Source organism: Balaenoptera borealis (assembly GCF_965194805.1).
Source record: "Balaenoptera borealis genome assembly, contig: HAP1_SCAFFOLD_486, whole genome shotgun sequence".
Taxonomy (NCBI): domain Eukaryota; kingdom Metazoa; phylum Chordata; class Mammalia; order Artiodactyla; family Balaenopteridae; genus Balaenoptera; species Balaenoptera borealis.
The window spans coordinates 1,098-72,473 of record NW_028123711.1 but is presented as its reverse complement, the minus strand read 5'-3'; the positions used below and the strand labels follow the sequence as shown (position 1 = coordinate 72,473).

Genomic DNA, 71,376 nt, shown 5'->3' with positions numbered 1-71,376 from the left:
CGAGCCGTAGGATTGCGGGCAGGAGCCAAGTTCTCCATACAGTAAAGACCCCAGTGTGCCTTGGTCATAGTAATATACCTGGCTTCCTTCCTGGCAGGGAAGTGACAGGCGGCTCTGCCCCTGATTTGGAATCTGAGATGGTGTTCCCTGAGCAAGGCTGGCAGAAAGCGATGGATGTAGAGGGACCATGTTCTTGGCGTCTGAAGTTTTATCATACTGGGCTGCCAGAAACATGGAGGAGGCAGCTGTGTGGCGGTCAGTGAGTGCCAGAGTAAAGTCTCCGAGTGAAGAAGAATTCTTTTCAGTGCTTGCTGTGATGTCCCACTCAAGAACACCTGGATAGGAAGCAGCTGAAGTGGAGATCTGGCTGTGGTCAGTAACTCCAGATAACATAGTCGTGCTAGAATGTTGGTAAAGGTAGGCACTACCCATGAGTGTCTGGAAAGGGGTACCAGTAGCCGATGCCGAACTGACGGCAGGGGCAGAGACTCTGGAGAAGTTGCAGACACTTCGTGTTAGGGAAGTTGCATTGCTCACCACAGGAGGAGAATGCTGCAGAGAATTTAGAGTTCCAAGTAGAGATGGATGTTGGAAATTTTCTGTAAGAACAAGAGGGTCATGAAAAACTCAGGGAGGTTGAGAAATTCTCACTACGTTTGAGGAACGGCATCATCTGAAGGTTCTTGCTATCAGGACACCTCTACTATCACTACTTCCTGAGAAACCCAAAATCAGACAGTTGATGATGGCTGTAAGGACTGAGCAGTTTTCCACTCTTCTCTATTCACTGCCTGTGCTCCCATCTTGGGCACAGACGGGCAGAAGAGCCAAGTGGTGTGGTTCAGAGATTGTTCTCTAGGCTGGAAGCAACCTTCTCCCTGCCCTGTCTTTCCCTTCAGCCTGCACTCGTATTGACTTCTATGCTATTTCCTAGACTGGAAGCATTTTAGAACTAGGAGGCCCTTAGAGAACTTCGATGTTCTCAGTCTCATTTCGTGAGTAAGGAAACTGAGGCTCAGAGAGGTCGGGTTGACTTGTTCAAGTTCTCTCATTATGTTAGTATCATTACCAGGTTTCAGAACCTAAGTATCCTGACTTCCTTGCCAGGACTCCACTCTGAGCATGATACTGCCAGAAAGCAGGAGAAATAGAACTTATAATATAGGCATTTTTTTTGTCCATTAGAAAACAGTACGGCTATTACCATTGTCGTCTTCAGTGTCTCCCTTTGCTTGTGCAGTTCCCACGCTATTACCTAGAGGTGACGTACAGCTCAGTCCAACTGGTGAATTGAAAGAGTCATTTTTGCCCTCTTCAAGCCTGGTTTCTCATCCTACCTCAAAATGATTACCCGAAAGTGGATTTCTTAAGTGCTTTTGGAAAGGGAAAAGTTATCTGATTACTTCAGATTACTCACCTATAAAGTGGTTATAACACCACCACCAATAATAATAGCAGTAATAATTAATAGATGAATAAGCTGATCTATTGCGTATGATTTATATGGAGGAAGATACAATAAGTTCTAGAAAGACAAAGAAAAATCATGACAAGCATATTACGTTAACGAAAAAGAAATCCATAGATATTAATGAAAACTGGGGTATGTGGCAAGTATCGAAGCCTAATGAATTTACTAACAAATGGCATTCTGTACCATCCATGCAATATTATGAAAGTGAATTTTGCCCACTCTATTTTAGTGAATACTGTTAACCAGAAAACACGATGGAGGTGATAGAGGTGAATGAATTCCTAGCCAATGCATACAGACAGAGAAGGTATGTCAGTAAAAAATGCATAACAAGCAACAGAATGCAATAAATGTGCATGTATAGGTAGCCACAACACATATAGACAAGTATTTCAATGAAAACCGGTACGAAGCAGACAGCAAAATAATAAGTGTAAAAGAGTTTCATTATTGTGCTCCTTCATATTTTTACCCAGCAAGTAAGAGGTATTAAGCCTAGGGGAAATATATATTTCAATGAATATAGCTTATATAATAAGCAGAAAGGAAGCTTAAAATGTATCAGGAAGGTTTTTGGATTTATCCTAGAACTTAGATTAGAATCATCTTCAGCATCCAAGAAGATGGCATCCCAAAACCTCAAAAAACCATCATGCCTAGAATCCAATTAAAAAAGATTTTCAAATGTAAGAAAATCCACAGGACTCCACAATATGGTTTTCGATAAACGTGGATGTTTGTTTGTTTTGTTTCTTTGGCCGCGCCGCGTGGCCCTGGCCGTGAAAGCACCGAGTCCTAAGCACTGGACCGCCAGGGAATTCCCTAAGTGGGGGGAATTAGAGATGTGGGGCTTGACTTTTTCTTCTTCTTCTTCGGTAGCTAAGCTCTACAAGCGAACGATGGCTGTTGATCAATGTGCTCTCTGTGTTAGGAAGGAAATAACTGTAAAAATGAAAAGCAGCCTTGCCTTAGAACCTACATATCACACAAAGGAAAATAGTCCTTCTGATTCAATTTAGAAGATATCACTTAAAATGTTGAATTGGTGAAATGTCTACCTAGTTTAAAAATTAGAAAGAATAAAACACTGAAAAGCAGCCCCCTAGATAACCACTGTGGTTGCTTGTTTATAGGAGGCATCATTTCTAAAACGTATTTCTAAAATGTTTATATTCAAAACTGTCAAGTGGCCAACTGTATTCAGAGAGGCAATAAAAGAAAGAAAACGGAGTATGACTTTTCTGATAAGCTGCCTTTCCTGGTGATCCCCTGTTCTGGCCTTACTTTCCTTCTTAGTCTGTTAATGTAAGGGTTTGCTACCATCAACTTGGTTTTGCCCTGCTCTGAGCAGGTTTCCCTCTGTGCTGTTTCTGCTTTAATTGAAAATCTTTGGTTCCCATCAGCATTCCATTGCAAACTCCGTTTTTCTTGAGAGCTCCTCTATGCTTTCCCTCTTCATTCTTACATTTTCTCCCATCTCTTGGTGCCTGTTGGCCTGTGCTAATGAAAACCATCCTAAACTTCCTTACGCTCGACTCTGTGCCTCCCTGTAGAGCCCAGTACTCTCCATCCTCTCTCCCTATTCTCTCTTTTCAACTAGTCGAAATCCTAGTGGAGGGAGACCATTAGAGATGAAACATCTTGGTATATATTGCTAGTTTTCTATGTCCCCTGGCTTTTCTATGTTTCTGTTGAAACACTCTTGAGAAGTGTCTGATTTCGTTTTCTACATGGGTACCCTTTAAGGCTCAATACTGGAAAAGAAGGGGATCAGAGTGATCAACCCAACGTGGTATCCTAACGTAACAGTTAAGGAAAGCAACAGGCTTTGTGAGACGACAGCCAGTGATTTGTCCAAAGTCACACAGATAGTAAACGTCAAAGTCAAAAGTGAAATTAGGTCTCCAGACGTGTAGTTCAATACTTTCCCTCATTATTCCATGCTATTTTGAATCTCCTACTCAATTTAGGGGCAAAAGAAATCGAACGCAAAACTTTCCAAAGTTTCTTTTCTTACCTGACATGGTCAGAGAAGAGGAAGCATCCACTGCAGGTACAAGGGATGAGGAGACAACACTAGAGGATGTCTGAGTGGCTGCAGCTGAACGGCGCACGTGTCCAGTACAGAGGTCACTGGTTACTGGTCCAAACAGCTCCACGGAAACCCCAAGGCTCTACCAAGTGGTAGTAGGTTTGGTAGGAGAGTGATGTCACAAAGCAGGCAGTTGAAAGGTATGAGAGAGCCAGTAGGGAGGTCCGATCCCCAACAGGAAGGCGGGCTTGGGTGAAGAGAGTGTAGGAGAGCTAAAACAACACCTGAGTTTCTGAGCTCTGGGGAGGAAATCCTAGAAGACAGATTTACCTCCCCCAGGCTCTTCCATTAGGGAAATCATTGCCACATTTCTTACAGACGTTCATTAATACACTGAACTAAGAGTTACTTATATTCTACAGAGTATTCTATTTTATGTATCATATACTTAGAGCTATATAGATCTTATTTAATTAATAATCCTTAGGAAGGAAAGAGCCATCTAGTTTGAACTATTACAGTTGTTCTGAAATCATATGTGTCTAATGAGTGAACTGATAGCAGCTTTTAAGGAGCCAAAGTAGGGATTAAGAAGCTCTTTTTGTAACTTGGTTCAAGAGTAGGGTGAAGTTTCTTGAGTGTACCTTGTGGAGAATGTTGTGGTCCAAGGCTCTTCTCTTTTAGTTTCTTCTCCTTGACTCCTACCTTCCTTGGGCTGGGCTAGGCTAGGCTGGGGGCCAGGTTGGACTTGCGACTTAACGTTTCTCTTCCGCTTTCTCTTTTTTTTTTTTCTTCCATTATGGGCATTGCTTCGAGGACAAGCCTTGCTCTTGCATTGGACGTTACTTCCTGTCAACTTCCAGCAGCAGGAGTCTTCTTTTCAGTGCTTGATGCTTCACGAAATAGACTCTGCCCGTTGGCAGCAAATACCAGAGAGTTAGGAGACAGAGCTGGTTGCAGACCTTTCCTCTTCCAGCCTTTGGTTGCAATTGTTTGGCCCATAATTTGCTAGCTCTAGTTCCTTGGGCCACACAGGTATCCTGCCATCTCCAGCTCTTGTTATATGTGAGAGACATTCTGAACACTGTCCCTTTTTCTTTGCACAGAAGTATATACAGTGTGGCAGTTACTGTAATCTCCTCCGCCTTGCAAACAGCCACTCTAGAATCTTGGACCTCTAGGACTCTCTGTCTTGCATGCTTGGGGGCAAGGCCAAGCAAAATGAAGAGGAGAATAATTAGAGAAAGAGGAGGACGTTGGTGGAGAATTGGGAGCAGGTAAGGTGAAAGGGCACAGGAGAAAAGAGATGCATGTAGACTTTTTGGTTTCTGTGGGAAACAGGTTGACACACTTGGGCCTCATTTGGTATTAACAGAACAGAGAGTTAAAGATCTAAGTAGCTAGATAGTGTGCAGCAACTGCCATGAAGTCTGTACACTGAAGAGAACAGTCTCACATCTAGTTTTCATTTTGTTTTATGTCATAGTACCTTATTTATAGCATTCACTGGTGTGTTTGTAGAATACAGATGTTTTCAAATGCTCTGGTTTTGTCTACATGGTTATCTCCTTGTCCTGTTTGTAAGGAATCCAACATTGTAAGACATATTGCATGTTTTTCTCTTGACGATTGTTGACCTTGAAGCGTCATGAACTGACTTGAGCTGTTGGATTCTGTGGAGAAACGTTCAAAAGGGTCTGTGAAAAAGGCACTGTGGTGAGTCGCATTATGCACCCGAGCGTAAGGAGCAAGATATCTGCCACCAGCCCAGCTTGGCCTGGATTGCCTCTGTTTTAGTTCCCCTGGTTAGTGCTTTTCTCCCTAACCACTCTTGTGACTGTGATAATGTGAGTAAGGGCGGAGTTGCTAATGATCTATGTGTGAGGTAAGCTGGTTTGAGGGAGGAAATCTATGGACCTAGTCATTTTCCTTGGTGGTAAGCTTTCAGGGGTGCAGAGATTGATCTTCCTGGGGCCTTTTCTGGTCCCAGGAAGATATCGCATAGATGGGACCTCCCAAGACACACATTGAATCTTTAGGCCTGTTTTTCCTATTATGAGGTACGAGTTTCTTCACTGATGGGGATGATGCTTATCTGAGAAGAAATTGTGAAAGGTGGTGTAGTGTAGAGGTGTGGCTTAAGCTTTTAAGTTTTCCTCCAGGTTTTTCCCCTAAGCTTCCTACTTCGGACGGCCTACTTACATGATACTAGTAGGTGATGTCCGGCTAACAACTTCCTAAATATACCTGCAAGCCAGATCAGTGTCTCTTTTCTCTGTATTCCCATGGAAATCAAGAGTCCCGCCGAATTTTCCATCGAAACAGTTGATTTGTGTTGTCTCTAGGAATTCTAAAGGGCGTACCGTTGCTTCCTAACCGGTGTCATTTGGGAGATCCGCCTCTGTACGTTCAAATGATTAATTTTGAGACTTTGCTCATGTGTGCAGTAAACCCTTGAATTCCCTAAGACCTTCCTTTCCTCCATCTCCTACCCCATTAAGCCCGCTTCAGTTCATCTCCTGAATTTCTTTGGAATCTGTCAGCCAGCTCTTCCTCAACTTCCTAATACTGAACTTGCCTGTCTGTTGCGATTAGGTCCTAACTAGTGTCCATATATCTTGTTTCCTTCCAATCCACTCTTCACACAAGAAACCTTCAAAGCAAGTTGGAACGTTGCTCATAAACATCGCTCACAAGCATTGTTTTGAGAATAGAAAACACACTGTTGGCCTTTAAGACTCTGCGTGGTCTAGAATCCTCTCTGCTTCTCTAGCCCCATCTTGTGCCACTTTTGCCCTCACTTTCTATGCTTCAGATACACTGAATTAACCTTAGTTCTCACTCATCTGACAGAAGTCAGTTCAGATACTATTTTTCACTGTGATTCCTAGCATTAAGGAATTTGATTATCAGGTTTTGTATGAGGACTATTTCATCAGGGGTACAGAAGTTCTGGCCATCTCTGGTTTTGGATATCCCTTATTTGTTGAGACCTTTGCGTTGTTTGGTTGCCTTTTGTCTGTTTTCCAGATGGGAAAACAGGAACAAGGGAAGTATAGGTTATTACTAGGTGGGGTTGAACAAGTGGAGCAGCAAACTGCAAAGCAGAAAGAAGAGGGACGTACTATAGAGGGATATGACTTCCATTCTCAAGGCGCCTGCATCCTGTGCAGGGAGACAGCCTAACATAAAATGTGCCTAACAACAAATATATTGACTTCTTACTAAAAATCTCCAGTTCATAGAACCGAGGGGTTTGTACCTTCTCCTTTAAAAGTGATAGTCCTGGGACTTCCCCGGTGGTCCCGTGGTGAAGACTCTGCGCTTCCAATGCAGCAGGCGTGGGTTCAATCCCTGGTTGGGGAGCTAAGATCCCACATGCTGCGCAGCCAAAGAAATTTTTTTCGAACGTTATACTCCTGTATTGTTGGCTTTAGTGGTTTAGATTTTGTTTTACTGTTAAGAAGATTTCAGTTTATTTACCGGGAACAAACAACACATAATGTAAGAATAGTTTCCCAGAAACGATTTCCATCATTCTCTTCCTCCCTTTCTCCCGCAGACTGGTGTTTCACCTTGACAAGTTCTCTGTCATTCCATAGGAAAGCTGTCTGGCTTGGAGGTTGCAATCCCAGGGAATTTTTCATCAGCGGGGAAGTCTCCATCACTACAGAGGAATCAAGGGAGAAGTCAGTCCCTGGTAAGTGAGATGCTCCCCCTAAACACCAACACAGCAGTCGTGTACCTTTCAAGGGGTTCAGGGGCAAGATGGGCAAGGCATTTCTACTAACTCTTCTTAAGGATCACGGACAGTGCCCTATGCTACGAGGTAAGCGGTGACTGCTGTAGTTCTTACTGGTGATCCTTTCCTGTCACTGATTCTCGGCTTTCTTTGTATTTCATAGGACTGTTGTCAGTCCAATACAAAATGAGTCTTATTTTTAAAAACCTGAAATGTTTTACAGAGCCTAGCATTCTCATATAGGGTCCTTTCCATTCTCCCCACTTTCCCGAGAGGCCAAGAACACTTCACACCATGAACTAGGAGAGGGGGTAGAGCCCTTTCTGATGAAATACATCAACAAAGACAGAGCCTTAGCCTGCTTGCTCTCTGGACAGGATCTCGGACCACAAGGTCTTCAATCCTGGTATAAATGAAGGAAGTGAGGACAGTTCAACTGGCACTCTCATAACAAGAGTTCTGAAACACCTTCCAAAGAGACTATAGCAGTAGATGAGGGAAGGGAGTGCTACAGTGTGGCAGTACAGGGGGAACGATCGGCTACAGCAGTGAAAAGTGTGGTACCGATTGGTGTGCTCTCGGGGTTCTTGTACATGTAGCATAGATGACCTCTACGGTGGCCCTCCCACCTTCCCACCTGCATTAGGTGTTCTTTTTTTTTGTAATTTATGTTTATGTATTTATTTACTGTTTGTACTTATTTATTCTACGTATTTATTTTTTTGGCCGCACTGGGTCTCTCATTGCTGTGCACGGGCTTTCTCTAGTTGGCGGCTAGCGGGGGCTACTCTCGGTTGCGGTGTGCGGGCATCTCATCGCGGTGGCTTCTCTTGTTGCGGAGCATGGGCTGTAGGCACGTGGGCTTCGGTAGTTGAGGCCTACGGGCTCTAGAATGCAGGCTCCGTCGTTGTGGCACATGCGCTTAGTTGCTCCACGGCATGTGGGATCTTCGCAGACCAGGGCTCGAACCCGTGTCCCCTGCATTGGCAGGCGCCACCAGGGAAGCCCTAGGTGTTCTCATATAGAGTCTAAAAACAGAGAGCACTGAGAGAAGGTAGTGGTTATTAAAGGCTCAGGATCTAAATTCTACCTGTCTCTACACCCCTTCCCAGCTGTCGATTTGACCCCATTTTTGAATGCTGACCTCATTGTTCAACTTTTCTCTGCCGTCTGTATACTCACCTTGAAAACTTGTTTCTGTGATGCGTTGAGCAGACACAGGGTGGCAGATTGCAGAGGTGGAAGCTGGTGGTCGGATATTTGTGGGCTGAATCTCCTTCAGTCCCATTCCCATTTCTGGTTGCCCAGAGGCCCTACTTCCTGTGTGTGACGCAGAGCCGTAGGATTGCGGGCAGGAGCCAAGTTCTCCATACAGTAAAGACCCCAGTGTGCCTTGGTTATAGTAATATACCTGGCTTCCTTCCTGGCAGGGAAGTGACAGGCGGCTATGCCCCTGATTTGTTCGTGGGCCTCCTGATCCAGCAGTTCCCTTGGCTCTGCCCCTGTCGTCAGCTGCCCCTAGGATAACTCTGAGCCCTAGCCACTTCTCTGGTAGATTTCCCTATTCCCCCACTACAGTCACACCTGAATAAGGCAACTCAGACCTTTCAGAGATGTGTCCTGAACCTCTTGTTTTCTGAAATACCTATCTGGTGGTTGTGAGACTTAAGGCCAGCGTCCCCGAGAGACTTTTTCTATTTCTCCTAGTAAACCTAGACTCATCTTCTGTCACCTTCAACTCTACTCCAATTGTGTTCTTTCAACCCAGACCTCTGACCCTGCTTTTTACTTCTGCCGTTTCATCCTCGCTCCTGCTTCCTTTCCTAAATCCATACGTCTCTTTTGGCCTTCCTAGCCCTGGGCCAAGTTCCTTCCTCTTTGCTCAGTTTTTACCCCTTTCCTTCATTCTCCCATCCAACTTTCAGTCCTTCCTTTCTCACGCCCCAGTTAGCAGCATCTGAAAATTCGAAAGGTTTGTTACTCGTCTATTAATTGTATTCCATTTACTTATTCAGTTCTATACCTGTCTTACCTGTGTATGGAAGAACAGCTGGTAGCCAAGGTGGCACCAAGAATCCTAGCAGCTCTCACTTGACGTATCCGTAGTAGTCGGCAATTTCCATTTCGTTTTCCCTCTCGGTGAAAAATTGCAGCTTGCCCGAAGAGGTGTATCTGGCAGCATTCTCCCGTTGTTGTTGAGCCCGCCTCTTCATGGCCTCTCGCTCTGGCCTCTGCTCTTGTTCGATGGGCTTTGACATGACTGGCTCAGGCACGTTGGGTTCCCTCCATGGAACTCGTTGCTTGCTGAAGTCTTGGAGTAGAAATTGGGTTTGGAGCTTGGGTGGGGACTGGCGCTTATTCACAGCAGGGGGAACAGGCTCCCGCTGGAGAGGAGCGCCAGATGAAGTTTTGGAGGGTGCAGGCCTAGGAGCAGCAGACTGAGGGACACGAGGCTGGGTATGGTTGGTCCAAGCCGGTTGGGTTGGGTTGGTCACAGTTGGCTGAGCTGGTTTGGCGGGGCCTGGCAAAGAGGCAGGAGCTGGCTGGTGGGATGAATTGGCTGCAGCAGGTTGAGCTGAGTCAGTAGAACCAGGCTGGGCACGGTAAGCCCCAGCAGGCCGATGTGAGGCCAGAGACTGTGGCCTCCGAGGAGCGGGTCGAGCTTGAGGCTTGTCCCAGGCAGAAAAAGGCAGAGGTATCAACTTGACCTTCCCAGGAGGAGGCCGCTCATACTGGGCTGGAGACGGACACTCTGTTTCAGCACTGCTGTCTGGTTTCTGGGCTTGGACTTGCGTTTTCTCAGGACCCTTCCCCTCACGTGGGGTATGCCGCCATGGCTGGATAGCTGGGGGTGGCTGGGGGTCTTTGGGGTTGCTTGACTTTCCCAAGAGCCGACAGGAAGAGAGCCCAGTTTTCGTCTCATTCTTCTTCCCCAGCGCATGAAGAACCTTCACAGACTCCAGCATGCGCACGCCAAGGGAGGTTCGAGGCTTTTGAAAGCTCTGTTGGAGAAGCTCAGTTTGGTGTTCCTTTCGCTTCGTGTGGGGGATTGCTGGCTTCTCTTCTGCCTTGACTTTGTTCCCTGACTGCTTGTTCTCCTCAGCCTTGTTTCTCCCTCTGGTCCTTTTGGTCTTTTCCTGCCCGTGGCTCTTAGTTTTGCTGATCTTTCTGGATGCAGCTTTCTGAGGTTTGCCTTGAGAGTGCTTGGCCGTGTTCACAGGAGCCCTGTCACTGACTGCAGCGTGGCATATAACCACTTCTCCCCCTAACAGGCACTCTGGATTCTTTGGCTGGATTTTGGCCTTGGGAGCGCCACTGATAGGCTCAGAGGCTTTCTGTTTGTTCTTCCTGGGTTGATCAGAGGGAACCTTTATGACACTTGGCTTTTCCTGCACCGGATTCACCTTAATGGCTCTGGTGTCTTTAGCTTTGATCACGTTGGGACCTTGGGATTGATCAAGATCTTTCAAAGGATTAAAGAGCTGGGGAAGGTGAATATCCTCCGCCAGTGTAGTAATGTCTGCAAGACCACTGCTAGGTTCAATCCCATTTTCAAGTGTCCCTAGGTCCTGACGACTCCGGCTGTTCTCTCCCAGATCAGCATTTTCAGAACCAGGCTGCTCCTCTTGGCTGAGGGGATCGGTGCAGGCCAGCGGCTGGTGAATATCAGGGATTCCTAAAGGGAGTAGTGGAGGATCTTGGTTCTCTGTTGGGATCTGGTAGGCATCCAGAGGCTTTGAAAGCTTGGTTTTGATATCATCCACGTGCTTACTCTCTATTTGTCCCTGGCTTGGAGCTGGAGGCAGGGCCAGGAGACGCCTGGCACTCTGGACTGGAGCTGTCACTGAAATGTCCCCAAGTTCAGATGGTGGGTTACTCTCAAGTATGTGGCTGTTTCTGCTACTGCAGGACTTGGGGAGTTCTTGACTTTGTGTCACACAAAACGTCTGGCTTGGAGGTTGCAATCCCAGGGAATTTTTCATCACCAGGGGGGAGGTCTCCATCCCTACAAAGGGATCAAGGGAGAAGTCAGTCCCTGGTAAGTGAGATGCTCCCCCTAAACACCAACACAGCAGTCGTGTACCTTTCAAGGGGTTCAGGGGCAAGATGGGCAAGGCATTTCTACTAACTCTTCTTAAGGATCACGGACGGTGCCCTATGCTACGAGGTAAGCGGTGACTGTTGTAATTCTTACTGGTGAGCCTTTCCTGTCGCTGATTCTCGGCTCGCTTTGTATTTCATAGGACTGTTATAAGTCCAATACAAAATGAGTCTTATTTTTAAAAACCTGAAATGTTTTACAAAGCCTAGCATTCTCATATAGGGTCCTTTCCATTCTCCCCACTTTCCCGAGAGGCCAAGAACACGTCACACCATGAACTAGGAGAGGGGGTAGAGCCCTTGCTGATGAAATACATCAACAAAGACAGAGTCTTAGCCTGCTTGCTCTCTGGACAGGATCTCGGACCACAAGGTCTTCAATCCTGGTATAAATGAAGGAAGTGAGGACAGTTCAACTGGCACTCTCATAACAAGAGTTCTGAAACACCTTCCGAAGAGACTATAGCAGTAGATGAGGGAAGGGAGTGCTACAGTGTGGCAGTACAGGGGGAACGATCGGCTACAGCAGTGAAAAGTGTGGTACCGATTGGTGTGCTCTCGGGGTTCTTGTACATGTAGCATAGATGACCTCTACAGTGGCCCTCCCACCGTCCCACCTGCATTAGGTGTTCTTTTTTTTTGTAATTTATGTTTATGTATTTATTTACTGTTTGAACTTATTTATTCTACGTATTTATTTTTTTGGCTGCACTGGGTCTCTCATTGCTGTGCACGGGCTTTCTCTAGTTGGCGGCTAGCGGGGGCTACTCTTGGTTGCGGTGTGCGGGCTTCTCATCGCGGTGGCTTCTCTTGTTGCGGAGCATGGGCTGTAGGCACGTGGGCTTCGGTAGTTGAGGCTCACGGGCTCTAGAATGCAGGCTCCGTCGTTGTGGCACATGCGCTTAGTTGCTGCACGGCATGTGGGATCTTCGCAGACCAGGGCTCGAACCCGTGTCCCCCGCATTGCATTGGCAGGCGGATTCTTAACCACGGCGCCACCAGGGAAGCCCTAGGTGTTCTCATAGAGAGTCTAAAAACAGAGGGCACTGAGCGAAGGTAGTGGTTATTAAAGGCTCAGGATCTAAATTCTACCTGCCTCTACACCCCTTCCCAGCTGTCGATTTGACCCCATTTTTGAATGCCGACCTCATTCTTCAACTTTCTCTGGCGTTTGTTATACTCACCTTGAAAACTTGTTTCTGTGATGCGTTGAGCAGACACAGGGTGGCAGACTGCAGAGGTGGAAGCTGGTGGTCGGATATTTGTGGGCTGAATCTCCTTCAGTCCCATTCCCATTTCTGGTTGCCCAGAGGCCCGACTTCCTGTGTATGACGCCGAGCCGTAGGATTGCGGGCAGGAGCCAAGTTCTCCATACAGTAAAGACCCCAGTGTGCCTTGGTTATAGTAATATACCTGGCTTCCTTCCTGGCAGGGAAGTGGCAGGCGGCTATGCCCCTGATTTGTTCGTGGGCCTCCTGATCCAGCAGTTCCCTTGGCTCTGCCCCTGTCGTCAGCTGCCCCTAGGATAACTCTGAGCCCTAGCCACTTCTCTGGTAGATTTCCCTATTCCCCCACTACAGTCACACCTGAATAAGGCAACTCAGACCTTTCAGAGATGTGTCCTGAACCTCTTGTTTTCTGAAATACCTATCTGGTGGTTGTGAGACTTAAGGCCAGCGTCCCCGAGAGACTTTTTCTATTTCTCCTAGTAAACCTAGACTCATCTTCTGTCACCTTCAACTCTACTCCAATTGTGTTCTTTCAACCCAGACCTCTGACCCTGCTTTTTACTTCTGCCGTTTCATCCTCGCTCCTGCTTCCTTTCCTAAATCCATACGTCTCTTTTGGCCTTCCTAGCCCTGGGCCAAGTTCCTTCCTCTTTGCTCAGTTTTTACCCCTTTCCTTCATTCTCCCATCCAACTTTCAGTCCTTCCTTTCTCACGCCCCAGTTAGCAGCATCTGAAAATTCGAAAGGTTTGTTACTCGTCTATTAATTGTATTCCATTTACTTATTCAGTTCTATACCTGTCTTACCTGTGTATGGAAGAACAGCTGGTAGCCAAGGTGGCACCAAGAATCCTAGCAGCTCTCACTTGACGTATCCGTAGTAGTCGGCAATTTCCATTTCGTTTTCCCTCTCGGTGAAAAATTGCAGCTTGCCCGAAGAGGTGTATCTGGCAGCATTCTCCCGTTGTTGTTGAGCCCGCCTCTTCATGGCCTCTCGCTCTGGCCTCTGCTCTTGTTCGATGGGCTTTGACATGACTGGCTCAGGCACGTTGGGTTCCCTCCATGGAACTCGTTGCTTGCTGAAGTCTTGGAGTAGAAATTGGGTTTGGAGCTTGGGTGGGGACTGGCGCTTATTCACAGCAGGGGGAACAGGCTCCCGCTGGAGAGGAGCGCCAGATGAAGTTTTGGAGGGTGCAGGCCTAGGAGCAGCAGACTGAGGGACACGAGGCTGGGTATGGTTGGTCCAAGCCGGTTGGGTTGGGTTGGTCACAGTTGGCTGAGCTGGTTTGGCGGGGCCTGGCAAAGAGGCAGGAGCTGGCTGGTGGGATGAATTGGCTGCAGCAGGTTGAGCTGAGTCAGTAGAACCAGGCTGGGCACGGTAAGCCCCAGCAGGCCGATGTGAGGCCAGAGACTGTGGCCTCCGAGGAGCGGGTCGAGCTTGAGGCTTGTCCCAGGCAGAAAAAGGCAGAGGTATCAACTTGACCTTCCCAGGAGGAGGCCGCTCATACTGGGCTGGAGACGGACACTCTGTTTCAGCACTGCTGTCTGGTTTCTGGGCTTGGACTTGCGTTTTCTCAGGACCCTTCCCCTCACGTGGGGTATGCCGCCATGGCTGGATAGCTGGGGGTGGCTGGGGGTCTTTGGGGTTGCTTGACTTTCCCAAGAGCCGACAGGAAGAGAGCCCAGTTTTCGTCTCATTCTTCTTCCCCAGCGCATGAAGAACCTTCACAGACTCCAGCATGCGCACGCCAAGGGAGGTTCGAGGCTTTTGAAAGCTCTGTTGGAGAAGCTCAGTTTGGTGTTCCTTTCGCTTCGTGTGGGGGATTGCTGGCTTCTCTTCTGCCTTGACTTTGTTCCCTGACTGCTTGTTCTCCTCAGCCTTGTTTCTCCCTCTGGTCCTTTTGGTCTTTTCCTGCCCGTGGCTCTTAGTTTTGCTGATCTTTCTGGATGCAGCTTTCTGAGGTTTGCCTTGAGAGTGCTTGGCCGTGTTCACAGGAGCCCTGTCACTGACTGCAGCGTGGCATATAACCACTTCTCCCCCTAACAGGCACTCTGGATTCTTTGGCTGGATTTTGGCCTTGGGAGCGCCACTGATAGGCTCAGAGGCTTTCTGTTTGTTCTTCCTGGGTTGATCAGAGGGAACCTTTATGACACTTGGCTTTTCCTGCACCGGATTCACCTTAATGGCTCTGGTGTCTTTAGCTTTGATCACGTTGGGACCTTGGGATTGATCAAGATCTTTCAAAGGATTAAAGAGCTGGGGAAGGTGAATATCCTCCGCCAGTGTAGTAATGTCTGCAAGACCACTGCTAGGTTCAATCCCATTTTCAAGTGTCCCTAGGTCCTGACGACTCCGGCTGTTCTCTCCCAGATCAGCATTTTCAGAACCAGGCTGCTCCTCTTGGCTGAGGGGATCGGTGCAGGCCAGCGGCTGGTGAATATCAGGGATTCCTAAAGGGAGTAGTGGAGGATCTTGGTTCTCTGTTGGGATCTGGTAGGCATCCAGAGGCTTTGAAAGCTTGGTTTTGATATCATCCACGTGCTTACTCTCTATTTGTCCCTGGCTTGGAGCTGGAGGCAGGGCCAGGAGACGCCTGGCACTCTGGACTGGAGCTGTCACTGAAATGTCCCCAAGTTCAGATGGTGGGTTACTCTCAAGTATGTGGCTGTTTCTGCTACTGCAGGACTTGGGGAGTTCTTGACTTTGTGTCACACAAAACGTCTGGCTTGGAGGTTGCAATCCCAGGGAATTTTTCATCACCAGGGGGGAGGTCTCCATCCCTACAAAGGGATCAAGGGAGAAGTCAGTCCCTGGTAAGTGAGATGCTCCCCCTAAACACCAACACAGCAGTCGTGTACCTTTCAAGGGGTTCAGGGGCAAGATGGGCAAGGCATTTCTACTAACTCTTCTTAAGGATCACGGACGGTGCCCTATGCTACGAGGTAAGCGGTGACTGTTGTAATTCTTACTGGTGAGCCTTTCCTGTCGCTGATTCTCGGCTCGCTTTGTATTTCATAGGACTGTTATAAGTCCAATACAAAATGAGTCTTATTTTTAAAAACCTGAAATGTTTTACAAAGCCTAGCATTCTCATATAGGGTCCTTTCCATTCTCCCCACTTTCCCGAGAGGCCAAGAACACGTCACACCATGAACTAGGAGAGGGGGTAGAGCCCTTGCTGATGAAATACATCAACAAAGACAGAGTCTTAGCCTGCTTGCTCTCTGGACAGGATCTCGGACCACAAGGTCTTCAATCCTGGTATAAATGAAGGAAGTGAGGACAGTTCAACTGGCACTCTCATAACAAGAGTTCTGAAACACCTTCCGAAGAGACTATAGCAGTAGATGAGGGAAGGGAGTGCTACAGTGTGGCAGTACAGGGGGAACGATCGGCTACAGCAGTGAAAAGTGTGGTACCGATTGGTGTGCTCTCGGGGTTCTTGTACATGTAGCATAGATGACCTCTACAGTGGCCCTCCCACCGTCCCACCTGCATTAGGTGTTCTTTTTTTTTGTAATTTATGTTTATGTATTTATTTACTGTTTGAACTTATTTATTCTACGTATTTATTTTTTTGGCTGCACTGGGTCTCTCATTGCTGTGCACGGGCTTTCTCTAGTTGGCGGCTAGCGGGGGCTACTCTTGGTTGCGGTGTGCGGGCTTCTCATCGCGGTGGCTTCTCTTGTTGCGGAGCATGGGCTGTAGGCACGTGGGCTTCGGTAGTTGAGGCTCACGGGCTCTAGAATGCAGGCTCCGTCGTTGTGGCACATGCGCTTAGTTGCTGCACGGCATGTGGGATCTTCGCAGACCAGGGCTCGAACCCGTGTCCCCCGCATTGCATTGGCAGGCGGATTCTTAACCACGGCGCCACCAGGGAAGCCCTAGGTGTTCTCATAGAGAGTCTAAAAACAGAGGGCACTGAGCGAAGGTAGTGGTTATTAAAGGCTCAGGATCTAAATTCTACCTGCCTCTACACCCCTTCCCAGCTGTCGATTTGACCCCATTTTTGAATGCCGACCTCATTCTTCAACTTTCTCTGGCGTTTGTTATACTCACCTTGAAAACTTGTTTCTGTGATGCGTTGAGCAGACACAGGGTGGCAGACTGCAGAGGTGGAAGCTGGTGGTCGGATATTTGTGGGCTGAATCTCCTTCAGTCCCATTCCCATTTCTGGTTGCCCAGAGGCCCGACTTCCTGTGTATGACGCCGAGCCGTAGGATTGCGGGCAGGAGCCAAGTTCTCCATACAGTAAAGACCCCAGTGTGCCTTGGTTATAGTAATATACCTGGCTTCCTTCCTGGCAGGGAAGTGGCAGGCGGCTATGCCCCTGATTTGTTCGTGGGCCTCCTGATCCAGCAGTTCCCTTGGCTCTGCCCCTGTCGTCAGCTGCCCCTAGGATAACTCTGAGCCCTAGCCACTTCTCTGGTAGATTTCCCTATTCCCCCACTACAGTCACACCTGAATAAGGCAACTCAGACCTTTCAGAGATGTGTCCTGAACCTCTTGTTTTCTGAAATACCTATCTGGTGGTTGTGAGACTTAAGGCCAGCGTCCCCGAGAGACTTTTTCTATTTCTCCTAGTAAACCTAGACTCATCTTCTGTCACCTTCAACTCTACTCCAATTGTGTTCTTTCAACCCAGACCTCTGACCCTGCTTTTTACTTCTGCCGTTTCATCCTCGCTCCTGCTTCCTTTCCTAAATCCATACGTCTCTTTTGGCCTTCCTAGCCCTGGGCCAAGTTCCTTCCTCTTTGCTCAGTTTTTACCCCTTTCCTTCATTCTCCCATCCAACTTTCAGTCCTTCCTTTCTCACGCCCCAGTTAGCAGCATCTGAAAATTCGAAAGGTTTGTTACTCGTCTATTAATTGTATTCCATTTACTTATTCAGTTCTATACCTGTCTTACCTGTGTATGGAAGAACAGCTGGTAGCCAAGGTGGCACCAAGAATCCTAGCAGCTCTCACTTGACGTATCCGTAGTAGTCGGCAATTTCCATTTCGTTTTCCCTCTCGGTGAAAAATTGCAGCTTGCCCGAAGAGGTGTATCTGGCAGCATTCTCCCGTTGTTGTTGAGCCCGCCTCTTCATGGCCTCTCGCTCTGGCCTCTGCTCTTGTTCGATGGGCTTTGACATGACTGGCTCAGGCACGTTGGGTTCCCTCCATGGAACTCGTTGCTTGCTGAAGTCTTGGAGTAGAAATTGGGTTTGGAGCTTGGGTGGGGACTGGCGCTTATTCACAGCAGGGGGAACAGGCTCCCGCTGGAGAGGAGCGCCAGATGAAGTTTTGGAGGGTGCAGGCCTAGGAGCAGCAGACTGAGGGACACGAGGCTGGGTATGGTTGGTCCAAGCCGGTTGGGTTGGGTTGGTCACAGTTGGCTGAGCTGGTTTGGCGGGGCCTGGCAAAGAGGCAGGAGCTGGCTGGTGGGATGAATTGGCTGCAGCAGGTTGAGCTGAGTCAGTAGAACCAGGCTGGGCACGGTAAGCCCCAGCAGGCCGATGTGAGGCCAGAGACTGTGGCCTCCGAGGAGCGGGTCGAGCTTGAGGCTTGTCCCAGGCAGAAAAAGGCAGAGGTATCAACTTGACCTTCCCAGGAGGAGGCCGCTCATACTGGGCTGGAGACGGACACTCTGTTTCAGCACTGCTGTCTGGTTTCTGGGCTTGGACTTGCGTTTTCTCAGGACCCTTCCCCTCACGTGGGGTATGCCGCCATGGCTGGATAGCTGGGGGTGGCTGGGGGTCTTTGGGGTTGCTTGACTTTCCCAAGAGCCGACAGGAAGAGAGCCCAGTTTTCGTCTCATTCTTCTTCCCCAGCGCATGAAGAACCTTCACAGACTCCAGCATGCGCACGCCAAGGGAGGTTCGAGGCTTTTGAAAGCTCTGTTGGAGAAGCTCAGTTTGGTGTTCCTTTCGCTTCGTGTGGGGGATTGCTGGCTTCTCTTCTGCCTTGACTTTGTTCCCTGACTGCTTGTTCTCCTCAGCCTTGTTTCTCCCTCTGGTCCTTTTGGTCTTTTCCTGCCCGTGGCTCTTAGTTTTGCTGATCTTTCTGGATGCAGCTTTCTGAGGTTTGCCTTGAGAGTGCTTGGCCGTGTTCACAGGAGCCCTGTCACTGACTGCAGCGTGGCATATAACCACTTCTCCCCCTAACAGGCACTCTGGATTCTTTGGCTGGATTTTGGCCTTGGGAGCGCCACTGATAGGCTCAGAGGCTTTCTGTTTGTTCTTCCTGGGTTGATCAGAGGGAACCTTTATGACACTTGGCTTTTCCTGCACCGGATTCACCTTAATGGCTCTGGTGTCTTTAGCTTTGATCACGTTGGGACCTTGGGATTGATCAAGATCTTTCAAAGGATTAAAGAGCTGGGGAAGGTGAATATCCTCCGCCAGTGTAGTAATGTCTGCAAGACCACTGCTAGGTTCAATCCCATTTTCAAGTGTCCCTAGGTCCTGACGACTCCGGCTGTTCTCTCCCAGATCAGCATTTTCAGAACCAGGCTGCTCCTCTTGGCTGAGGGGATCGGTGCAGGCCAGCGGCTGGTGAATATCAGGGATTCCTAAAGGGAGTAGTGGAGGATCTTGGTTCTCTGTTGGGATCTGGTAGGCATCCAGAGGCTTTGAAAGCTTGGTTTTGATATCATCCACGTGCTTACTCTCTATTTGTCCCTGGCTTGGAGCTGGAGGCAGGGCCAGGAGACGCCTGGCACTCTGGACTGGAGCTGTCACTGAAATGTCCCCAAGTTCAGATGGTGGGTTACTCTCAAGTATGTGGCTGTTTCTGCTACTGCAGGACTTGGGGAGTTCTTGACTTTGTGTCACACAAAACGTCTGGCTTGGAGGTTGCAATCCCAGGGAATTTTTCATCACCAGGGGGGAGGTCTCCATCCCTACAAAGGGATCAAGGGAGAAGTCAGTCCCTGGTAAGTGAGATGCTCCCCCTAAACACCAACACAGCAGTCGTGTACCTTTCAAGGGGTTCAGGGGCAAGATGGGCAAGGCATTTCTACTAACTCTTCTTAAGGATCACGGACGGTGCCCTATGCTACGAGGTAAGCGGTGACTGTTGTAATTCTTACTGGTGAGCCTTTCCTGTCGCTGATTCTCGGCTCGCTTTGTATTTCATAGGACTGTTATAAGTCCAATACAAAATGAGTCTTATTTTTAAAAACCTGAAATGTTTTACAAAGCCTAGCATTCTCATATAGGGTCCTTTCCATTCTCCCCACTTTCCCGAGAGGCCAAGAACACGTCACACCATGAACTAGGAGAGGGGGTAGAGCCCTTGCTGATGAAATACATCAACAAAGACAGAGTCTTAGCCTGCTTGCTCTCTGGACAGGATCTCGGACCACAAGGTCTTCAATCCTGGTATAAATGAAGGAAGTGAGGACAGTTCAACTGGCACTCTCATAACAAGAGTTCTGAAACACCTTCCGAAGAGACTATAGCAGTAGATGAGGGAAGGGAGTGCTACAGTGTGGCAGTACAGGGGGAACGATCGGCTACAGCAGTGAAAAGTGTGGTACCGATTGGTGTGCTCTCGGGGTTCTTGTACATGTAGCATAGATGACCTCTACAGTGGCCCTCCCACCGTCCCACCTGCATTAGGTGTTCTTTTTTTTTGTAATTTATGTTTATGTATTTATTTACTGTTTGAACTTATTTATTCTACGTATTTATTTTTTTGGCTGCACTGGGTCTCTCATTGCTGTGCACGGGCTTTCTCTAGTTGGCGGCTAGCGGGGGCTACTCTTGGTTGCGGTGTGCGGGCTTCTCATCGCGGTGGCTTCTCTTGTTGCGGAGCATGGGCTGTAGGCACGTGGGCTTCGGTAGTTGAGGCTCACGGGCTCTAGAATGCAGGCTCCGTCGTTGTGGCACATGCGCTTAGTTGCTGCACGGCATGTGGGATCTTCGCAGACCAGGGCTCGAACCCGTGTCCCCCGCATTGCATTGGCAGGCGGATTCTTAACCACGGCGCCACCAGGGAAGCCCTAGGTGTTCTCATAGAGAGTCTAAAAACAGAGGGCACTGAGCGAAGGTAGTGGTTATTAAAGGCTCAGGATCTAAATTCTACCTGCCTCTACACCCCTTCCCAGCTGTCGATTTGACCCCATTTTTGAATGCCGACCTCATTCTTCAACTTTCTCTGGCGTTTGTTATACTCACCTTGAAAACTTGTTTCTGTGATGCGTTGAGCAGACACAGGGTGGCAGACTGCAGAGGTGGAAGCTGGTGGTCGGATATTTGTGGGCTGAATCTCCTTCAGTCCCATTCCCATTTCTGGTTGCCCAGAGGCCCGACTTCCTGTGTATGACGCCGAGCCGTAGGATTGCGGGCAGGAGCCAAGTTCTCCATACAGTAAAGACCCCAGTGTGCCTTGGTTATAGTAATATACCTGGCTCCCTTCCTGGCAGGGAAGTGGCAGGCGGCTCTGCCCCTGATTTGGAATCTGAGATGGTGTTCCCTGAGCAAGGCTGGCAGAAAGCGATGGATGTAGAGGGACCATGTTCTTGGCGTCTGAAGTTTTATCATCCTGGGCTGCCAGAAACATGGAGGAGGCAGCTGTGTGGCGGTCAGTGAGTGCCAGAGTAAAGTCTCCGAGTGAAGAAGAATTCTTTTCAGTGCTTGCTGTGATGTCCCACTCAAGAACACCTGGATAGGAAGCAGCTGAAGTGGAGATCTGGCTGTGGTCAGTAACTCCAGATAACATAATCGTGCTAGAATGTTGGTAAAGGTAGGCACTACCCATGAGTGTCTGGAAAGGGGTACCAGTAGCCGATGCCGAACTGACGGCAGGGGCAGAGACTCTGGAGAAGTTGCAGACACTTCGTGTTAGGGAAGTTGCATTGCTCACCACAGGAGGAGAATGCTGCAGAGAATTTAGAGTTCCAAGTAGAGATGGATGTTGGAAATTTTCTGTAAGAACAAGAGGGTCATGAAAAACTCAGGGAGGTTGAGAAATTCTCACTACGTTTGAGGAACGGCATCATCTGAAGGTTCTTGCTATCAGGACACCTCTACTATCACTACTTCCTGAGAAGCCCAAAATCAGACAGTTGATGATGGCTGTAAGGACTGAGCAGTTTTCCACTCTTCTCTATTAACTGCCTGTGCTCCCATCTTGGGCACAGACGGGCAGAAGAGCCAAGTGGTGTGGTTCAGAGATTGTTCTCTAGGCTGGAAGCAACCTTCTCCCTGCCCTGTCTTTCCCTTCGGCCTGCACTCGTATTGACTTCTATGCTATTTCCTAGACTGGAAGCATTTTAGAACTAGGAGGCCCTTAGAGAACTTCGATGTTCTCAGTCTCATTTCGTGAGTAAGGAAACTGAGGCTCAGAGAGGTCGGGTTGACTTGTTCAAGTTCTCTCATTATGTTAGTATCATTACCAGGTTTCAGAACCTAAGTATCCTGACTTCCTTGCCAGGACTCCACTCTGAGCATGATACTGCCAGAAAGCAGGAGAAATAGAACTTATAATATAGGCATTTTTTTTGTCCATTAGAAAACAGTACGGCTATTACCATTGTCGTCTTCAGTGTCTCCCTTTGCTTGTGCAGTTCCCACGCTATTACCTAGAGGTGACGTACAGCTCAGTCCAACTGGTGAATTGAAAGAGTCATTTTTGCCCTCTTCAAGCCTGGTTTCTCATCCTACCTCAAAATGATTACCCGAAAGTGGATTTCTTAAGTGCTTTTGGAAAGGGAAAAGTTATCTGATTACTTCAGATTACTCACCTATAAAGTGGTTATAACACCACCACCAATAATAATAGCAGTAATAATTAATAGATGAATAAGCTGATCTGTTGCGTATGATTTATATGGAGGAAGATACAATAAGTTCTAGAAAGACAAAGAAAAATCATGACAAGCATATTACGTTAACGAAAAAGAAATCCATAGATATTAATGAAAACTGGGGTATGTGGCAAGTATCAAAGCCTAATGAATTTACTGACAAATGGCATTCTGTACCATCCATGCAATATTATGAAAGTGAATTTTGCCCACTCTATTTTAGTGAATACTATTAACCAGAAAACACGATGGAGGTGATAGAGGTGAATGAATTCCTAGCCAATGCATACAGACAGAGAAGGTATGTCAGTAAAAAATGCATAACAAGCAACAGAATGCAATAAATGTGCATGTATAGGTAGCCACAACACATATAGACAAGTATTTCAATGAAAACCGGTACGAAGCAGACAGCAAAATAATAAGTGTAAAAGAGTTTCATTATTGTGCTCCTTCATATTTTTACCCAGCAAGTAAGAGGTATTAAGCCTAGGAGAAATATATATTTCAATGAATATAGCTTATATAATAAGCAGAAAGGAAGCTTAAAATGTATCAGGAAGGTTTTTGGATTTATCCTAGAACTTAGATTAGAATCATCTTCAGCATCCAGGAAGATGGCATCCCAAAACCTCAAAAAACCATCATGCCTAGAATCCAATTAAAAAAGATTTTCAAATGTAAGAAAATCCACAGGACTCCACAATATGGTTTTCGATAAACGTGGATGTTTGTTTGTTTTGTTTCTTTGGCCGCGCCGCGTGGCCCTGGCCGTGAAAGCACCGAGTCCTAAGCACTGGACCGCCAGGGAATTCCCTAAGTGGGGGGAATTAGAGATGTGGGGCTTGACTTTTTCTTCTTCTTCTTCGGTAGCTAAGCTCTACAAGCGAACGATGGCTGTTGATCAATGTGCTCTCTGTGTTAGGAAGGAAATAACTGTAAAAATGAAAAGCAGCCTTGCCTTAGAACCTACATATCACACCAAGGAAAATAGTCCTTCTGATTCAATTTAGAAGATATCACTTAAAATGTTGAATTGGTGAAATGTCTACCTAGTTTAAAAATTAGAAAGAATAAAACACTGAAAAGCAGCCCCCTAGATAACCACTGTGGTTGCTTGTTTATAGGAGGCATCATTTCTAAAACGTATTTCTAAAATGTTTATATTCAAAACTGTCAAGTGGCCAACTGTATTCAGAGAGGCAATAAAAGAAAGAAAACGGAGTATGACTTTTCTGATAAGCTGCCTTTCCCGGTGATCCCCTGTTCTGGCCTTACTTTCCTTCTTAGTCTGTTAATGTAAGGGTTTGCTACCATCAACTTGGTTTTGCCCTGCTCTGAGCAGGTTTCCCTCTGTGCTGTTTCTGCTTTAATTGAAAATCTTTGGTTCCCATCAGCATTCCATTGCAAACTCCGTTTTTCTTGAGAGCTCCTCTATGCTTTCCCTCTTCATTCTTACATTTTCTCCCATCTCTTGGTGCCTGTTGGCCTGTGCTAATGAAAACCATCCTAAACTTCCTTACGCTCGACTCTGTGCCTCCCTGTAGAGCCCAGTACTCTCCATCCTCTCTCCCTATTCTCTCTTTTCAACTAGTCGAAATCCTAGTGGAGGGAGACCATTAGAGATGAAACATCTTGGTATATATTGCTAGTTTTCTATGTCCCCTGGCTTTTCTATGTTTCTGTTGAAACACTCTTGAGAAGTGTCTGATTTCGTTTTCTACATGGGTACCCTTTAAGGCTCAATACTGGAAAAGAAGGGGATCAGAGTGATCAACCCAATGTGGTATCCTAACGTAACAGTTAAGGAAAGCAACAGGCTTTGTGAGACAGCCAGTGATTTGTCCAAAGTCACACAGATAGTAAACGTCAAAGTCAAAAGTGAAATTAGGTCTCCAGACTTGTAGTTCAATACTTTCCCTCATTATTCCATGCTATTTTGAATCTCCTACTCAATTTAGGGGCAAAAGAAATCGAACGCAAAACTTTCCAAAGTTTCTTTTCTTACCTGACATGGTCAGAGAAGAGGAAGCATCCACTGCAGGTACAAGGGATGAGGAGACAACACTAGAGGATGTCTGAGTGGCTGCAGCTGAACGGCGCACGTGTCCAGTACAGAGGTCACTGGTTACTGGTCCAAACAGCTCCACGGAAACCCCAAGGCTCTACCAAGTGGTAGTAGGTTTGGTAGGAGAGTGATGTCACAAAGCAGGCAGTTGAAAGGTATGAGAGAGCCAATAGGGAGGTCCGATCCCCAACAGGAAGGCGGGCTTGGGTGAAGAGAGTGTAGGAGAGCTAAAACAACACCTGAGTTTCTGAGCTCTGGGGAGGAAATCCTAGAAGACAGATTTACCTCCCCCAGGCTCTTCCATTAGGGAAATCATTGCCACATTTCTTACAGACGTTCATTAATACACTGAACTAAGAGTTACTTATATTCTACAGAGTATTCTATTTTATGTATCATATACTTAGAGCTATATAGATCTTATTTAATTAATAATCCTTAGGAAGGAAAGAGCCATCTAGTTTGAACTATTACAGTTGTTCTGAAATCAGATGTGTCTAATGAGTGAACTGATAGCAGCTTTTAAGGAGCCAAAGTAGGGATTAAGAAGCTCTCTTTGTAACTTGGTTCAAGAGTAGGGTGAAGTTTGTTGAGTGTACCTTGTGGAGAATGTTGTGGTCCAAGGCTCTTCTCTTTTAGTTTCTTCTCCTTGACTCCTACCTTCCTTGGGCTGGGCTAGGCTGGGGGCCAGGTTGGACTTGCGACTTAACATTTCTCTTCCGCTTCCTCTTTTTTTTTTTCTTCCATTATGGGCATTGCTTCGAGGACAAGCCTTGATCTTGCATTGGACGTTACTTCCTGTCAACTTCCAGCAGCAGGAGTCTTCTTTTCAGTGCTTGATGCTTCACGAAATAGACTCTGCCCGTTGGCAGCAAATACCAGAGAGCTAGGAGACAGAGCTGGTTGCAGACCTTTCCTCTTCCAGCCTTTGGTTGCAATTGTTTGGCCCATAATTTGCTAGCTCTAGTTCCTTGGGCCACACAGGTATCCTGCCATCTCCAGCTCTTGTTATATGTGAGAGACATTCTGAACACTGTCCCTTTTTCTTTGCACAGAAGTATATACAGTGTGGCAGTTACTGTAATCTCCTCCGCCTTGCAAACAGCCACTCTAGAATCTTGGACCTCTAGGACTCTCTGTCTTGCATGCTTGGGGGCAAGGCCAAGCAAAATGAAGAGGAGAATAATTAGAGAAAGAGGAGGACGTTGGTGGAGAATTGGGAGCAGGTAAGGTGAAAGGGCACAGGAGAAAAGAGATGCATGTAGACTTTTTGGTTTCTGTGGGAAACAGGTTGACACACTTGGGCCTCATTTGGTATTAACAGAACAGAGAGTTAAAGATCTAAGTAGCTAGATAGTGTGCAGCAACTGCCATGAAGTCTGTACACTGAAGAGAACAGTCTCACATCTAGTTTTCATTTTGTTTTATGTCATAGTACCTTATTTATAGCATTCACTGGTGTGTTTGTAGAATACAGATGTTTTCAAATGCTCTGGTTTTGTCTACATGGTTATCTCCTTGTCCTGTTTGTAAGGAATCCAACATTGTAAGACATATTGCATGTTTTTCTCTTGACGATTGTTGACCTTGAAGCGTCATGAACTGACTTGAGCTGTTGGATTCTGTGGAGAAACGTTCAAAAGGGTCTGTGAAAAAGGCACTGTGGTGAGTCGCATTATGCACCCGAGCGTAAGGAGCAAGATATCTGCCACCAGCCCAGCTTGGCCTGGATTGCCTCTGTTTTAGTTCCCCTGGTTAGTGCTTTTCTCCCTAACCACTCTTGTGACTGTGATAATGTGAGTAAGGGCGGAGTTGCTAACGATCTATGTGTGAGGTAAGCTGGTTTGAGGGAGGAAATCTATGGACCTAGTCATTTTCCTTGGTGGTAAGCTTTCAGGGGTGCAGAGATTGATCTTCCTGGGGCCTTTTCTGGTCCCAGGAAGATATCGCATAGATGGGACCTCCCAAGACACACATTGAATCTTTAGGCCTGTTTTTCCTATTATGAGGTACGAGTTTCTTCACTGATGGGGATGATGCTTATCTGAGAAGAAATTGTGAAAGGTGGTGTAGTGTAGAGGTGTGGCTTAAGCTTTTAAGTTTTCCTCCAGGTTTTTCCCCTAAGCTTCCTACTTCGGACGGCCTACTTACATGATACTAGTAGGTGATGTCCGGCTAACAACTTCCTAAATATACCTGCAAGCCAGATCAGTGTCTCTTTTCTCTGTATTCCCATGGAAATCAAGAGTCCCGCCGAATTTTCCATCGAAACAGTTGATTTGTGTTGTCTCTAGGAATTCTAAAGGGCGTACCGTTGCTTCCTAACCGGTGTCATTTGGGAGATCCGCCTCTGTACGTTCAAATGATTAATTTTGAGACTTTGCTCATGTGTGCAGTAAACCCTTGAATTCCCTAAGACCTTCCTTTCCTCCATCTCCTACCCCATTAAGCCCGCTTCAGTTCATCTCCTGAATTTCTTTGGAATCTGTCAGCCAGCTCTTCCTCAACTTCCTAATACTGAACTTGCCTGTCTGTTGCGATTAGGTCCTAACTAGTGTCCATATATCTTGTTTCCTTCCAATCCACTCTTCACACAAGAAACCTTCAAAGCAAGTTGGAACGTTGCTCATAAACATCGCTCACAAGCATTGTTTTGAGAATAGAAAACACACTGTTGGCCTTTAAGACTCTGCGTGGTCTAGAATCCTCTCTGCTTCTCTAGCCCCATCTTGTGCCACTTTTGCCCTCACTTTCTATGCTTCAGATACACTGAATTAACCTTAGTTCTCACTCATCTGACAGAAGTCAGTTCAGATACTATTTTTCACTGTGATTCCTAGCATTAAGGAATTTGATTATCAGGTTTTGTATGAGGACTATTTCATCAGGGGTACAGAAGTTCTGGCCATCTCTGGTTTTGGATATCCCTTATTTGTTGAGACCTTTGCGTTGTTTGGTTGCCTTTTGTCTGTTTTCCAGATGGGAAAACAGGAACAAGGGAAGTATAGGTTATTACTAGGTGGGGTTGAACAAGTGGAGCAGCAAACTGCAAAGCAGAAAGAAGAGGGACGTACTATAGAGGGATATGACTTCCATTCTCAAGGCGCCTGCATCCTGTGCAGGGAGACAGCCTAACATAAAATGTGCCTAACAACAAATATATTGACTTCTTACTAAAAATCTCCAGTTCATAGAACCGAGGGGTTTGTACCTTCTCCTTTAAAAGTGATAGTCCTGGGACTTCCCCGGTGGTCCCGTGGTGAAGACTCTGCGCTTCCAATGCAGCAGGCGTGGGTTCAATCCCTGGTTGGGGAGCTAAGATCCCACATGCTGCGCAGCCAAAGAAATTTTTTTCGAACGTTATACTCCTGTATTGTTGGCTTTAGTGGTTTAGATTTTGTTTTACTGTTAAGAAGATTTCAGTTTATTTACCGGGAACAAACAACACATAATGTAAGAATAGTTTCCCAGAAACGATTTCCATCATTCTCTTCCTCCCTTTCTCCCGCAGACTGGTGTTTCACCTTGACAAGTTCTCTGTCATTCCATAGGAAAGCTGTCTGGCTTGGAGGTTGCAATCCCAGGGAATTTTTCATCAGCGGGGAAGTCTCCATCACTACAGAGGAATCAAGGGAGAAGTCAGTCCCTGGTAAGTGAGATGCTCCCCCTAAACACCAACACAGCAGTCGTGTACCTTTCAAGGGGTTCAGGGGCAAGATGGGCAAGGCATTTCTACTAACTCTTCTTAAGGATCACGGACAGTGCCCTATGCTACGAGGTAAGCGGTGACTGCTGTAGTTCTTACTGGTGATCCTTTCCTGTCACTGATTCTCGGCTTTCTTTGTATTTCATAGGACTGTTGTCAGTCCAATACAAAATGAGTCTTATTTTTAAAAACCTGAAATGTTTTACAGAGCCTAGCATTCTCATATAGGGTCCTTTCCATTCTCCCCACTTTCCCGAGAGGCCAAGAACACTTCACACCATGAACTAGGAGAGGGGGTAGAGCCCTTTCTGATGAAATACATCAACAAAGACAGAGCCTTAGCCTGCTTGCTCTCTGGACAGGATCTCGGACCACAAGGTCTTCAATCCTGGTATAAATGAAGGAAGTGAGGACAGTTCAACTGGCACTCTCATAACAAGAGTTCTGAAACACCTTCCAAAGAGACTATAGCAGTAGATGAGGGAAGGGAGTGCTACAGTGTGGCAGTACAGGGGGAACGATCGGCTACAGCAGTGAAAAGTGTGGTACCGATTGGTGTGCTCTCGGGGTTCTTGTACATGTAGCATAGATGACCTCTACGGTGGCCCTCCCACCTTCCCACCTGCATTAGGTGTTCTTTTTTTTTGTAATTTATGTTTATGTATTTATTTACTGTTTGTACTTATTTATTCTACGTATTTATTTTTTTGGCCGCACTGGGTCTCTCATTGCTGTGCACGGGCTTTCTCTAGTTGGCGGCTAGCGGGGGCTACTCTCGGTTGCGGTGTGCGGGCATCTCATCGCGGTGGCTTCTCTTGTTGCGGAGCATGGGCTGTAGGCACGTGGGCTTCGGTAGTTGAGGCCTACGGGCTCTAGAATGCAGGCTCCGTCGTTGTGGCACATGCGCTTAGTTGCTGCACGGCATGTGGGATCTTCGCAGACCAGGGCTCGAACCCGTGTCCCCTGCATTGGCAGGCGCCACCAGGGAAGCCCTAGGTGTTCTCATATAGAGTCTAAAAACAGAGAGCACTGAGAGAAGGTAGTGGTTATTAAAGGCTCAGGATCTAAATTCTACCTGTCTCTACACCCCTTCCCAGCTGTCGATTTGACCCCATTTTTGAATGCTGACCTCATTGTTCAACTTTTCTCTGCCGTCTGTATACTCACCTTGAAAACTTGTTTCTGTGATGCGTTGAGCAGACACAGGGTGGCAGATTGCAGAGGTGGAAGCTGGTGGTCGGATATTTGTGGGCTGAATCTCCTTCAGTCCCATTCCCATTTCTGGTTGCCCAGAGGCCCTACTTCCTGTGTGTGACGCAGAGCCGTAGGATTGCGGGCAGGAGCCAAGTTCTCCATACAGTAAAGACCCCAGTGTGCCTTGGTTATAGTAATATACCTGGCTTCCTTCCTGGCAGGGAAGTGGCAGGCGGCTATGCCCCTGATTTGTTCGTGGGCCTCCTGATCCAGCAGTTCCCTTGGCTCTGCCCCTGTCGTCAGCTGCCCCTAGGATAACTCTGAGCCCTAGCCACTTCTCTGGTAGATTTCCCTATTCCCCCACTACAGTCACACCTGAATAAGGCAACTCAGACCTTTCAGAGATGTGTCCTGAACCTCTTGTTTTCTGAAATACCTATCTGGTGGTTGTGAGACTTAAGGCCAGCGTCCCCGAGAGACTTTTTCTATTTCTCCTAGTAAACCTAGACTCATCTTCTGTCACCTTCAACTCTACTCCAATTGTGTTCTTTCAACCCAGACCTCTGACCCTGCTTTTTACTTCTGCCGTTTCATCCTCGCTCCTGCTTCCTTTCCTAAATCCATACGTCTCTTTTGGCCTTCCTAGCCCTGGGCCAAGTTCCTTCCTCTTTGCTCAGTTTTTACCCCTTTCCTTCATTCTCCCATCCAACTTTCAGTCCTTCCTTTCTCACGCCCCAGTTAGCAGCATCTGAAAATTCGAAAGGTTTGTTACTCGTCTATTAATTGTATTCCATTTACTTATTCAGTTCTATACCTGTCTTACCTGTGTATGGAAGAACAGCTGGTAGCCAAGGTGGCACCAAGAATCCTAGCAGCTCTCACTTGACGTATCCGTAGTAGTCGGCAATTTCCATTTCGTTTTCCCTCTCGGTGAAAAATTGCAGCTTGCCCGAAGAGGTGTATCTGGCAGCATTCTCCCGTTGTTGTTGAGCCCGCCTCTTCATGGCCTCTCGCTCTGGCCTCTGCTCTTGTTCGATGGGCTTTGACATGACTGGCTCAGGCACGTTGGGTTCCCTCCATGGAACTCGTTGCTTGCTGAAGTCTTGGAGTAGAAATTGGGTTTGGAGCTTGGGTGGGGACTGGCGCTTATTCACAGCAGGGGGAACAGGCTCCCGCTGGAGAGGAGCGCCAGATGAAGTTTTGGAGGGTGCAGGCCTAGGAGCAGCAGACTGAGGGACACGAGGCTGGGTATGGTTGGTCCAAGCCGGTTGGGTTGGGTTGGTCACAGTTGGCTGAGCTGGTTTGGCGGGGCCTGGCAAAGAGGCAGGAGCTGGCTGGTGGGATGAATTGGCTGCAGCAGGTTGAGCTGAGTCAGTAGAACCAGGCTGGGCACGGTAAGCCCCAGCAGGCCGATGTGAGGCCAGAGACTGTGGCCTCCGAGGAGCGGGTCGAGCTTGAGGCTTGTCCCAGGCAGAAAAAGGCAGAGGTATCAACTTGACCTTCCCAGGAGGAGGCCGCTCATACTGGGCTGGAGACGGACACTCTGTTTCAGCACTGCTGTCTGGTTTCTGGGCTTGGACTTGCGTTTTCTCAGGACCCTTCCCCTCACGTGGGGTATGCCGCCATGGCTGGATAGCTGGGGGTGGCTGGGGGTCTTTGGGGTTGCTTGACTTTCCCAAGAGCCGACAGGAAGAGAGCCCAGTTTTCGTCTCATTCTTCTTCCCCAGCGCATGAAGAACCTTCACAGACTCCAGCATGCGCACGCCAAGGGAGGTTCGAGGCTTTTGAAAGCTCTGTTGGAGAAGCTCAGTTTGGTGTTCCTTTCGCTTCGTGTGGGGGATTGCTGGCTTCTCTTCTGCCTTGACTTTGTTCCCTGACTGCTTGTTCTCCTCAGCCTTGTTTCTCCCTCTGGTCCTTTTGGTCTTTTCCTGCCCGTGGCTCTTAGTTTTGCTGATCTTTCTGGATGCAGCTTTCTGAGGTTTGCCTTGAGAGTGCTTGGCCGTGTTCACAGGAGCCCTGTCACTGACTGCAGCGTGGCATATAACCACTTCTCCCCCTAACAGGCACTCTGGATTCTTTGGCTGGATTTTGGCCTTGGGAGCGCCACTGATAGGCTCAGAGGCTTTCTGTTTGTTCTTCCTGGGTTGATCAGAGGGAACCTTTATGACACTTGGCTTTTCCTGCACCGGATTCACCTTAATGGCTCTGGTGTCTTTAGCTTTGATCACGTTGGGACCTTGGGATTGATCAAGATCTTTCAAAGGATTAAAGAGCTGGGGAAGGTGAATATCCTCCGCCAGTGTAGTAATGTCTGCAAGACCACTGCTAGGTTCAATCCCATTTTCAAGTGTCCCTAGGTCCTGACGACTCCGGCTGTTCTCTCCCAGATCAGCATTTTCAGAACCAGGCTGCTCCTCTTGGCTGAGGGGATCGGTGCAGGCCAGCGGCTGGTGAATATCAGGGATTCCTAAAGGGAGTAGTGGAGGATCTTGGTTCTCTGTTGGGATCTGGTAGGCATCCAGAGGCTTTGAAAGCTTGGTTTTGATATCATCCACGTGCTTACTCTCTATTTGTCCCTGGCTTGGAGCTGGAGGCAGGGCCAGGAGACGCCTGGCACTCTGGACTGGAGCTGTCACTGAAATGTCCCCAAGTTCAGATGGTGGGTTACTCTCAAGTATGTGGCTGTTTCTGCTACTGCAGGACTTGGGGAGTTCTTGACTTTGTGTCACACAAAACGTCTGGCTTGGAGGTTGCAATCCCAGGGAATTTTTCATCACCAGGGGGGAGGTCTCCATCCCTACAAAGGGATCAAGGGAGAAGTCAGTCCCTGGTAAGTGAGATGCTCCCCCTAAACACCAACACAGCAGTCGTGTACCTTTCAAGGGGTTCAGGGGCAAGATGGGCAAGGCATTTCTACTAACTCTTCTTAAGGATCACGGACGGTGCCCTATGCTACGAGGTAAGCGGTGACTGTTGTAATTCTTACTGGTGAGCCTTTCCTGTCGCTGATTCTCGGCTCGCTTTGTATTTCATAGGACTGTTATAAGTCCAATACAAAATGAGTCTTATTTTTAAAAACCTGAAATGTTTTACAAAGCCTAGCATTCTCATATAGGGTCCTTTCCATTCTCCCCACTTTCCCGAGAGGCCAAGAACACGTCACACCATGAACTAGGAGAGGGGGTAGAGCCCTTGCTGATGAAATACATCAACAAAGACAGAGTCTTAGCCTGCTTGCTCTCTGGACAGGATCTCGGACCACAAGGTCTTCAATCCTGGTATAAATGAAGGAAGTGAGGACAGTTCAACTGGCACTCTCATAACAAGAGTTCTGAAACACCTTCCGAAGAGACTATAGCAGTAGATGAGGGAAGGGAGTGCTACAGTGTGGCAGTACAGGGGGAACGATCGGCTACAGCAGTGAAAAGTGTGGTACCGATTGGTGTGCTCTCGGGGTTCTTGTACATGTAGCATAGATGACCTCTACAGTGGCCCTCCCACCGTCCCACCTGCATTAGGTGTTCTTTTTTTTTGTAATTTATGTTTATGTATTTATTTACTGTTTGAACTTATTTATTCTACGTATTTATTTTTTTGGCTGCACTGGGTCTCTCATTGCTGTGCACGGGCTTTCTCTAGTTGGCGGCTAGCGGGGGCTACTCTTGGTTGCGGTGTGCGGGCTTCTCATCGCGGTGGCTTCTCTTGTTGCGGAGCATGGGCTGTAGGCACGTGGGCTTCGGTAGTTGAGGCTCACGGGCTCTAGAATGCAGGCTCCGTCGTTGTGGCACATGCGCTTAGTTGCTGCACGGCATGTGGGATCTTCGCAGACCAGGGCTCGAACCCGTGTCCCCCGCATTGCATTGGCAGGCGGATTCTTAACCACGGCGCCACCAGGGAAGCCCTAGGTGTTCTCATAGAGAGTCTAAAAACAGAGGGCACTGAGCGAAGGTAGTGGTTATTAAAGGCTCAGGATCTAAATTCTACCTGCCTCTACACCCCTTCCCAGCTGTCGATTTGACCCCATTTTTGAATGCCGACCTCATTCTTCAACTTTCTCTGGCGTTTGTTATACTCACCTTGAAAACTTGTTTCTGTGATGCGTTGAGCAGACACAGGGTGGCAGACTGCAGAGGTGGAAGCTGGTGGTCGGATATTTGTGGGCTGAATCTCCTTCAGTCCCATTCCCATTTCTGGTTGCCCAGAGGCCCGACTTCCTGTGTATGACGCCGAGCCGTAGGATTGCGGGCAGGAGCCAAGTTCTCCATACAGTAAAGACCCCAGTGTGCCTTGGTTATAGTAATATACCTGGCTTCCTTCCTGGCAGGGAAGTGGCAGGCGGCTATGCCCCTGATTTGTTCGTGGGCCTCCTGATCCAGCAGTTCCCTTGGCTCTGCCCCTGTCGTCAGCTGCCCCTAGGATAACTCTGAGCCCTAGCCACTTCTCTGGTAGATTTCCCTATTCCCCCACTACAGTCACACCTGAATAAGGCAACTCAGACCTTTCAGAGATGTGTCCTGAACCTCTTGTTTTCTGAAATACCTATCTGGTGGTTGTGAGACTTAAGGCCAGCGTCCCCGAGAGACTTTTTCTATTTCTCCTAGTAAACCTAGACTCATCTTCTGTCACCTTCAACTCTACTCCAATTGTGTTCTTTCAACCCAGACCTCTGACCCTGCTTTTTACTTCTGCCGTTTCATCCTCGCTCCTGCTTCCTTTCCTAAATCCATACGTCTCTTTTGGCCTTCCTAGCCCTGGGCCAAGTTCCTTCCTCTTTGCTCAGTTTTTACCCCTTTCCTTCATTCTCCCATCCAACTTTCAGTCCTTCCTTTCTCACGCCCCAGTTAGCAGCATCTGAAAATTCGAAAGGTTTGTTACTCGTCTATTAATTGTATTCCATTTACTTATTCAGTTCTATACCTGTCTTACCTGTGTATGGAAGAACAGCTGGTAGCCAAGGTGGCACCAAGAATCCTAGCAGCTCTCACTTGACGTATCCGTAGTAGTCGGCAATTTCCATTTCGTTTTCCCTCTCGGTGAAAAATTGCAGCTTGCCCGAAGAGGTGTATCTGGCAGCATTCTCCCGTTGTTGTTGAGCCCGCCTCTTCATGGCCTCTCGCTCTGGCCTCTGCTCTTGTTCGATGGGCTTTGACATGACTGGCTCAGGCACGTTGGGTTCCCTCCATGGAACTCGTTGCTTGCTGAAGTCTTGGAGTAGAAATTGGGTTTGGAGCTTGGGTGGGGACTGGCGCTTATTCACAGCAGGGGGAACAGGCTCCCGCTGGAGAGGAGCGCCAGATGAAGTTTTGGAGGGTGCAGGCCTAGGAGCAGCAGACTGAGGGACACGAGGCTGGGTATGGTTGGTCCAAGCCGGTTGGGTTGGGTTGGTCACAGTTGGCTGAGCTGGTTTGGCGGGGCCTGGCAAAGAGGCAGGAGCTGGCTGGTGGGATGAATTGGCTGCAGCAGGTTGAGCTGAGTCAGTAGAACCAGGCTGGGCACGGTAAGCCCCAGCAGGCCGATGTGAGGCCAGAGACTGTGGCCTCCGAGGAGCGGGTCGAGCTTGAGGCTTGTCCCAGGCAGAAAAAGGCAGAGGTATCAACTTGACCTTCCCAGGAGGAGGCCGCTCATACTGGGCTGGAGACGGACACTCTGTTTCAGCACTGCTGTCTGGTTTCTGGGCTTGGACTTGCGTTTTCTCAGGACCCTTCCCCTCACGTGGGGTATGCCGCCATGGCTGGATAGCTGGGGGTGGCTGGGGGTCTTTGGGGTTGCTTGACTTTCCCAAGAGCCGACAGGAAGAGAGCCCAGTTTTCGTCTCATTCTTCTTCCCCAGCGCATGAAGAACCTTCACAGACTCCAGCATGCGCACGCCAAGGGAGGTTCGAGGCTTTTGAAAGCTCTGTTGGAGAAGCTCAGTTTGGTGTTCCTTTCGCTTCGTGTGGGGGATTGCTGGCTTCTCTTCTGCCTTGACTTTGTTCCCTGACTGCTTGTTCTCCTCAGCCTTGTTTCTCCCTCTGGTCCTTTTGGTCTTTTCCTGCCCGTGGCTCTTAGTTTTGCTGATCTTTCTGGATGCAGCTTTCTGAGGTTTGCCTTGAGAGTGCTTGGCCGTGTTCACAGGAGCCCTGTCACTGACTGCAGCGTGGCATATAACCACTTCTCCCCCTAACAGGCACTCTGGATTCTTTGGCTGGATTTTGGCCTTGGGAGCGCCACTGATAGGCTCAGAGGCTTTCTGTTTGTTCTTCCTGGGTTGATCAGAGGGAACCTTTATGACACTTGGCTTTTCCTGCACCGGATTCACCTTAATGGCTCTGGTGTCTTTAGCTTTGATCACGTTGGGACCTTGGGATTGATCAAGATCTTTCAAAGGATTAAAGAGCTGGGGAAGGTGAATATCCTCCGCCAGTGTAGTAATGTCTGCAAGACCACTGCTAGGTTCAATCCCATTTTCAAGTGTCCCTAGGTCCTGACGACTCCGGCTGTTCTCTCCCAGATCAGCATTTTCAGAACCAGGCTGCTCCTCTTGGCTGAGGGGATCGGTGCAGGCCAGCGGCTGGTGAATATCAGGGATTCCTAAAGGGAGTAGTGGAGGATCTTGGTTCTCTGTTGGGATCTGGTAGGCATCCAGAGGCTTTGAAAGCTTGGTTTTGATATCATCCACGTGCTTACTCTCTATTTGTCCCTGGCTTGGAGCTGGAGGCAGGGCCAGGAGACGCCTGGCACTCTGGACTGGAGCTGTCACTGAAATGTCCCCAAGTTCAGATGGTGGGTTACTCTCAAGTATGTGGCTGTTTCTGCTACTGCAGGACTTGGGGAGTTCTTGACTTTGTGTCACACAAAACGTCTGGCTTGGAGGTTGCAATCCCAGGGAATTTTTCATCACCAGGGGGGAGGTCTCCATCCCTACAAAGGGATCAAGGGAGAAGTCAGTCCCTGGTAAGTGAGATGCTCCCCCTAAACACCAACACAGCAGTCGTGTACCTTTCAAGGGGTTCAGGGGCAAGATGGGCAAGGCATTTCTACTAACTCTTCTTAAGGATCACGGACGGTGCCCTATGCTACGAGGTAAGCGGTGACTGTTGTAATTCTTACTGGTGAGCCTTTCCTGTCGCTGATTCTCGGCTCGCTTTGTATTTCATAGGACTGTTATAAGTCCAATACAAAATGAGTCTTATTTTTAAAAACCTGAAATGTTTTACAAAGCCTAGCATTCTCATATAGGGTCCTTTCCATTCTCCCCACTTTCCCGAGAGGCCAAGAACACGTCACACCATGAACTAGGAGAGGGGGTAGAGCCCTTGCTGATGAAATACATCAACAAAGACAGAGTCTTAGCCTGCTTGCTCTCTGGACAGGATCTCGGACCACAAGGTCTTCAATCCTGGTATAAATGAAGGAAGTGAGGACAGTTCAACTGGCACTCTCATAACAAGAGTTCTGAAACACCTTCCGAAGAGACTATAGCAGTAGATGAGGGAAGGGAGTGCTACAGTGTGGCAGTACAGGGGGAACGATCGGCTACAGCAGTGAAAAGTGTGGTACCGATTGGTGTGCTCTCGGGGTTCTTGTACATGTAGCATAGATGACCTCTACAGTGGCCCTCCCACCGTCCCACCTGCATTAGGTGTTCTTTTTTTTTGTAATTTATGTTTATGTATTTATTTACTGTTTGAACTTATTTATTCTACGTATTTATTTTTTTGGCTGCACTGGGTCTCTCATTGCTGTGCACGGGCTTTCTCTAGTTGGCGGCTAGCGGGGGCTACTCTTGGTTGCGGTGTGCGGGCTTCTCATCGCGGTGGCTTCTCTTGTTGCGGAGCATGGGCTGTAGGCACGTGGGCTTCGGTAGTTGAGGCTCACGGGCTCTAGAATGCAGGCTCCGTCGTTGTGGCACATGCGCTTAGTTGCTGCACGGCATGTGGGATCTTCGCAGACCAGGGCTCGAACCCGTGTCCCCCGCATTGCATTGGCAGGCGGATTCTTAACCACGGCGCCACCAGGGAAGCCCTAGGTGTTCTCATAGAGAGTCTAAAAACAGAGGGCACTGAGCGAAGGTAGTGGTTATTAAAGGCTCAGGATCTAAATTCTACCTGCCTCTACACCCCTTCCCAGCTGTCGATTTGACCCCATTTTTGAATGCCGACCTCATTCTTCAACTTTCTCTGGCGTTTGTTATACTCACCTTGAAAACTTGTTTCTGTGATGCGTTGAGCAGACACAGGGTGGCAGACTGCAGAGGTGGAAGCTGGTGGTCGGATATTTGTGGGCTGAATCTCCTTCAGTCCCATTCCCATTTCTGGTTGCCCAGAGGCCCGACTTCCTGTGTATGACGCCGAGCCGTAGGATTGCGGGCAGGAGCCAAGTTCTCCATACAGTAAAGACCCCAGTGTGCCTTGGTTATAGTAATATACCTGGCTCCCTTCCTGGCAGGGAAGTGGCAGGCGGCTCTGCCCCTGATTTGGAATCTGAGATGGTGTTCCCTGAGCAAGGCTGGCAGAAAGCGATGGATGTAGAGGGACCATGTTCTTGGCGTCTGAAGTTTTATCATCCTGGGCTGCCAGAAACATGGAGGAGGCAGCTGTGTGGCGGTCAGTGAGTGCCAGAGTAAAGTCTCCGAGTGAAGAAGAATTCTTTTCAGTGCTTGCTGTGATGTCCCACTCAAGAACACCTGGATAGGAAGCAGCTGAAGTGGAGATCTGGCTGTGGTCAGTAACTCCAGATAACATAGTCGTGCTAGAATGTTGGTAAAGGTAGGCACTACCCATGAGTGTCTGGAAAGGGGTACCAGTAGCCGATGCCGAACTGACGGCAGGGGCAGAGACTCTGGAGAAGTTGCAGACACTTCGTGTTAGGGAAGTTGCATTGCTCACCACAGGAGGAGAATGCTGCAGAGAATTTAGAGTTCCAAGTAGAGATGGATGTTGGAAATTTTCTGTAAGAACAAGAGGGTCATGAAAAACTCAGGGAGGTTGAGAAATTCTCACTACGTTTGAGGAACGGCATCATCTGAAGGTTCTTGCTATCAGGACACCTCTACTATCACTACTTCCTGAGAAGCCCAAAATCAGACAGTTGATGATGGCTGTAAGGACTGAGCAGTTTTCCACTCTTCTCTATTAACTGCCTGTGCTCCCATCTTGGGCACAGACGGGCAGAAGAGCCAAGTGGTGTGGTTCAGAGATTGTTCTCTAGGCTGGAAGCAACCTTCTCCCTGCCCTGTCTTTCCCTTCGGCCTGCACTCGTATTGACTTCTATGCTATTTCCTAGACTGGAAGCATTTTAGAACTAGGAGGCCCTTAGAGAACTTCGATGTTCTCAGTCTCATTTCGTGAGTAAGGAAACTGAGGCTCAGAGAGGTCGGGTTGACTTGTTCAAGTTCTCTCATTATGTTAGTATCATTACCAGGTTTCAGAACCTAAGTATCCTGACTTCCTTGCCAGGACTCCACTCTGAGCATGATACTGCCAGAAAGCAGGAGAAATAGAACTTATAATATAGGCATTTTTTTTGTCCATTAGAAAACAGTACGGCTATTACCATTGTCGTCTTCAGTGTCTCCCTTTGCTTGTGCAGTTCCCACGCTATTACCTAGAGGTGACGTACAGCTCAGTCCAACTGGTGAATTGAAAGAGTCATTTTTGCCCTCTTCAAGCCTGGTTTCTCATCCTACCTCAAAATGATTACCCGAAAGTGGATTTCTTAAGTGCTTTTGGAAAGGGAAAAGTTATCTGATTACTTCAGATTACTCACCTATAAAGTGGTTATAACACCACCACCAATAATAATAGCAGTAATAATTAATAGATGAATAAGCTGATCTGTTGCGTATGATTTATATGGAGGAAGATACAATAAGTTCTAGAAAGACAAAGAAAAATCATGACAAGCATATTACGTTAACGAAAAAGAAATCCATAGATATTAATGAAAACTGGGGTATGTGGCAAGTATCAAAGCCTAATGAATTTACTGACAAATGGCATTCTGTACCATCCATGCAATATTATGAAAGTGAATTTTGCCCACTCTATTTTAGTGAATACTATTAACCAGAAAACACGATGGAGGTGATAGAGGTGAATGAATTCCTAGCCAATGCATACAGACAGAGAAGGTATGTCAGTAAAAAATGCATAACAAGCAACAGAATGCAATAAATGTGCATGTATAGGTAGCCACAACACATATAGACAAGTATTTCAATGAAAACCGGTACGAAGCAGACAGCAAAATAATAAGTGTAAAAGAGTTTCATTATTGTGCTCCTTCATATTTTTACCCAGCAAGTAAGAGGTATTAAGCCTAGGAGAAATATATATTTCAATGAATATAGCTTATATAATAAGCAGAAAGGAAGCTTAAAATGTATCAGGAAGGTTTTTGGATTTATCCTAGAACTTAGATTAGAATCATCTTCAGCATCCAGGAAGATGGCATCCCAAAACCTCAAAAAACCATCATGCCTAGAATCCAATTAAAAAAGATTTTCAAATGTAAGAAAATCCACAGGACTCCACAATATGGTTTTCGATAAACGTGGATGTTTGTTTGTTTTGTTTCTTTGGCCGCGCCGCGTGGCCCTGGCCGTGAAAGCACCGAGTCCTAAGCACTGGACCGCCAGGGAATTCCCTAAGTGGGGGGAATTAGAGATGTGGGGCTTGACTTTTTCTTCTTCTTCTTCGGTAGCTAAGCTCTACAAGCGAACGATGGCTGTTGATCAATGTGCTCTCTGTGTTAGGAAGGAAATAACTGTAAAAATGAAAAGCAGCCTTGCCTTAGAACCTACATATCACACCAAGGAAAATAGTCCTTCTGATTCAATTTAGAAGATATCACTTAAAATGTTGAATTGGTGAAATGTCTACCTAGTTTAAAAATTAGAAAGAATAAAACACTGAAAAGCAGCCCCCTAGATAACCACTGTGGTTGCTTGTTTATAGGAGGCATCATTTCTAAAACGTATTTCTAAAATGTTTATATTCAAAACTGTCAAGTGGCCAACTGTATTCAGAGAGGCAATAAAAGAAAGAAAACGGAGTATGACTTTTCTGATAAGCTGCCTTTCCTGGTGATCCCCTGTTCTGGCCTTACTTTCCTTCTTAGTCTGTTAATGTAAGGGTTTGCTACCATCAACTTGGTTTTGCCCTGCTCTGAGCAGGTTTCCCTCTGTGCTGTTTCTGCTTTAATTGAAAATCTTTGGTTCCCATCAGCATTCCATTGCAAACTCCGTTTTTCTTGAGAGCTCCTCTATGCTTTCCCTCTTCATTCTTACATTTTCTCCCATCTCTTGGTGCCTGTTGGCCTGTGCTAATGAAAACCGTCCTAAACTTCCTTACGCTCGACTCTGTGCCTCCCTGTAGAGCCCAGTACTCTCCATCCTCTCTCCCTATTCTCTCTTTTCAACTAGTCGAAATCCTAGTGGAGGGAGACCATTAGAGATGAAACATCTTGGTATATATTGCTAGTTTTCTATGTCCCCTGGCTTTTCTATGTTTCTGTTGAAACACTCTTGAGAAGTGTCTGATTTCGTTTTCTACATGGGTACCCTTTAAGGCTCAATACTGGAAAAGAAGGGGATCAGAGTGATCAACCCAACGTGGTATCCTAACGTAACAGTTAAGGAAAGCAACAGGCTTTGTGAGACAGCCAGTGATTTGTCCAAAGTCACACAGATAGTAAACGTCAAAGTCAAAAGTGAAATTAGGTCTCCAGACGTGTAGTTCAATACTTTCCCTCATTATTCCATGCTATTTTGAATCTCCTACTCAATTTAGGGGCAAAAGAAATCGAACGCAAAACTTTCCAAAGTTTCTTTTCTTACCTGACATGGTCAGAGAAGAGGAAGCATCCACTGCAGGTACAAGGGATGAGGAGACAACACTAGAGGATGTCTGAGTGGCTGCAGCTGAACGGCGCACGTGTCCAGTACAGAGGTCACTGGTTACTGGTCCAAACAGCTCCACGGAAACCCCAAGGCTCTACCAAGTGGTAGTAGGTTTGGTAGGAGAGTGATGTCACAAAGCAGGCAGTTGAAAGGTATGAGAGAGCCAATAGGGAGGTCCGATCCCCAACAGGAAGGCGGGCTTGGGTGAAGAGAGTGTAGGAGAGCTAAAACAACACCTGAGTTTCTGAGCTCTGGGGAGGAAATCCTAGAAGACAGATTTACCTCCCCCAGGCTCTTCCATTAGGGAAATCATTGCCACATTTCTTACAGACGTTCATTAATACACTGAACTAAGAGTTACTTATATTCTACAGAGTATTCTATTTTATGTATCATATACTTAGAGCTATATAGATCTTATTTAATTAATAATCCTTAGGAAGGAAAGAGCCATCTAGTTTGAACTATTACAGTTGTTCTGAAATCAGATGTGTCTAATGAGTGAACTGATAGCAGCTTTTAAGGAGCCAAAGTAGGGATTAAGAAGCTCTCTTTGTAACTTGGTTCAAGAGTAGGGTGAAGTTTGTTGAGTGTACCTTGTGGAGAATGTTGTGGTCCAAGGCTCTTCTCTTTTAGTTTCTTCTCCTTGACTCCTACCTTCCTTGGGCTGGGCTAGGCTGGGGGCCAGGTTGGACTTGCGACTTAACATTTCTCTTCCGCTTCCTCTTTTTTTTTTTCTTCCATTATGGGCATTGCTTCGAGGACAAGCCTTGATCTTGCATTGGACGTTACTTCCTGTCAACTTCCAGCAGCAGGAGTCTTCTTTTCAGTGCTTGATGCTTCACGAAATAGACTCTGCCCGTTGGCAGCAAATACCAGAGAGCTAGGAGACAGAGCTGGTTGCAGACCTTTCCTCTTCCAGCCTTTGGTTGCAATTGTTTGGCCCATAATTTGCTAGCTCTAGTTCCTTGGGCCACACAGGTATCCTGCCATCTCCAGCTCTTGTTATATGTGAGAGACATTCTGAACACTGTCCCTTTTTCTTTGCACAGAAGTATATACAGTGTGGCAGTTACTGTAATCTCCTCCGCCTTGCAAACAGCCACTCTAGAATCTTGGACCTCTAGGACTCTCTGTCTTGCATGCTTGGGGGCAAGGCCAAGCAAAATGAAGAGGAGAATAATTAGAGAAAGAGGAGGACGTTGGTGGAGAATTGGGAGCAGGTAAGGTGAAAGGGCACAGGAGAAAAGAGATGCATGTAGACTTTTTGGTTTCTGTGGGAAACAGGTTGACACACTTGGGCCTCATTTGGTATTAACAGAACAGAGAGTTAAAGATCTAAGTAGCTAGATAGTGTGCAGCAACTGCCATGAAGTCTGTACACTGAAGAGAACAGTCTCACATCTAGTTTTCATTTTGTTTTATGTCATAGTACCTTATTTATAGCATTCACTGGTGTGTTTGTAGAATACAGATGTTTTCAAATGCTCTGGTTTTGTCTACATGGTTATCTCCTTGTCCTGTTTGTAAGGAATCCAACATTGTAAGACATATTGCATGTTTTTCTCTTGACGATTGTTGACCTTGAAGCGTCATGAACTGACTTGAGCTGTTGGATTCTGTGGAGAAACGTTCAAAAGGGTCTGTGAAAAAGGCACTGTGGTGAGTCGCATTATGCACCCGAGCGTAAGGAGCAAGATATCTGCCACCAGCCCAGCTTGGCCTGGATTGCCTCTGTTTTAGTTCCCCTGGTTAGTGCTTTTCTCCCTAACCACTCTTGTGACTGTGATAATGTGAGTAAGGGCGGAGTTGCTAACGATCTATGTGTGAGGTAAGCTGGTTTGAGGGAGGAAATCTATGGACCTAGTCATTTTCCTTGGTGGTAAGCTTTCAGGGGTGCAGAGATTGATCTTCCTGGGGCCTTTTCTGGTCCCAGGAAGATATCGCATAGATGGGACCTCCCAAGACACACATTGAATCTTTAGGCCTGTTTTTCCTATTATGAGGTACGAGTTTCTTCACTGATGGGGATGATGCTTATCTGAGAAGAAATTGTGAAAGGTGGTGTAGTGTAGAGGTGTGGCTTAAGCTTTTAAGTTTTCCTCCAGGTTTTTCCCCTAAGCTTCCTACTTCGGACGGCCTACTTACATGATACTAGTAGGTGATGTCCGGCTAACAACTTCCTAAATATACCTGCAAGCCAGATCAGTGTCTCTTTTCTCTGTATTCCCATGGAAATCAAGAGTCCCGCCGAATTTTCCATCGAAACAGTTGATTTGTGTTGTCTCTAGGAATTCTAAAGGGCGTACCGTTGCTTCCTAACCGGTGTCATTTGGGAGATCCGCCTCTGTACGTTCAAATGATTAATTTTGAGACTTTGCTCATGTGTGCAGTAAACCCTTGAATTCCCTAAGACCTTCCTTTCCTCCATCTCCTACCCCATTAAGCCCGCTTCAGTTCATCTCCTGAATTTCTTTGGAATCTGTCAGCCAGCTCTTCCTCAACTTCCTAATACTGAACTTGCCTGTCTGTTGCGATTAGGTCCTAACTAGTGTCCATATATCTTGTTTCCTTCCAATCCACTCTTCACACAAGAAACCTTCAAAGCAAGTTGGAACGTTGCTCATAAACATCGCTCACAAGCATTGTTTTGAGAATAGAAAACACACTGTTGGCCTTTAAGACTCTGCGTGGTCTAGAATCCTCTCTGCTTCTCTAGCCCCATCTTGTGCCACTTTTGCCCTCACTTTCTATGCTTCAGATACACTGAATTAACCTTAGTTCTCACTCATCTGACAGAAGTCAGTTCAGATACTATTTTTCACTGTGATTCCTAGCATTAAGGAATTTGATTATCAGGTTTTGTATGAGGACTAAAACTAAACTGGGAAGTTGCAGAATTGAGTTTCAACTGTTTCAGTCAACACGCATGAATTAATGATACCTAAGTATTGAACACCGGGCTAGGTTTCATCAGGGATACAGAAGTTCTGGCCATCTCTGGTTTTGGATATCCCTTATTTGTTGAGACCTTTGCGTTGTTTGGTTGCCTTTTGTCTGTTTTCCAGATGGGAAAACAGGAACAAGGGAAGTATAGGTTATTACTAGGTGGGGTTGAGCAAGTGGAGCAGCAAACTGCAAAGCAGAAAGAAGAGGGACGTACTATAGAGGGATATGATTTCCATCCTCAAGGCGCCTGCATCCTGTGCAGGGAGACAGCCTAACATAAAATGAGCCTAACAACAAATATATTGACTTCTTACTAAAAATCTCCAGTTCATAGAACCGAGGGGTTTGTACCTTCTCCTTTAAAAGTGATAGTCCTGGGACTTCCCCGGTGGTCCCGTGGTGAAGACTCTGCGCTTCCAATGCAGCAGGCGTGGGTTCAATCCCTGGTTGGGGAGCTAAGATCCCACATGCTGCGCAGCCAAAGAAATTTTTTTCAAAAGTTATACTCCTGTATTATTGGCTTTAGTGGTTTAGATTTTGTTGTACTGTTAAGAAGATTTCAGTTTATTTACCGGGAACAAACAACACATAATGTAAAAATAGTTTCCCAGAAACGATTTCCATCATTCTCTTCTTCCCTTTCTCCCGCAGACTGGTGTTTCACCTTGACAAGTTCTCTGTCATTCCATAGGAAAGCTGTCTGGCTTGGAGGTTGCAATCCCAGGGAATTTTTCATCAGCGGGGAAGTCTCCATCACTACAGAGGAATCAAGGGAGAAGTCAGTCCCTGGTAAGTGAGATGCTCCCCCTAAACACCAACACAGCAGTCGTGTACCTTTCAAGGGGTTCAGGGGCAAGATGGGCTAGGCATTTCTACTAACTCTTCTTAAGGATCATGGACAGTGCCCTATGCTACGAGGTAAGCGGTGACTGCTGTAATTCTTACTGGTGATCCTTTCCTGTCACAGATTCTCGGCTTTCTTTGTATTTCATAGGACTGTTGTAAGTCCAATACAAAATGAGTCTTATTTTTAAAAACCTGAAATGTTTTACAGAGCCTAGCATTCTCATATAGGGTCCTTTCCATTCTCCCCACTTTCCCGAGAGGCTAAGAACACTTCACACCATGAAGTAGGAGAGGGGGTAGAGCCCTTTTTGATGAAATACATCAACAAAGACAGAGTCTTAGCCTGCTTGCTCTCTGGACAGGATCTCGGACCACAAGGTCTTCAATCCTGGTATAAATGAAGGAGGTGAGGACAGTTCAACTGGCACTCTCATAACAAGAGTTCTGAAACACCTTCCAAAGAGACTATAGCAGTAGATGAGGGAAGGGAGTGCTACAGTGTGGTAGTACAGGGGGAATGATCGGCTACAGCAGTGAAAAGTGTGGTACCGATTGGTGTGCTCTCGGGGTTCTTGTACATGTAGCATAGATGACCTCTACAGTGGCCCTCCCACCTTCCCACCTGCATTAGGTGTTCTTTTTTTTGTAATTTATGTTTATGTATTTATTTATTGTTTGAACTTACTTATTCTACGTATTTATTTTTTTGGCTGCACTGCGTCTCTCATTGCTGTGCACGGGCTTTCTCTAGTTGGCGGCTAGCGGGGTCTGCTCTTGGTTGTGGTGTGCGGGCTTCTCCTCGCGGTGGCGTCTCTTGTTGCGGAGCATGCGCTCTAGGCGCGTGGGCTTCGGTAGTTGCGGCTCACGGGCTCTAGGATGCAGGGTCAGTCGTTGTGGCACATGGGCTTAGTTGCTCCACGGCATGTGGGATCTTCCCAGACCAGGGCTCGAACCCGTGTCCCCCGCATTGCATTGGCAGGCGGATTCTTAACCACGGCGCCACCAGGGAAGCCCTAGGTGTTCTTACATAGAGTCTAAAAACAGAGAGCACTGAGAGAAGGTAGTGGTTATTAAAGGCTCAGGATCTAAATTCTACCTGTCTCTACACCCCTTCCCAGCTGTCGATTTGACCCCATTTTTGAATGCCGACCTCATTCTTCAACTTTCTCTGCCGTTTGTGTACTCACCTTGAAAACTTGTTTCTGTGATGCGTTGAGCAGACACAGGGTGGCAGATTGCAGAGGTGGAAGCTGGTGGTCGGATATTTGTGGGCTGAATCTCCTTCAGTCCCATTCCCATTTCTGGTTGCACAGAGGCCCTACTTCCTGTGTATGACACAGAGCCATAGGATTGCGGGCAGGAGCCAAGTTCTCCATACAGTAAAGACCCCAGTGTGCCTTGGTTATAGTAATATACCTGGCTTCCTTCCTGGTAGGTAAGTGACAGGCGGCTCTGCCCCTGATTTGGAATCTGAGATGGTGTTCCCTGAGCAAGGCTGGCAGAAAGCGATGGATGTAGAGGGACCATGTTCTTGGCGTCTGAAGTTTTATCATACTGGGCTGCCAGAAACATGGAGGAAGCAGCTGTATGCCGGTCAGTGAGTGCCAGAGTAAAGTCTCCGAGTGAAGAAGAATTCTTTTCAGTGCTTGCTGTGATGTCCCACTCAAGAACACCTGGATAGGAAGCAGCTGAAGTGGAGATCTGGCTGTGGTCCGTAACTCCAGGTAACATAGTCGTGCTAGAATGTTGGTAAAGGTAGGCACTACCCATGAGTGTCTGGAAAGGGGTACCAGTAGCCGATGCCGAACTGACGGCAGGGGCAGAGACTCTGGAGAAGTTGCAGACGCTTCGTGTTAGGGAAGTTGCATTGCTACAACAGATTTTTAAGCAACAGAGCAATCCAGCCAAGTTTATATTTTAGAGAGAGAACATCTTCCATGTGGAGGATCAGTTGAAATAGAAGAGATTGTTAGAATTGTAGGGCGGTAGTATTCCAGGCAGGAGATGACGAATGCCAGACACCACCTAGTCACAGACATAGCTTTTGCAGAGATCAGCTACATGTTGTTGTTTTTTATTTACTCTCTCATATAATTTTTTTTAAGTCCTGGACCACAAAATACTGTGGCATCGTTGGAAAAATCTGAGACTCGATTCTAGTCTTTTTTCTGTTTGCCTGCTCTGCAGCTTGGGCTTACGTTCTCAAGCCTTACTTTTTCATTGTGAAATAAGAACGGTGCTACTTAACCCGAGAACTCCCCAGGCACATAGACCCGTGGCGTGTGAGGAGCAGTGAAGGAGAGAAGGAATGGAAGTGCTTTGGGGACCCCAAGAGCCCTTCAGAAACCGTTTGTTCTTTTTAATATTGAGCATTAAAAGTGAAGGCATTCCATTTGTTTCACTCAAAAACAAATTCTGTTCTTCTGATAGCCTGTTTTTTTTTTCCACTCCCTTTTTCTATAGTCAGATCAGTTCCTGATGGGCATTCTCCAGTCCACACTATTGCATCTGATTGGAGGCTATGCAAAATTTCCCAGAGACAATGAATTTTGACTGTATAGTAGTTAATTCTTTATAGTACGTTCCTGCAAAAACACTCTTTTCTTCAGAGTTTTTCCTTTTCAGGATAGTGGTAGTGTTGTGGTAACTAATAAAGGCTACTCTTCAGAAAATTGTATAACTCGTTTTTAGTGTATCTACTTCGCTTACTTAATTCCATATTCCCTGTTTTCTAGACAGACTTCTTGGTGTCCACTGTACCCATGGTTTCAACAGGACTGGCTACCTCATGTGCAGGTGAGTTGCCAACCCCAAGAGGCAGAGCATGTTTAAATTGTTCTGTTTACAATAGTAATGTAAGCTAATGTAAGCTGAATGCAAAAAATGCAGTCAGAGAAGTGTATGAAGTGGAAGGCAATTTTGCCCCCTACTCAGATGTTACCACCAGTAATAATTTAGCACATATTTTTTCAGACGTAAAAAATGCAGATATAAGCATATACAGTGGTCCCTTGGTATCTGCAGGGGGATTGGTTTTAGGACTCCCCATGGATCCGAAAATCCTCGGATGCTCAAGTCCCGTATGTAAAATGGTGTAGTACAGTCGGGCTTCCATATCTGCAGGTTATGGAACCGTTGGATATACAGAACTGACTGTACCTGTGATTTAATGGTATAGTGTTTTAGACATTCTGGTTTATAATTTAATATATGGAGGACATCTTCGTCTGACAATATTTGGAGACCTCATTCTTATTTATTTATTATTCTTTTTTTTCCTCCAAATTTGCTTTATGTAGTTGGATATAAATAAATGAGCACAAACTTAAGCAAGATACATGTAACAATTTAATAGAACCTGATACTCTTAATTCTTTCAGTGTTTCTCCAACTCATCATGGGGCTCGTAAGAAAAGTAACCAACATGGATACTACTACAGTTGAATGTCAAATCTTTAAGTGCTTAGGACATACTAAATCCTTGTATAATGCACTTATGAGGAACCCTTCAAGAGACTTGTGTTTTGTATGTAGCAAAAAGTGTTAAGAGTCAAATATTCAACTCAGTATAAAATAATAAGAAACACTTCTGATTTGTTAGGTTGAGATTGCTTCTCCTTTTACTAATGAATGATTGTTTTAGCTGTAATATCACTGAGCTGAACAAATATGTCACCTTGGAGTACATAAGGAAAAATAAACACATGCTAAATGGGTAAAACATTACAACTACATCTTTACTAGACCATCTCTACTAACGCTTCAGAAACTTAGAGATTTAGAGTGTTCTTACGTTAATTGCAAGAAAAATAGAAAGAGAGAAATTCCTTCTTTTTTGAGATCACAGCTGTGAAGTCGTGATTATACAAATTCTTCATTTGTGTGCAAAACATGAAACACATTTCTCTTAATTCTCCCTGCTTAGAATTGTCAGTCAACTAGCAGGACTTTCCTTCCAAGAAACAAGAGACTGAGATGTGTTTTATATAACTTCAATAACCTCAGCACTACAGTAAGAAGACATGCAGTATCCTTTTGCTGTGCTTCAAGACAACAGGGAAGGAGGTCACAGGAAAGAAGAAATCAAAATGGTTACAACTGAGAAACTTTTCTCAGTGTAACCATGGTGCCACTTTCATTTTTACATAAGCATGGTGGCATAATTCAAGCTCAATACATCAGAATTCTTAATATTTAAAATTTACCTTGACTTTTAATTATCACCATGTTAACAACCAAAATAATTTGACGAAACTCATAAGAAAGGGTAATGTTAATAAACCCCACTTTACTAGAGTTAGTTTCTGGACACATTAGCTCATTTTTTTTATAGAAGAGGGACAGTGAATCTCAGTTGGCTTACAAGCTAGGAGATCACTTTGAATTCTGCATTTCTTAACTGCAAACAGATATAGCACTTGTAACAGGTTATAACTGGTTTTCAGCTGGTTTTCAAGCACAGAGCCAGCCCCAACAGTAATAGTACACTATTGAAAAAGACCTAAGGCAATGAATTCCATTTCCAGTGGAAAGAAAGAATCGTATGGTCTTGGACAAACAATTCTGATGGTTTACTTAACAGTCACTTAGTAGTTCTTCCTTGCTCATAGAGCTTTATGACTTTTTTGAGGAGTGAAGCATTCAGCTTGAGTGGATAAATCCTTGTTAGGCTAAGACAATCATTATCATATCCCTCTTTGCCATGAATTGTCTTACGAATGGTCATATCAGTCTGTTTTGGCAAATGAGTAATTAAGGGAAGGCTGTTATTGTGCTTATGAGAATGATATTTTTCTCTGAGAAAAGATAAATAGGCATTAGGAAAATGACCATTTGGGCTCTTTTTCTGCTTCCTCCTTGTTTTGTGAGAATATGATATTTGGTTTTACAGCAGCCATCTTGTGACCCTGAGATGATCATATGCCAATAATGACAAATGGTAGATTAGAAAGAACCAGCAAAGACAGAAAACAGCAACATCAATAGTAACAACAATCACAGCAAAAGAACAATGGGACCTTAACTTGTGGAGTTCCTATAAAGTAAAAAATATAAGTGCTCTATGTTTATTCTAAAACAAAAAAAGAACTATGCAAACCAGCTTAAAACTCCTTTTTTTGTGCCAGTGTTCTAAAATGTGGCTTTTCATAAAACCTTGACCCAAATGCCAGCAACTTCAGAAAAGAATTTGGGTAGGGGGAAGAAGAAAGTTATCTCACTTAGGAAAAACAACCACTATCTTTATCCTAATCTTTGGCACACAGTTGAAACATATATAGCTGCTGTAACACTTTACACAATTCCTATGTACTGGAGGAATAACAAGATCTAAATAACAATTATATTTTTCAACACTGGGTGAAGGCTTTACATAAAAATACCATCCTCCTTTTTCCCCCTAAATTTCTAAAATATCACGTGCTTTTCCCCAACATCTGCAGCCGTTCAGGAATTTTTAGGAAACTTTCATGCATGATCTTAATTCCTAATCCCTGGCTCTTTGGGCTCAACCACAAAAGATCAAAACCACCAAAAATGATGGTTCACTTGAAGTCAGGTGAGAGACACTGGCTCAGTTAGTCTCGTAGGACAAAAGCAGTGCTGCATCAACTGTCTCCATGCAGGAGGGGCACGTGAAGGATCTCATCAGCCAGTCATCTGTACAGCCCAGGTGATCTGCATACACAGCAGAAATCAAATTGGGTTCTCATAAACAAAGTGCATCATACAGATCACACACTCCCCGATCTTTTTTTTAAATATTTGTTTTATTTTATTTATTCATTTATTTGGTTGCGCCGGGTCTTAATTGCAGTCGGTGGGCTCCTTAGTTGTGGCATGCAAACTCTTAGTTGCGGCATGCATGTGGGATCTAGTTCCCTGACCGGGGAACGAACCCGGGCCCCCTGCGTTGGGAGTGTGGAGTCTTTAGCCGCTGCACCACCAGGGAAGTCCCCCGGATCCTTTTTTCTGATCCATTTCTTCCAGGGTCATAAACTCCTTCAGGCTGATGCTGTATGAGGCCTATTCTTTGAGCTATCCTAATTTGCTCCTCTCAGCTGAGGTGCTAGGCGAGTCTGACTAGGTGTTGGATGAGAGACCAAAACTGGAACTTGATCCAGATATGGCAGCAGCAGCTCCTGATCCAGCTCCGTCCCCTTGCCAAAGCTAGCCCAGTCGGATTGAGACTTGTGAGGCAGGGAGATGTCATCCGAAGTGGGGGACTTAAGGCAGTTCCCCATCTTCCGGGGCTTGAGTGTGTGATCTGTGTGCTGTTTTGACAGTCTCCCAACCTCATTCTTTTTTTTTTTTTTTTTTTTTTTTTAATTAGTTTATTTATTTATTTATTTTTGAATTTAAAAAATTTATTTATTTTTTATACAGCAGGTTCTTATTAGTTATCTATTTTATACATATTAGTGTATATATGTCAATCCCAATCTCCCAATTCATCTCACCACCACCGACCCCCGCCCTGCCCCGCTTTCCCCCCTTGATGTCCATACGTTTGTTCTCTACATCTGTGTCTCTATTTCTGCCTTGCAAACCGGTTCTTCTGTACCACTTTTCTAGATTCCACATATATGCATTAATATATAATATTTGTTTTTCTCTTTCTGACTGACTTCACTCTGTATGACAGTCTCGAGGTCCATCCACGTCTCTACAAATGACCCAAGTTCGTTCTTTTTTATCGCTGAGTAATATTCCATTGTATATGCGTACCACATCTTCTTTGTCCGTGCACCTGTCGATGGGCGTTTAGGTTGCTTCCGTGACCTAGCTATTGTGAATAGTGCTGCAGTGAACATTGGGGTGCATATGTCTTTTTGAATTATGGTTTTCTCTGGGTATATGCCCAGTAGTGGGATTACTGGGTCATATGGTAATTCTATTTTTAGTTTTTAAGGAACCTGCATACTGTTCTCCATAGTGGCTGTATCAGTTTACATTCCCACCAGCAGTGCAAGAGGGTTCCCTTTCCTCACATCCTCTCCAGCATTTGCTGTTTGTAGATTTTCTGATGATGCCCATTCTAAGCGGTGTGAGGTGATACCTCATTGTAGTTTTGATTTGCATTTCTTTAATAATTAGTGATGTTGAGCAGCTTTTCGTGTGCTTCTTGGCCATCTGTATGTCTTCTTTGGAGAAATGTCTATTTAGGTCTTCTGCCCATTTTTTGATTGGGTTGTTTGTGTTTTTAATAGTGAGCTGCATGACCTATTGATATATTTTGGAGATTAATCCTTTGTTGATCGGTTTATTTTTTTTTTTAAGGCTGCATTGTTCCTTTGCTTACTGATGAACATGTACAAGTCAGAAGTTTTTGATATTATAAAACATCAAAGTAATGAACATTCCTGTGTGAACATCTTTGAATATATATGCTTTGTCTCAGTTAACTTCACTCAGAATGGGACTTCTGCATCAAGGAGTTTATGCCCTTATGCTTTTTGTGGGTGTTGCTACACTGTACCAATGTATGGTTGTTCATGCAGGAAATACGTATTGAGCATCTGTTATGTTTAAGCACTGTGCTGGGTGCTAGCAAAAAGACTTGAGAAATTTTGTGAGTGAGGAGACTTGACCTGCCTGCCCTTTGTGAATTCTAGCAGTCCAGAGAGGGAATAGCTATTCAAGAATCACACTCTGCATGTAGAATTACAACTCTGACAGGTGCCAAGGAGAGGGACATGGTACCATGAGAGCATATTTTAGGGAGGATTTGATCTCATCATGGAGATTAGAGAAGGTTTAGGGATGTTTCAGCTGATATCTGAAGGATGAGTAGGTATTAACCAGATAGGGACGTTGGGGAGAGATTTCTGAGCATAAGGAATAGCAAAAGACCCTCTAAGAGGAAAGCATATGCTGTGTTGGAGGAACTGGCCAGGAAGGTGGGGCCGTTGGGGGAGCATGTCATTATAATGGAGCTGCAAGTGTGGGTAGGAGCTCGATCGTGCAGGCTTATGTTTAAGGTTTCAGACTTGAAGAGTAATAGAAAACCATTGAACTATTTTTGTTGAAGGTGAGTGTGTGGAACATACCCAATTGCATTTTCAACCTATCGTTTTGCTACCGAGTGGAGAATACACTGCAGGGAGAAAGAGTGGAAGCGAGGAAGCAAGTTAGGAGACTTGTGTAGAAATTGGGCATAATGGTGGCTTGGACCAGGGTATGGTGGTCATTTTGGTGGAAAGATGTGGACAGATTCTAGAGGTATGTAGGCAGTATCATTGTCAGCACTGGTGGTGGGTTGAGGATGAGGGTGAGGGAGAAATAGCTGTCAGTGATGGTGATTCCTAAGTTTCTGGCTCCTGTGGTTGGTTAGATAGGGTTTTTTAGATATGATGTTAATATTTGTCCTAATTTGTCTTTTGTTATTTGTTGGTTCTTGATGAATACTCTTGTCATATTAAGTCTCCTGTTTTTAGTGTACAAAGCATTTTGACCGAAACTGACCGTTGTATGTTATCAGATAACTTTTTAACATCTGCCAGTTTGGTCCTGTATTTTATTCTCTTTCATTTATTGATTAAATTGTTGTATTAATGTAAATAACTATATTAATAGATTTTCTAAAGTTGCGTTATCCTTGCATCCTTGGTCCTTGGAATAAAGCCTGTTTTGTTTTTTTTTTTTTTTTTTTTTTGGCTGTGTTGGGTCTTTGTTTCTATGCGAGCGCTTTCCCTAGTTGCGGCAAGCGGGGGCCACTGTTCATCGCGGTGGGCGGGCCTCTCACTATCGCGGCCTCTCTTGTTGCAGAGCACGGGCTCCAGACGCGCAGGCTCAGTAGTTGTGGCTCACGGACCCAGTCGCTCCGGGGCATGTGCGATCTTCCCAGACCAGAGCTCGAATCCGTGTCCCGTGCATTGGCAGGCAGATTCTCAACACTGCGCCACCAGGGAAACTCCGGAATAAAGCCTTTTTGTAGTCATGGTATGTATCATGCTTTAATAATTATTGATTAGATATGCTGATATTTTCTTAGGATTTTTCTATCTGTATTTGTAAAGCACAATTGGACCTTTTTTTGCAAAAACTTGATTTTCTTTCCTTTTTATTTACAAATGACTCGAATTTTGTTGTTTTGTAGATATTTGATTGATGTAGAAGGCATGTGGCCAGATGATGCAATTGAATGTAAGTATAAGGGTTGTCACTACTTTTCCCTTGTTATAAAATTTGAAGGGAGAAATGTAAGGGAATTTCTCAAATTTTGGAAAAATAGAAAAGTCTGTAATTCATTTGTTCTGACATACGATAACCTTTTACCAAAAGTTTATAAAGGGATGTATCTGGAAATAGCAAGATATAATAGCCTGAATAATTAGTCAGTGGATTTCAGCATTTTTTTTTCTTTTTTAAATTTATTTAATTAATTAATTTACTTTTGATATTATATCCACTGCCCCACCAAGGAAGTCCCTTTTTCTTCCTTCCTTCTTTCCTTCCTCCCTTCCTTCCTTCCTTCCTTTAAAGCTCCAAGTCATTTAAAATACATGACTTCTTACTAAAAATCTCCAGTTCATAGAACCAAGGGGTTTATAACTTCTCCTTTAAAAGTGATATTCCTGGGACTTCCCTGGTGGTCCAGTGGTGAAGACTCTGCGCTTCCAATGCAGCAGGCGTGGGTTCAACCCCTGGTTGGGGAGCTAAGATCCCACATGCTGCGCAGCCAAAGAACTTTTTTTCAAAAGTTATATTCCTGTATTATTGACTTTAGTGGTTTAGATTTTTTTTTTAATGTTTAGAGGATTTCAGTTTCTTTACCAGGAACAAACAAAACGTAATGTAAAACTAGTTTTGCAGAAACGATTTCCATCATTCTCTTCTTCCCTTTCTCCTGCAGACTGGTGTTTTATCTTTACAAGTTCTCCGTCATTCCATAAGAAAGCTGCTCGTCTTCTGGTTTCATAAGAGATGGTGAACAGTGGTAAAATATCCAGTTGACCGAAATTTCTAGAGTACACTTCAGGGAGCGAATGATGGGGTGGAATGTTGGGGCAGAGTGAGAGATACAGATTCTGGTGAGACTGAGAGTCATGCACAAAAATTACTGGGCTGTGGTGAAGGGAGAACAAAACTAAATCAGGTTCCTGCTGGTGGACAGGAAGCCAAGATGAAGAAGAATGGTGCGTAGCTGGGCAGTGTAATTAGGCCCCTAAGTGCTGTGTCTCCTGATAGTAATTATGAACAGAAACCAAATAATAGTTACTAATAACATGGAGGTGACCAATCCTTGAGAGCTGAGGCAGAGAGAAGGAAAGATGGCATTATGCCTTGTCTCTGGTGCCTTGAGTTTCCCAGGCTGGTTTGTGACCAATCTTGGGTGAAATCATAACTAAGTCATTTCTGCTAAGGTGATCAGCTTTCGTGGGGTCCTTTCTCTGCACTCTGTCCAATGGTAAAGCCCACTGGTTTATGCCTCCTGGAAAACAGTTATTCCAAAGCAGTATAAGTGAAGCATTGATGAAACAGCCATGAAGAACATGTTTCCACATGGCCTCGCACCACCTTTTCAAAGTGCTGTAAAACTTTTTTCATCCAAAAATCAGTAACAGAAAAGGATTGGGATCAAATCCCGTACAGAGGTAGTGTAAGAAAAAAGAGAATAAGGAGCAGAATAGCATGTCTTCAGACAATAAAATCAAGTTGGAAAAGACAGGTCCACAAAACAGATCAAAACTGTAACCTATTATTTCAAAGTGGGCTAAAAGATGTTAGGAAAAACAATGCGAAAGATGAAAGAACATGGATCGAGGAGGGAATGGGAAGTTATTGTTTAGTGGCTATAGAGTCTCTGTTTGGGATGGTGGAAAAGTTCTGGAAATGGTAAATGCTGATAAATGCCACCTATGGGTGTTTGGTTTTAGTTGATCTTCTTCCATGAAAGGGTTTGGAGAGATTCAGAAGCTATGCTGCTGCCTCCATCTTTCTGATGTCCTGCTCAATCTTTTGACATAATTATTTTGAATTTGCACAGTGGTGATGGTTGCACAGCATTGTGAATGTATTTAATGTCACTGAATTGTATACTTGAAAATGGTTGAAATAATAAATTTTGTTTTATGTATATTTTACCATAATAAAAAAAAGATGAAAGAACAGCATAAACCAGAATTAGGTAAGATGATAGAACTCAAGACAGAATTCAAAATAAAAGAAAAAAGTTTCAGAAATGAGGACTAAATTTAAAATAATACAAGAGTGGGGACTTCCCTGGTTGTCCAGTGGTTAAGAATCCACCTTGCAGTGCAGGGGATGCAGGTTCGGTCCCTGGTTGGGGAACTGAGATCCCACATGCTGCAGGGCAACTAAGCCCGCACGCCGCAACTACTGAGCCCACGTACTCTGGAGCCCACGCGCCACAACTGGAGAGCCCACGAGCCGCAAGGAAGAGCCCACGCACTGCAACAAAGAGCCCACGTGCTGCAACTAATACCCGACACCTCCAAAAATAAATAAGTTAATTAATTAAATAAATTAAATAAAATAATACGAGTGAATGAACATAATGGATAATGCCTTAAGAGAAACAAACAAGAAGAGGAAAAAATTTTTTTAAATCAAAAAGAAGATAAAAAGAATTTTAGAGAAATGGCAAACATAACAGATAGGCAAGAAAGAGTCAGGACAGCTCTGAAAAGAGAAATATAAATACGTATAAGGGGCTTTCCTGGTGGTGCAGTGGTTAAAAATCCTCCTGCCAATGCAGGGGATATGGGTTCGATCCCTGGCCCAGGAAGATCCCACATGCCATGGAGAAGCTAAGCCCGTGAGACACAACTACTGAGCCTGTGTGCCACAACTACTGAAGCCCACGCGCCTAGAGCCCGTGCTCGGCAACACGAGGAGCCACCGCAATGAGAAGCCCGCTTGCCGCAACTAGAGAAAGCCTGCGCACAGCAACAAAGACCCAAAGCAGCCAAAAATAAATAAATAAATACATTAAAATATATATATATATATATATATATATATATACGTATAAGAATCTGTTATACCATAAAAGTGACATTTCAAATCAGTGGGACAGATTAGTCAATAAGTTGTGATACATAAATGTTGGGGTATAAATATTTCTCTGGAAGGATCCACAGCACGGCCAAAGCAGATGTCTCTGAGGAGGGAAATGTGTGGCTGGGGAACGTGGGGAAAAGGGTCACTTTTCATTGAATACCCTTGTGTACCTTTTCTAGTGTTCTGTCATGTGAATCTATTACCTCTGAAGTTTGCCTGAGTTCAAACCCCAGTTCCCCCAATTGCTAGCTCTTAATCTAGGGCAAACTCTTCACACTCTCCAAGCCTCTTAATCTGTGAAGTAAGGTCAGTAACTCAGCCTGGTGCTGCCTGGCACAGAATAAACTCTCAAAAAATGGACATTATTAGTGAAAAAAACCCAAATGCCCATCAGTGGATGAATGGATTTTTTAAATGTGGTGGATATGTGAAATATTATACAGCCATAAAAAGGAATGAAGTACTAACACATGCTACAACATGGACGAACTTGAAAACATTATGCTAAGTGAAAGAAGCCAGAGACAGCGGTCACATTTGTATTATTTCATGAAATGTCCAGAAAAGGCAAAACCATAGCAACAGAAAGCAAATTAATGGTTGCCAGGGCTGAAGGAAGAGGGGATGAAGAGTGCCTGCTGATGCTTAAGGGGGCTTCTTTTTGGGGTGATGAAAACGTAATGGGTTAGATGCCGGTGATGGTTGCATAGGCTTGTGGATGTACTAAATGACACTGAATTTGCAGTTTCAGAAGGTGAATTTTATGGCATGTGAATGACATCTCAAAAAAATAATTTTGAAAATGAAAATTGCCCATTTTCCCATAGTCACTATCCACTGTCTCCATCTCTCCCTTCTCCCCACTGCATTCCTTTTCACGCCCAGCCCTGCCGCTCTCTCCCATCGTCACTCCCTCGAGCTGCCCCACGAGGCCTCCCAGGGAGCCTCTGAACCCCTGGGCGCCTGCGTCCTGTGGCTGTTGGAGCTGCTGCCCAGTGCGCATGCCCCCACCACTCTCACCCGTGAGAGTGGACGCTTCCGTCGGATTTTTTCTCATGCGTTTCAGTAGATGGTGATGTTTACAAAAGGCGGCACGTGCCCTGCCCAATGGAGGAAGCCCCTCAAGTTAATATTTAGGCGCGTGCAGAAGTTTGATCTCGTCCACCAGTAACCTCAGGATGCTGTGCTCTGAAAGCCAGGTTGGCCGCCTACGGGCATCTGCAAATACAGAGGACTTCAGAGGCATTTGGGCCTCAAATTGAGTCCTTGTACCTCCACATGGGATGTGACCTCAGCCCTTTGCTGCACCTCTGTAAGTGAAGTGGCACAGGAATACCGGCCTTGCCTGTCTTTGCCAAGGTTAACTGAAGAGCGCATTCGCTCCCCGCGTGCTTAGGTGTTGAGTACATCGTGATTTACATACCAGGCCCTATTCGTGGGCCTCCTGATGCAGCAGTTCCCTTGGCTCTGCCCCTGTCGTCAGCTGCCCCTAGGATAACTCTGAGCCCTAGCCACTTCTCTGGTAGATTTCCCTATTCCCCCACTACAGTCACACCTGAATAAGGCAACTCAGACCTTTCAGAGATGTGTCCTGAACCTCTTGTTTTCTGAAATACCTATCTGGTGGTTGTGAGACTTAAGGCCAGCGTCCCCGAGAGACTTTTTCTATTTCTCCTAGTAAACCTAGACTCATCTTCTGTCACCTTCAACTCTACTCCAATTGTGTTCTTTCAACCCAGACCTCTGACCCTGCTTTTTACTTCTGCCATTTCATCCTCGCTCCTGCTTCCTTTCCTAAATCCATACGTCTCTTTTGGCCTTCCTAGCCCTGGGCCAAGTTCCTTCCTCTTTGCTCAGTTTTTACCCCTTTCCTTCATTCTCCCATCCAACTTTCAGTCCTTCCTTTCTCACGCCCCAGTTAGCAGCATCTCAAAATTCTTAAGGTTTATTACTCATCTATTAATTGTATTCCATTTACTTATTCAGTTCTATACCTATCTTACCTATGTATGGAAGAACAGCTGGTAGCCAAGGTGGCACCAAGAATCCTAGCAGCTCTCACTTGACGTATCCGTAGTAGACAGCAATTTCCATTTCTTTTTCCCTCTCAGTGAAAAATTGCAGCTTCCCCGAAGAGGTGTATCTGGCAGCATTCTCCCGTTGTTGTTGAGCCCGCCTCTTCATGGCCTCTCGCTCTGGCCTCTGCTCTTGTTCGATGGGCTTTGACATGACTGGCTCAGGCACGTTGGGTTCCCTCCATGGAACTCGTTGCTTGCTGAAGTCTTGGCATAGAAGTTGGGTTTGGAGCTTGGATGGGGACTGGCGCTTAGTCACAGCAGGGGGAACAGGCTTCCCGCTGGAGAGAAGCGCCAGATGAAGTTTTGTAGGGTGCAGGCCTAAGAGCAGCAGACTGAGGGGACACGAGGCTGGGTATGGTTGGTCCAAGCCGGTTGGGTTGGGTTGGTCACAGTTGGCTGAGCTGGTTTGGCGGGACCTGGCAGAGAGGCAGGAACTGGCTGGGATGAATTGACTGCAGCAGGTTGAGCTGAGTCAGTAGAACCAGGCTGGGCACGGTAAGCCCCAGCAGGCCAATGTGAGGCCAGAGACTGTGGCCTCCGAGGAGCGGGTCGAGCTTGAGGCTTGTCCCAGGCAGAAAAAGGCAGAGGTATCAACTTGACCTTCCCAGGAGGAGGCCGCTCATACTGGGATGAGGATAGACACTCTGTTTCAGCACTGCTGACTGGTTTCTGGGCTTCGACTTGAGTTTTCTCAGCACTCTTACCCTCATGTGGGGTATGCCGCCATGGCTGGATGGCTGGGGGTCTTTGGGGTTGCTTGAATTTCCCAAGAGCCGACAGGAAGAGAGCCCAGTTTTCTTATCATCCTTCTTCCCCAGCGCATGAAGAACCTTCACAGACTCCAGCATGCGCATGCCTAGGGAGGTTCGAGGCTTTTTAAAGCTCAGTTTGGTGTTTTTTTCGCTTCGTCTCGGGAATTGTTGGCTTCTCTTCTGCCTTGACTTTGTTCCCTGACTGCTTGTTCTCTTCAGCCTTGTTTCTTCCTCTGGTCCTTTTGGTCTTTTCCTGCCCGTGGCTCTTAGTTTTGCTGATCTTTCTGGATGCAGCTTTCTGAGGTTTGCCTTGAGAGTGCTTGGCCGTGTTCACAGGAGCCCTGTCACTGACTGCAGCGTGGCATGTAACCACTTCTCCCCCTAACAGGCACTCTGGATTCTTTGGCTGGATTTTGGCCTTGGGAGCGCCACTGATAGGCTCAGAGGCTTTCTGTTTGTTCTTCCTGGGTTGATCAGAGGGAACCTTTATGACACTTGGCTTTTCCTGCACCTGATTCACCTTAAAGGCTCTGGCATCTTTGGCTTTGATCCCGTTGGGACCTTGGGATTGATCAAGATCTTTCAAAGAACTAAAGAGCTGGGGAAGGTGAATATCCTCCGCCAGTGTAGTAATGTCTGCAAGACCACTGCTGGATTCGATCCCATTTTCGAGTGTCCCTAGGTCCTCACGACTCAGGCTGTTCTTTCCCAGATCAGCATTTTCAGAACCAGGCTGCTCCTCTTGGCTGAGGGGATCGGTGCAGGCCAGCGGCTGGTGAATATCAGGGATTCCTAAAGGGAGTAGTGGAGGATCTTGGTTTTCTTTTGGGATGTGTTAGGCATCCAGAATCTTTGAAAGCTTGGTTTTAATATCATCCACGTTCTTACTCTCTATTTGTCCCTGGCTTGGAGCTGGAGGCAGGGCCAGGAGACGCCTGGCACTCTGGACTGGAGCTGTCACTGAAATGTCCCCAAGTTCAGATGCTGGGTTACTCTCAAATATGTGACTGTTTCTGCTACTGCAGGACTTGGGGAGTTCTTGAGTTTGTGTCACACAAAATGTCTGGCTTGGAGGTTGCAATCCCAGGGAATTTTTCATCACCAGGGATGTCTCCGTCACTACAAAGGAATCAAGGTAAAAGTCCAGTCCCTGGTAAGTGAGATGCTCCCGCTAAACTCCAACACAGCAATCATGTACCGTTCAAGGTACATGATTGCTGTGTTGGTGTTTAGGGGCAGGATGGGCGAGGCATTTCTAGTAACTCTTCTTAAGGATCATGGACAATGCCCTGTGCTACGAGATAAGCGGTGACTGTTGTAGTTCTTACTGGTGATCATTTCATGTCACTGATTCTTGGCTTTCTTTGTATTTCATAGGATTGTTATAAGTCCAATACAAAATGAGTCTTATTTTTAAAAAACTAAAGTGTTTTACAAAGCCTAGCATTCTCATGTAGAGTCTTTCCAATTCTCCCCACTTTCCTGAGAGGCTAAGAACACTTCACACCATGAACTAGGAGAGGGGGTAGAGCCCTTTCTGATGAAATACATCAACAAAGACAGAGTCTTAGCCTGCTTGCTCTCTGGACAGGATCTCGGACCACAAGGTCTTCAATCCTGGTATAAATGAAGGAAGTGAGGACAGTTCAACTGGCACTCTCATAACAAGAGTTCTGAAACACCTTCCAAAGAGACTGTAGCAGTAGATCAGGGAAGGGAATGCTACAGTGTGGTAGTACAGGGGGAATGATCGGCTACAGCAGTGAAAAATGTGGTACCTATTGGTGTGCTCTCGGGGTTCTTGTACATGTAGCATAGATGACCTTTACAGTGTCCCTCCCACCTTCCCACCTGCATTAGGTGTTCTGTTTTTTTTTTTTAATTTGTTTATTTATTTTTTGAACTTATTTATTTTATGTATTAATTTTTTTGGCTGCACTGGGTCTTCATTGCTGTGCACGGGCTTTCTCTAGTTGCGGCTAGCGGGGGCTACTCTTGGTTGCGGTGTGCGGGTTTCTCATTGCAGTGGCTTCTCTTGTTGCGGAGTATGGGCTCTAGGCGCATGGGCTTCAGTAGTTGTGGCTCCCGGGCTCTAGAATGCAGGCTCAGTAGCTGTGGCACATGCGCTTAGTCGCTCCACTGCATCTGGGATCTTCCCTGACCAGGCCTCGAACCCGTGTCCCCTGCCTTGGCAGGCGGATTCTTAACCACGGCGCCACCAGGGAAGCCCTAGGTGTTCTCATATAGAGTCTAAAAACAGAGAGCACTGAGCGAAGGTAGTGCTTATTAAAGGCTCAGGATCTAAATTCTACCTGTCTGTACACCACTTCCCAGCTGTAGATTTGACCCCATTTTTGAATGCTGACCTCATTCTTCAACTTTCTTGCTGTTTGTGGGGCTTGCACTTTGGCATTTTCTTAAAAGCTAAACATAAACTTACCATATGACCCAGCAATTCCAGTCCTGCGTATATATGCAAAAGAAATGAAAACCTATGTCCACAGAAAAACTTTTACAAAAATGTTCATAGCAGCATGATTCACGTTATCCGGAAAAAAAAAAAAAAAATGAAACAATCCAAATGTCCAACAACTGGCAACTGGATAAACAAAATGTGGTAGAGACATACAATGGAATACTAACCAGCAATAAAAAGGAGTACTGGTACACACTATAACAAGGATGAATCTTGAAAACATCATGCTAAGAAGCTAGATGCAAAGACTAGATATTATATAATTCTATTTACATGAAATGTGCAGAAAAGGAAAAAGGCAGATTGGAGGTTGTCTGGGGCTGGGAATGTGGATTGATTGCAAACAGGTATAAGGGACTTTTCTGGGTAACAGAAGTGTTCTAAAACTGGATTGTGGTGATGATTGCACAGCTCTGTAAATTTACTAAAAATAATTGAATTGTATACTTAAAATGGATGTATTTTATGGTATGTAAATTAAACTTCTATAAAGTGTTTTAAAAATCTCTGTAAAGATATGCCAGAACAAGTCACACTGAGTAGCTCTGGAAAGGAAAGATGGGTGCCTGGGAAACGGGAGAGGGAAGACACTGTATCAAATACTCCTTTCTATATTTTTAATTTTGTACCATGTATTGTCAGTTTAAGAAATGAGAATAAACAAAACAAAAACTTACAAAGAAGAGTGTGGCAATAAAGGTTTAATGGCTTTGGTGAGTTCAATAGGAGTAAAACATATGTTAGGCCATAGAAATGTTCTAGCTTACAGAAAGGAAGATGATAAATCCTCTGTCACCATCTGAAGCACAACATGCTTAGTTCAAAGGGACATGCTTAAAAACAGGATGTCAACAAATAGACCCAGAAGCTGTCAACTTAGGAAAGGGGAGTAGAAAGGATGACCTGTGAGAAACGGTTCAAAGAGTGAAGACCTGAGGGAAAATACTTCAGGGAAGGAAGTGGGGACCTGAGAGGTAGAAGATTAGGTCTCTTTTGTGCCTTCAGAGAGCAGAACTGGAAGCAGAGCCAGGAAATCTAGTACAGGCAGATTTTGGATCTTTTTAAGTTTTAAAACCTTTGCCAGCTGGAGCCTTAGACAAATGGAACAAGTTGCCAATGAGCGGCAAGTGAGTGGTGGAGCTGTTGAAGCAGAGGCTGGAGCACCCTGTGGAGCAGAGGCAGCGGAAGTGTTGACGGTCCCTTCCGAGAACGAGTCTGAGAACCTCTGGCACTTCCAGAGGACATGGTATGCACCGCTGGGTGTAAAGCACACACGTTTACATCTGATTAAATGAGGGAGGAGCCTTGGTGTGTGTGTTTCTGCTTCTAGTTTCAATCTTTCTGATTAAGTTCATTCCTGCCTATAAAACGGTAAACATTTAAAAATAGAAAATAGTCTAAAAATAAATTCTTTCTCAACAAAATGTATCTAGTTAGCCCTCTAGGATGGTGAAAATCAAAAGGACAGACGCCAACAAGTGTTTTCAAGGATGTGGAGAAATGGGAACCTTCATACATTGCTGCTAGGAATGCAAAATGGTAACAATACTTTGCATAACAGTCTGGTAGTTCCCCAAATGGTTAAATATAGAGTTAACTGTATTATCCAGAGTATATCCATTCATCGGCATATGCCCAAAAGAAATGTAAAATACGTCCACACAAAAACTTGTACATGGATGTTCACAGCAGCTTTGTTAATAGTAGCCAAGCAGTGGAAGAAATGCAAATGTCCAGTAACTGATGAATAGATAAGTGAAATATGTGCATTCATACAGTGGAATATGATTTGGCCATAAAAAGGAATGAATACATGCTACAGTGTAGATGAACTCTGAAAATATTAAGTGAAAGAAGCCAGTCACAAAAGATCACATGTTGTATGATTCCATTTACATGAAATGTCCAGAATAATGAAATCTATAGAGACAGAAAGCAGATTAGTAACCACAGCCGGGGCAGGGGCTGGGGCAGGGGTGGGAGATTGGGAGAAATGAGTGACTGCTAATGTACATAGGGTGTTTATGGTAGGTGTTGAAAATGTCTTAAAATTAAACTGGGGTGATGGTTGCACAGCTCGGTGAATACACTGAAACACACTTAACTGTACGCTTTAAATAGGTGACTTTTATGGTATGTTAAGGATCTCAAGAAAGCTATAACAATGTGTTTATTCATGTACGCAAACTAAAATACATGTCGATTATGAAGCCTTATTTGGAGAAAAAAGCTTCTCGGGCTCTCTGTTCTTACATCTTCTGTTACTGAATCAGGGGTACAAGAACAATGGAAGGTGACCAACAGCGTCATTTCCATTTAACAGTGGACAGTCCCAACAAAAATGTGGGCGCTGGGTATTGTACGTTTGGTGCAGTGCTACACACACTACGGCTAGCACTAAGTGCAAACCGTCAGAACCGTGCCGTCACGCTAATTTGACTTCCACAGATTCAATCAATAACCACAATTCACAGGTCTGCACTGTGTGTGACAATTTGTGCTGAGGACCCACCATGGGATAGAACATAGAACTGTTGCTGAATTCATTTACAGATGCCGTCGGTAAACCACAACAATCCACTTTCCTTAGTCCGTGGGAGAGTCTCAGGCATTTCCTCTAATGATCTCATCATCCCTTAGCGCCTGGATGTGAATCAACCCACTCTGTTCTCTGCAACTGGGCTTACGCATAAAGATTGAAGTGACTACAAGTCAACTCACATTATCAGCTACCATGATTTAAGCTTTCTGTTGCAGAGAGTCTTGAAAGGAGATACACACTGGCTGGCTTCTTCTGTTATAATTTCTATTATTGTGAGAGTAAACTCACCTGTTAATGCCTTATTACAACTGGGGAAAAAGTAACTGCCACCATCTCAGAGATGTTTCAGGCTTTTTGTAGTACTTTTTAGTTTAATTAAAATCTAGGTGAAATTCATTCCCGTGTTCATTGATCAGACAAACCATCATAGAGACCCAGGGGGGGAAAAAGAAAAGCTTTTCAATTAAATAATGACTTTTTAGGTGGAAACTGAACTTAGGAAAACATCTCTAATATAGGAAAAAGGCTGTATTTTCTTACATCACCTTATACAGCTATTCTTCATGTATGAAGATTGTTATTGCTGACCTTCTGCCGGCAAGGTGCCTGCTGAAAGATGCTTTTCTTTCAGAAAAATGGGTTTATGCTCATTTATTTATAACCACTAAAGTTTAGGACCAGAGATACACATTGATAAGACAGAGTCAAAATTAGAAATACAGTCGATGGCACCAAAAGACAGTCTTTTCTTGTGAAAAGTTTTTAGATATGCACCGTTCAAACTGGCAACTGGCGTTTCAGTACGAAAACGTACTAGCTCGTCTGCCCCCAAAATAACATTTTGACGTAGATTTAATTCTGAAAGGCAAGATTAGAACTTCTAAAAGCAGGAACTAAGGTGATAACTGTCTAGTAGTCACCATCAGAAAATCAGAACTGGTCAATTACTTCTGCAAGTATGGTAGATGATAACTCTAATATATCCTCCCCCTCAAATCAAAAATGCATTGCGCCTGCAGAATGGTCCTCAGAAAATTTCTTTTCATACATGAATGAGTAAAGATTGCAGAGACATAACGAATCTGAATAATGCCAAAATTCCAAGTATGGCCATGAGACTGTAGAGTTAAAATGTCATGGAAGTACTTGTCATTAGAACCGAGGTCAAGAAACTAACAGGATGGTAAGGTTCCCAGATAGTGGCTGGGTTTGGGGTAGAAAAGAAAGAAAATCAAGAGCTAAAGTCCTCAATTAATATACAGGAAAAACTGGAAGGTTAGCAAATGATCATTAAAATCTTGTAGAGGGTGGTAGAGCTAGATGACTTAAGTCCCAAAGGATTTTCTATCAGGTTTGAAAAATTATGGTCTGGAAGTGACCCTCTCACTCTCTTTGCTTCTCTGCATTCTCTGAAATCTTTCCTCTTAGCTTTAGTATTTGTGAGGATTATGATCACCTTTTTTACATGGATGGCTCTAAAATCTTTATTCCACTCATGACATACTCATGAGGTCATACGTAGCTATGTTTTTAGATAGTTTCACTTGGATGTTTTGATCTAACTTCAACTTTAATCAATAAAACTCCTTCATATTTCAGTCAGAATTAGTTTCCTCTTCCAATCTCTCCATTTTGATAAGGTGTTTGCATAGTATTTTAGTTGCTTTGGGTAGAAATTTCAAAAGAACCACGGCTATTAATTACCAAGTCCAAGTGATGAGAGTCCAGCTTAGTTTCTTCTCATAAATTAATTGATGAATATCACTTTCTTATTTAAAAATCTCTGCTGACAATTAGCTAAACATTTGGCAATAAAATTATATCTAGACACACAAAATAAATTCCATGTGGATTAAGTGTTTAAATGCATTGCCCTCCACCCTAAATAAGTATTAAAAAAAAAAAAAAAAAAAGGAGAATACTTTTTTATAATCTTGTGGTTGGGGACATCTTTCTTAGCATGGAAAAAAGAAATAAAGAAGTTGAGTACACAACAATGCTATTACACTATTAATACAATATCAATAATGCTCAAGAATTAATAAGAAAAATTCTTCAGAGAAAAATGGGCAAAGGATATAAGCAGCTAATTCTCAAAACAAGAAATGTAAAGAGCAATCTCTGAAACCTAATATTTAAAAAATGCAATTTAAAGCAATGAGTTTTTTCACACATTAGATTAGCAAATATTAAAAAGACTGATACTACCCATAGTTGGCAAAGGAATGAAGAAACACGTCCTCTCATACTTTTGGTGGGCACATATATTTGTACAAAATTCCCGGAGGGCACATAGTTAGAGGTGGGGAGGTCTACAGATTACTGACAGTCTTTTAAATTTCTATTATTAATGATCTACTTAGGATTTAAAACTTCTTGGTCAACTCTGTTAATTTATATTTTCTTAGAAAATCACCCATCTAATTTCGGTTTTAAAATATATCAGCCTAGGGCTTCCCTGGTGGCGCAGTGGTTGAGAATCTGCCTGCCAATGCAGGGGACACGGGTTCGAGCCCTGGTCTGGGAGGATCCCACATGCCGCGGAGCAACTAGGCCCGTGAGCCACAACTACTGAGCCTGCGCGTCTGGAGCCTGTGCCCCGCAACAAGAGAGGCCGCGACAGTGAAAACCCCGCGCACCGCGATGAAGAGTGGCCCCCGCTTGCCACAACTAGAGAAAGCCCTCGCGTAGAAACGAAGACCCAACACAGCCAAAAAAATAAAATAAATAAATAAATAAAATCCAGCCATTCATATTAAAAAAAAAAAAAAAGGAAAAAAAAATATATATATCAGCTTAAAGTTGCATACAGTAATCTTTTTAAAAAAAACACTTCTTTGACTGTGGTTATACCCTTCCATACTATTAGTGTTGATCCTTTTCTCATGGTCAGAATAACCAGAGATTTGGTCTATTTTTTTTTTGAAAGAACCAGATCTTGGTTATATCGATCAATTCTGGGGACTGATTTATAGAATGCTTATTTCAATTGTTTCCTAGTTGAGTTTGTTGAACTAAAATATCATTGAAGGCTATACATTTTCCTCTCAATATAGATTTAGTCACATCCCGTAAGTTTTGGATATGTGCTTTTACTGTCATTAATGAAAAAAATTCTATAATCTCAATTTTTAGTTCTCCTGTAGCCCAAAAGCTTAGACTGTTTTAAAATGTTTATTTAAGGAAAAAGTTATAGTTGTTAAATTCCAACCTTATTGTACTGTGGTTAGAGAATATAAGCTTAGTTAGAAATGTTCTACTTTGCGGATTTATCAACATTTTGCCTAAATGTACAGTTAATTTTTGTAAATATTCCGTGGGCATTTGGAACAACTGTGGCTGCTGTGTTTTGGGAATAAAGTTTTCTATAGATACTTTAAATCAAACTTCTTAATATTGCTATTAAAATCTTCCATATCTTTTATCTGTTATATGTCAAAATCTGATAAAAACAATGAAAATATCCCATTCTTGTACTTTTGTCACGTTGTATATTGTAATTATGTCTGGATGAACATATGAATGCACTCTGGTTGAAAGCACAGCAGTAATTTTGGAAGTCTCTGAAAGACTCTTTCTTCCCTTGGAAATTACAGAGTGGAGATAGGGTAGATTCTCAAGACAAGTAACATTTAATTAGAAATGACCCCAAAACGCTACCTTTCCATGGTATAGAAACTTGTATTTCTAATCCGGAAAAACTATAAATTATTGGCAGAAAGGTGGAAGTATAGGAATTTTCATGCATTGCAGGTAGGAATATAGACTGGAAATTAATTTGGTACTAATGTAGAAAATTAAGTATACATATAGCTTATGATCCAAGATTTCCACTTCTGGGTCTGTGCAACAAAGGTAGTCTCACAAGGTCCATAAGGCAATATGGACAAGGATGTGCACTGCTGGTGTTTTGCCTTGTTGGGAATTGACGGCGACCTGGGTGTCCATTACAGGGCAAGTGCATAGGTAGATTGGTAGATGCACTCCATGGAGTACTATGCAGTGATCAGAAACCTGAATTAGACGTATGTATAGCAATGTGATGAATCTTAAAAATACAAGCTTAGTGAAAATAACAAAAGTAATGACATACCTTTTATATACATTGAAAATACATGACAACACAGAATACATATTTTGTAAGAACTCTTGTAAGCCAAAAGATATTTACATAACAAGGCCAGTTCCGACGGGAGGACAGGAATGAGGATGGGATATGGGAATGAAATTTTAAAAAGAGAGGCCATGAACCTAGGAGTATACTTAACTCAACTCTTGGCAGCTGAAGTTAAAAAAATTTTTTTAACTTTATCTTGGCATAGAAACTGCGTACTAATTCTATGCTTTCGCTCTGCTTCTAGAAGGATTTGTTATGACTAGATTGGAGGTTCAAACAGGTACTTTAGGCAGAAACTAGAACACAATGAAAAGCTTGAGAATTCTCTCTTCCAGCTCATAACTAACGTTTTATGTTTGATCAGTCTGGCTGAGGTCACTTTTTAATTAATGTCACAAAGAAATTTTTATGGTTTCATAGTAGAAAAGATGTGCTTCTTGTTTAAAAAAAAACATGAAAAATTTTTTTTAAAAAAAGTATAATCCCATAATCTTAAAATAATCTGCTAATATTTAATTTTGATCCAGTCATATAAATACATGTAAATATTATATCTTGCTTTTTACCTCTTAGCATATAATGAAATGTATCCTTGGGTTCCAAGATACTGCTTTGGACTGTTGTTTCTCTCCATATATGTGTGATTGTGAAGAGTGATACGAAATTAGCCTGTTTTATAAAAATGTAAGAAACACTGGTAAACATTTAATTAAATATTACTAAAGCTCTCATTTTATTCTCTCATGGAGGTCTCTTTGTTTGGTAGTTAGTTTGTGTTGTTCATTTGCCCCACTGCTGAAAACGTGGGCAACTGGAAATAATGAGAGGTCAAAAATACAGAGAAATTATTCATCTTCAGCTTTTTCTCTGTAAACAAAAACTGTTAAATATGGCTTCTTTTGTACTGACAGTAGTAAACTATCCCTTTTCTTTGATCCCAGTATACACCCAGACATTGAGAGAAAAAGATGGGAAAGGGAGGGGGAAAGAAAGAAAAAACAAGAAGGAGAGAGAGAAAGAGCACAGAGACAAACACAGCAAGAACATGAGAGAAGGAGAGGAGAAAAGGAGTAAGCAGAAGAACAAGAGAGCTACACAGCAGAGACAGTGAGACAAGAGACAGCATGGGGTGGGGTGGAGGAGAGCACAAGTGCACAGAATGCGGGTGCACAGAGGCAGAGAGAAAGAACACAGAAGCAGACAGGGTGCAAAGACACTGTAATAAGAGAAAAGCATGAACTATAGAGCCTGGGGACAGCCTGCATAGACACAGCAGAGAGAGGCACAGAAAGAATGAGTCAAAGAAAGAGTAGGTGTAATCAAAGGAAGAAGGGAAGAACAAGCAGGCAGTTGCACTTATTCCCTTATATTCACTCTTAACCCCTCAAATGTACATGTCCTGGGTACACATGTTCAGGGGGAAAAAAGCATTAGCATATCTAAGGAAACCTGGGTTAAAGATAAGATAGGCAGTTCCAAAAAGAAGAAATACGGTCGATCAACACACAAAAGAAACTAAAAACTCCATGTGATTAAAGAAACGTGGATCAGGATAGATACCATATTTCTGGCCAATGTGGCAAGTATTAACAAGGATGCTGTTGGCAGGTATTGACCAAAATATTATTGCACATTACTGGTGAACAAATAATTGAATCAACATTTCAGAAGGACAATTTAGTAGTGTGGCTTAAACATTTTTAATGTGCCTACTTGGTAACCCAGAAATTCCATGTTTAGAAATGTTTCTCAAGGAAATTGAAAAATTCAGAAAGATGTAACAAGACTACCCATCGAAGTGCAGATTATGATAAAGAAAAATTCCAAAAAAACTTAAATATCTGTCATTAGGAACTAACTAAATATTATATTTATACAATGGAACCCATAAAGCTATTAACAATGACTACATAAATCTTTATTTACTGCATAGAAAGATGTCTATGATATACTAAGTGCAGAGCTTCAAAACAATACATATATTGTATTCATACATATACATAGTATGTATTCATACATACGTATTCATACATATACATAGTATGATTTCATTTTTTTGGACTGTTGTTTCTCTCCATATATGAACATGATTTTGAAGACTGGTATGAAATCGGCCTGTTTTATAAAAGTGTAAGAAACACTGGTAAACATTTAATTAAACATTAATAAAGCTCTCATTTTATGCTCTCATGGAGTTCTTCATTTGATATTTAGCTTCATTAGATTGCAGACCTAATAAAATAGATCCAAGATAGGCAGTAGGTATGTGAATCATAAAATATAAACCTGGAAGCTTATCTGTAATGTTAATCACGACTATTTCAGGATGGTGAGAATTATGGGTGATTTCCAAGGTCTTTATATTTTATATAT

The 71,376-nt window shown here is 44.8% G+C and overlaps 2 long non-coding RNA genes and 1 pseudogene across 8 annotated transcripts; 2 read left to right on the top strand and 1 right to left on the bottom strand.

The window, feature by feature from the left end:
* Positions 1-44,818: 44,818 nt before the first annotated feature.
* On the top strand, positions 44,819-68,349 carry LOC309621476. The gene is made up of 2 exons (XR_014240040.1): positions 44,819-44,957; positions 67,333-68,349. It is a non-coding gene; the product is annotated as an uncharacterized lncRNA (long non-coding RNA).
* On the top strand, positions 46,569-56,091 carry LOC309621480. Of its 6 annotated transcripts, XR_014240045.1 has the most exons (6): positions 46,837-47,569; positions 47,750-47,810; positions 48,940-49,281; positions 53,781-53,954; positions 54,112-54,158; positions 54,868-56,091. It is a non-coding gene; the product is annotated as an uncharacterized lncRNA (long non-coding RNA). The 6 variants fall into 6 exon arrangements; XR_014240042.1 differs by lacking the exons at positions 46,837-47,569; positions 48,940-49,281 and adding an exon at positions 46,569-46,738; XR_014240043.1 differs by lacking the exon at positions 48,940-49,281 and having other exon boundaries at positions 47,754-47,810.
* Positions 49,292-53,632, bottom strand: LOC309621479 (RING finger protein 11-like; annotated as a pseudogene). Its single transcript has 2 exons — positions 50,968-53,632; positions 49,292-50,753 (listed from the first exon to the last, which is right to left on the bottom strand). The product of its transcript is annotated as an RING finger protein 11-like (transcript).
* Positions 68,350-71,376: the final 3,027 nt, after the last annotated feature.